The sequence below is a fragment of the Hevea brasiliensis genome, chromosome 12 (assembly GCF_030052815.1).
Source record: "Hevea brasiliensis isolate MT/VB/25A 57/8 chromosome 12, ASM3005281v1, whole genome shotgun sequence".
Lineage (NCBI taxonomy): Eukaryota > Viridiplantae > Streptophyta > Magnoliopsida > Malpighiales > Euphorbiaceae > Hevea > Hevea brasiliensis.
The window spans coordinates 99,162,578-99,234,666 of NC_079504.1; positions in this window are offsets into that span (position 1 = coordinate 99,162,578).

Sequence of the window (72,089 nt, forward strand, 5' to 3'; positions counted from 1 at the left end):
TTCTCTATTTACTTAGAGGAACAGATTCCATCTTGATCAACACCTACCTCCATATATAACTAACAGAGCCAACACATGCCCATATACCCATACATAGTACAAGTATGAAAGCGATCAAACTCAAACTACCTATATACAAGATAAGCGTGCTATCTCAGTCTAAAGATTATATGCACTGATATGATTTATGACAAAACATTGACAAGAGTAAACTCCATGTGCTTGTCATAAGTGTCACTGGTTCGGCCTACTTATCATTTATAAGTGCCTATCATGTTTGTTATATGGCATGAGACTCACCATTCCATCTTATTTATATCTCATATAAATAACTTGGGAACAAACATGAATACAATCTTTCTGGATAAGTCATGTCCTTATTATGAAGTATCCTCGATTGTGAACCTATTTATGATACTTTGTGCTAGAAATATTGTCACTCATATTCTTAACAACTTAAGAATAATATTTCTAACAAAATATCAATGGACCTTTTCTATTACACATAAATATATTATGTAAACGGAAAAGTGGAAATGCCTTTTATTATTAAAAATATGTACAAGATACATACTAAATGATATGCTCTAGGGCATACTACTAACAGCCAGTTTATAAATTGATGATGAGGGACAGATAGTAGTTGCATGGCATGTACAGCCAGTATTGATTGATCTGATCAGAATGGCTGCTCAGAGTGATGAAAAATATCAGAAGCTACTGAAAGAAGTACAGCAGGGCAAGAAACCTAAATTTTCTGTGAGAGATGATGGTTTACTACTACATCAGGGTAGAATGTGTGTTCCGAGTGATGTGGAATTGAGACAGATCATTATAAAGGAAGCACATGAGTCTCCTTTTGCTATGCACCCTGGTGGAACAAAAATGTACAGAGGGCTGAAAGAGCATTACTGGTGGATGGGTATGAAGAGGGATATAGCTGAATTTGTTTTTAAATGCCTAACTTGTCAGCAAGTAAAGGCAGAACATCAAGTTCCAGCTGGTTTGTTACATCCATTGCCGATACCAGAGTGGAAATGGGAACGGATAACTATGGATTTTGTTATGGGACTTCCGAGGACACAGAATAGTCATGATGCAGTATGGGTACCCATAGTTGATAGACTAACCAAGTCTGCTCACTTTTTGCCAGTTCGGATGGACTATAGCCTGGAAAGATTGGCCAGATTATACATATATGAAATTGTAAAACTGCATGGAGTGCCAGTATCAATTGTATCTGACAGAGATCCTAGGTTCACTTCTAGATTCTGGGGTAGTCTACAGAGAGCCCTAGGAACTGGATTGAACTTCAGCACAGCATTCCACCCACAGACAGATGGCCAGTCTGAGAGGCTAATTCAGATGTTGGAGGATATGCTACGGGCTTGTGTGATTGAGTTTGAAGGTAGTTGGGAAACACACTTGCCTTTGATTGAGTTTGCTTATAACAATAGCTACTAATTAAGCATTGGGATGCCTCCATATGAAGCTTTGTATGGTAGAAAGTGCAGAACTCCCCTATGTTGGGATGAAGTAGGTGAAAGGAAGTTGATTGGGCTAGAAATTGTTCAGCAGACAGAGGAAAAGATCAAATTGATCAGAGATCGACTCAAGGCTGCATCAGACCGTCAGAAGTCCTATGTTGATCTGAAGAGAAGAGATATTGAATATGCAGTGGGTGATAAAGTATTCCTTAAAGTTTCTCCTTGGAAGAGGATTGTGAGATTTGGCAGAAAGGGGAAACTGAGTCCTCATTTTATCGGACCATATGAGATTCTGGAAAGAGTGGGTCCTTTGGCATATCGGTTGGCATTACCTCCAGAGCTAGAAAGGAAACACAGTGTCTTCCATATGTCCATGTTAAGGAGGTACAGATCTAACCCATCTCATGTATTATCAGTTGAAGAGATTGAGGTAAATCCATACCTCTCATATGAGGAAGAACCCATAGAAATTCTAGCATATGAGGTGAAGCAGCCGAGGAATAAACGGATACACCTGGTTAAAGTGCTGTGGAACCATCATTCAGGCCAGGAAGCTACTTGGGAACATGAAGAGGACATGAGGAGACAGCACCCATAGCTATTCAGAGACTGATGCCAGGTAAATTTCGAGACGAAATTTATTTTAAGAGGGAGAGAATTGTAACACCCCCATGTTTGGTAGTGCGTTCTATTGTTTCGGTGACCAGTTTCTGTCCGGACAGCTAAAATGCCTAGAACTACACTTAAATATTAATGAAGAGACATAAAATAATGAAATACAAGAAAAGAAAATACAAGAAAAATAAAGGAAAAATAATAGTAATGAAATGTAACCAAGTTAAACGAGCCGAGAACCCTAGCGATGGGTGACCGCACCGGGAAGTTGCAGCGTGGACCGTTGACTAGCCCTAGATTACAGGGAACCCTGAAAAATATTTTTAAGACATAATTAAAGACTTATTGAAGTATAAATATCATTAGAAACATCAAAGAAAAATTAATTAATTAGTACAAAGAAAAACGAGAAATTGAAAAAACGACAAAACTCTGTGTTACCAAAAAATAGGGAATGCAACCCAAAAAGGGGCATTGTGGTCATTTGACACCCCGAGTTGTCTTTTGACCTAAATTTTCATTAAAAATAAATGATATTACACTTGGAAAATGTCATGAAAAATTAAATTGTGACACATTATAAGAATAGTAAAAGAAATGGGGGATAAAAACTAAATTATGAAAGTTTAACATTAAAAATTATTTTTAATCCTATTAGTGCTCCACTAACACCACTAAAGTGGACCATTAAACATAAAATGGACAGCCACTTCACTCATCTTCTTCAACCTCACTCACCTTGCCAAATTGAAAAAGCTCTCAAAACCTCCATGGACGGCCAACCATGCAAGCTCCACTCTTCCATCTTTAAGCCATGATCCTTGCATTTTCCTTCACTAAAGTTGTTTTACGCAACTTGGGCAGTAGATAGGCAACAAGAAAGTTAATTTTTGGTGAGGTTTTGAAGAATTTTAAAAGTGGTAAGTATGTATTTTTAATTCTTGTTTCATTAAACGTTGAATGGGTGTTGTGGGTAGTTGATTTGTGGAAGGATTTTTGAAGTTTGATGAGTAGTTAATGTGTTCAATTTTGGCAGCCTTAAACTCCATGGGAATATGATTTGTTCTTTCATGTATATGGTGATTAGTGAGGTTGATTGGAGGGCTTACATGTACTAGAGTTTAAATGTCAAGTGTGTGCTTGAATGGACTTTGAAGTAGGGTTACAAAATGAATATGGAAGTTTGGTGCATATGTACAAATTTGGGCAGCTTTGATGTACTTAGGAGAGCATTATTTCATGTGTATCAATAGTGATCAATAAGTTAATGAAAGTGTATTGTTAATTTTGATCAATTTGGATATGTGTGTAGTGGTTTGAATTTGGACATGTAAATGAGGTATGTCTTATGGTTAATTGTTGAAATTGGACTTGGAAAATTTTATATTATAGTGTGTTTGTTGAGAGTGGTTACAAGCTACCAAAATGAGCAAAAATGTGTTGCTAAATGTGTTAATGTTATGGTACAAATCAAAATTGACATGGAAAAGTGAACTTGGTAGGCATAGGATGTGTAATTGGTAAAGGATGAACAAATTGTAATAGGGCAGTGTATATTTTGACTTAGAACCTTAAGTGTGTGGCTCCAATTGATATGAGACCAATTGGAGGTGAAACTAGGTACAAAATGTGCCAACTTTCATGAAGGAAGCTTACCAAAATTCTGCTTAGAAGGTGACTTAAAAAATGACCAAATCCAGATTAGTGCTTTGAAAGCCTGAAAACTTACCATTTGGGCAGCAGTTGGTGTTTTGGCCATAACTCACTCAAAACAGGTCCAATTGACCTGAAATTTTTACCATGAATATTTTAGACATATATCTACAATTCTTATAAAGACACCAAAGCCTAGAAATGGCCAGAACCAAGCCAAATAGCTTGCACAATTTCAGGTCCAAAAACTGGCTGAACTAAAAGTGACCTAAAAATGACCTACATCTATCATTTTGGTACATTCTATCCAGCATTGGTAAATTGACCATAACATGGTCTACATAACTCAGAATGGCCTGAAATTTTGCCCCGCGTGCAATAAGACATAGACCTACAAGTTTGTAGTTTGGATCGAAACCCAAAAACCGAGGGAACTAGGTCATCCGGTTATGTAAAATTAGCATACTGAAATCCGACAAGTTGCAATAAAATGCAATATACATGAAAATGAATTTGGTAACATGTACCAATACTAAAAGGCTACAAATGTGACATATTGATAATATTAAAACCTAATTCACCTAGAGTGCATCAAGGGTCAACATCATAGGTTGACTAAGGAAATAATAGAATTCAATAAGTTAATTATTAAGCTTTATTCTTAAAGACAGTTTAAATGAGTACTAAAACACTTCAAATTATGTGTTTCAGTTAGCAAAGACTCAGGGAAGGAGAAGGAAACACTGAGTCAGAGCCAAGAGACATTTATCAGAGGTTTGTGCACAACAGTTATTTCTTTTGAATTTTTCAATGGAAATGAATTATGACAATTTGTCTGTGATTGTTTAAATTGTGAAAATTTATTTGAATGATATTTGATGGATACTTATTGATTGAAAAACATTGTAAATGGTTTGAAACCATAGCTATCATGTATATTGATTGAATTCCGCGCTAGCTTGTCTAGTGGGATGAATTGACTTTGAATTCCCTCTCTGGCTGATGTGTTGAGGTGTGTGCCTGTTGAGGACGAATAGAATGAGTACTCATATTATTGCTAGCTAGCTATGTTATTCCTCACTAGCCATCGGCTCTTGGGATGAATTGACTTTGAATTCCCTCTCTGGCTGAAGTGTTGAGGTGTGTGCCTATTGAGGACAAATGGAATGAGTACTCATATTTTTGCTAGCTACCTATGTTATTCCTTACTAACCATCGGCTTTTGGGATGAATTGAATTCCTCACTAGCCAACGGCTTTTGGGATGATTTGAACTTTGGCAACATGATTAAGCTGTGTGTGTGTGATTTATTGATATTCATTGTGATATTGTGAAATGGAGTTTAAATTCTTATTTACATTCACTGTCTTTTGAATTTAACTATGTTTTAAGTATCCACTATTTATATGAGTTATGATTTGTGATTTAAAGTTACATTGTGTTAATGTTGCGCACCACTGAGACATTGGCTCAGCGATAGCGTTTTATTGCTGTCGCAGGTAGACAGACTGACAGGGCAACAAATTAGGCTGCTAGTACTACACTGAGAGATAATCGGGTATATTAAGTATACCATATTTTGCATTTTGTATTGTAATGTATGTTCACTGTATGTATATAGTGTTCTTGGTTTTGAGCAGTTGTAAATTAAAAATTGTACATTGAAGTTGTAAACTAAATTTGTAAATTATTTTGGCTTGTAAAAATATTGTGACTTATTTCTTTTATCTCAGCTTTTGAAAACACTGGAAAATTATTGTGGACTTAAGTTGATAAATGTTGAGAAAATTATTGTGTTGATTGGATATTGGAGTTTGGGGATTGAACAAAATAGAGGAAGTGCTTTTTACAGGTTTTTGAAGAACTGCTTTATTCAAAATACAGATGGCACTCTGCCAAAATTTTTACAGAAATTGTTAATTCTTCAAATGTGTTAGCTGCTTCACTTCAGTTCAAAAATTTTTTTTAACACTTGTAAATAGTGTTCACCACTCTAAAATGAAGTAAGAAAAGGTTTAAAATCCCTTGTAGTGTATTTAATGGGTTATCAGTAGACGAAGTTGGTAATTCATTAGGTATACTACAGATCATGTTATGCCTTATAGAGGGGTAGGGTGTGACAGTGGAACTTCGTCCAGCCATGGTAGAAAGAGGAGTTGAGGTGTTTAATTGAATTTAAATTTGAATCCTAACTTAGGTAAGATGAAATATAAGGTTTATACGTTAAATTGCATATGTGGTATGAAATCTTATATTGTGGAAGTTAGGGTTTAAGATAATTAGGGATTTTGGGTCTATGAGGCACAATTGATGTTGTTGATGCTAAATAATGACCAATTTATGAGTTTTGATAATGAATTGATTTTGTTAGTTGAGATGAAATAAGGAATTAGAAGTGTTGCTTGTGTGCTGAATTCTTGATCCTTGAGTCCAGTAGTTTTGATTAGTATATTTTGAGCTACATAGCTCCAATTGGTGTGAGGCTAATTAGAGATGAAATTTAAAACCTAAAGCCACATTTTTCATGGAAAAATCTTGCCTAAAAACTAACCATAACATGGTCTAAAATTTGCTTGAATCCAAAATTGGTGTCTTGGACATGGGCAGATATGACCAAATGAACAGTGTTTGATCCATTAGGCATAACTCATTGAAGAAAGCTTTAAATGACCTGATTTTTGAACCTGTGGAAAGCTTAGATATAGTAGAACATTTCTTATGAAGATTATGAGTCCAAATTCTAAATCTAACCCAACCAATTTGCTAGACAAGTTAGGTCAACAATTCTGATTAGAACTATAACACCCTCACTTTAGCTAGTCCGTGCATTCGACTGTTCTAGTATTATTGTTAATCCGAACAGTTAGAATGTCTGGAACTATATGTAAACTAGAGTAAGGAGTAATAAATAACCCAAATAATGGTAATAAAAAATCAAGGAAAAATTTTAGAAATAAAATACAACAAAGTTAAATGAGTTAGTGTCCCGGCGATGGGTGACCCAACGGAAAGTTGCTATAAAAATAGCTAGTAACCCTAAACTTGAGGGAAACCTAGTGAAATAATTTCTAGAATTCCAGAGAAGAGTTACAGTGCCCTAGGTAGCATTAGAATGCTAAGAAAAGGTTAGGTGAATTTTTAAGATCGGTATAGACAGTTTTGGCTCCTTAAGCCAAACGGGGGGCATTTTGGTCATTTCGTCTTTAGAGATGATTTTTTACCAACTTGTCCAATTAAGTAAATAAATTACATAGCATAAAATATGAAGAAAAAGTGATGAAAATTAAATTGAAAGTGAGTAGAAAACAAAGAAAAAGAAAAATGAAAGTAAATGCTTAAATATGACATTATGCTTAAGTAAGCATGATGCAATTAAATTTTCCCACCAATTAGAATTTGACAAGCACACATTAAAACAATTAAAAAGGGAAAAATTGGACAAAAAATCAGTTTTCTTCCTCCCTTCTTTTAGTTGGCTGAAATTCTCTAAACCTTTTCCACCATTAAAGCTTTCTCAAAGCTTTATATTCCATGCAATTCTACCATAAAAACCCTAGCTTTCTTCACAAAAAATTAACCTTGTACCTTTAAGAAGCTTTAGGCAGTAGAAATTTGAAGAAAAATTGAAGTTTTACAAGACCCAAACTTGGTTCCAAAGGGGTTAGTGCCATATCCACACTTCTTTCCTTCTTTGATTATTGTTAGTGTAGTGAATTAGGTTAAATTCTTATGAAATTGAAAGAAGATGATAAATAATTGAAGGATCAATTTTCAGCAGCCATGATAGGCTGTAGGGTTTGATGGTTTTTGATGGATTTGAATGGTTTAAAATTGGTGTTTGATGTGTAGACATCAATTAGAAATTGATTAGTGTGCCTAATGTGATATGTGTTGTGTAAATTTTGAATTGGAGCTAGGGTTTGATATAAAAATTAGGAATTTAATGATATGTTGATAAATTATTGATATTGAGACCAATTGTGGACTAATTGAAGTGCATGAAATGTGAATTGTGGGTGGTAGTAATGTGGGAAGGAGGTATTGGGAGTGTTATTCTTGTGTAGGGAATTCTGGACCTATGAGTCCAGTGTGTTTAAATGAATATAAGTAGAGCTAGACAGCTCCAATTAGTGTGAGGCCAATTGGAGATGAAATTTAAGACCTTAAGCCACATTTTTCATGGAGAAACTTGCCCAGAAAACAAACTTTGAATATCCTAAAAATTGACTAAATCCGGGTAACCAACCTGCTGGTCCTAGAAATTGACCAAATGAACAGTGTTTGTTCATTTGGCCATAACTTAGTGTAGAAATGTTCAAATGACCTAAATTTTATATCAATCGAAAGCTTAGACAATTTATAACAACTTTCATTGTAGAACAAAAACTCAAATTCTAGACTTAACCAAATGAAATTGCTAGCTAAAGTTGAGCTACCAAATATGGCAGAACCAGGACTGCCCAGAATTCTGGGTATAGGTCAATCCGGCTAGTTATAGTAAAATAGCCATAACTTGAGTTACAAAACTCCAAATGGAGTGATTCAAAAAGGGAATTAAAGAAGACACATAAAGGAACAACTTTGATGAAGCAAAGTTTGCCAAATTCTCATTGTAGAATTGCCTAATGGAACAGTAAACTCTAGCACCCAAAACTAAAATTTTTTATTTATTTCCTATTGGTTTGAAGTATTGATTGGCAACCAATGCCAACACTTTTGTGAATCAAAATGTGGTAATTTCATGTGGTTAGAACCTATGTAACTATTATATATGAGAAAGTCAACCTTTGAAGGGAAATGGTCAAGTGAATAGTAACCCCAATGGTATAGGAAATGGTATACTAAATTAGAAAAACTATTAGGATGGTTAATATAGATAATGTGATTAATGAATTTAAATTTTTGAAGTTGAGTGACTCTAGGATTTAAGAAAATTTTAGTTAAATTTGAAATCCATGAAATGTTCATAGATTATTTGAAATATGAATGATAATTTATATAAATAGTGTAATGAATAAATGGATCATGTTAATGTATGAATGAGACATTAGTTCTCATTATTGTAGAAAGGAAAAGTACTTTGAGTACAATGGTTTATGGGAACCATTGTTGTGAATTGTGATCAACACGAATGATATAATAAATAAATATATGAATTATGATGAAAGTAAAATTTATGTAGAAATGTATTTTAAAAATTTATACTTCTGTTAAGAATAGAATTGAAATGTTATAAATTATAATTGAAATTTGTCATGAAATAATAAAGTCATAAAACACAATATATTAACATTTAATGATATTATGTGCCCTTGTATTGCCTAGACACGTGTGTCAGATTGGATAGATTGGCATGCCAATAGGGTATTATTTTAGCAGTACTGCATAAGGTTTTATGCCTGCACTCATGGCTTTTATGCCCGATTACTTGTTATCATGGCTTTTAGTCATACTGATATGTTATCATAGCTTTTTAGCCATACTGACTGCATACGTGATTGACGTACTGAGCTTACACGTCCCATGGTATGACGGCCCAAGGCACTGCGGTATCCAGTGCTAATGACCCGTTATCCAGTTTAGTCAGCCTATCATAGGTTACCTGGGCAGTGTAAAATTATTGAAATTGTCACACCCTACTCGTCGTAAGATGTAACATGCTCCCGTAGTACACCTAATGAATTACCGTACTTCGTCTATCGGTAACCCATTAAATATACTACAAGGGATTTTAAAACAATTTTCGTTCATTTTTAAATTAGTGGGTAAAATTGTTTTCAGATATTAAAAACCTTTATTTTAAGTTAAAACATAAATCAAATTTTTAGATATTTAAAATCTCCGTAATTTTTACAAAAATTTCGGCAAAATGCCATCTATATTTTGAGAAAACAGTTCTTCAAAACCTGAAAATAAACACACTCCCAATATATTTCTCAATCACAATTTCATTAATTAATTTCATTTCACAAATCAGCACAAGCAACTCAATATACAGTTTAAATTAAATCAAACATTGAAACCTCTCATTAAGGTAACAAAATTAATATTTACATTCATGGGATCATTGAAAATTTAGTAGTGCAAAACTTTATAAATACATAAAATCTCAAGATAACCTTATAATAATTTGTATTTCAATACAATCCAAAAATATATTACAAAAGAGTTTGTACAACTGCTCAAAGTAAATTTCATACATATAATTAGAGAATTACATCAAAATCTAATGTACAAGGATATACCTATGATATACCCAAAAATAGTCTCACTATGCCTTTCAGTAATCTTACTCAGCTGCTTTATATTTTCTTTCACCTGCGACAGCATACAAAGCTATCGCTGAGTGGTGAACTCAGTGGTGCACAAACTAATAATTTAAAACTTAATACAAGTTATGCTTGACAATTCATAACAAATAAAAATTCAAAATTTTTAAATTCTTCAAAATTTATAACATTCAGAAATCAATATTTTCATTCATGCAAATTATTCATTTGAATAACATTTTGATCAAATAGTAACTATTTATCTACATTTCTTTTAAATCTCAAAACAATATGAAAATATTTTGAATCACTGATAAATTATTTATTTCAACCACAATTTATCAAACTATGCATAATTTAAAAGGCATTGCCAACAATTCATACAGTTGAACCCATGACCCAAAATTCAAATAGATACCGTGTTGTACACCATGACATTTTACACTCTCCCAATAATTGAGGCTAAAAGGGAGGAACAAAGGCTAACTAGTATATATGAGTACTCATTCAAACTCTTCCCCAACTGGCAAGCCAAAGAGGAAGAAACTCGCCCCATTTAGTGGAGGAGATATCTCATTAGACAAGCTAATGAGAATTCACAATATATTTTTCCATGTCAACTGTGGTTTCAAATCATATTCAAAACAATTTCTATTTACAAAGTGTTTACAAATCATCAACATATTTAATCATCATAAATTCATGCTCAAGGTTGGCAACACATCAAACTTAAAATTTACAATCCTCAAAACCATGCAATAAATCCTTAAATGCATAAGAAAATTTACATTTAATTTATACAATTTCATTCAACAAATTAAAATCCTCAACACAACAAAATTATAAATCATAAACTAAAATTGTTCAAATCAATTTAGAAGTGAAAAGTAACAAAATAGTTAGTTGTGCACAAACCTTAAGCGAGTCGCCTCTTGGCCTTGACTCGATTCCTCGGGTTCTTTCCCGGTGTTCTTTTCAACTGAAACACACAGTTTCATAGTGTTTCAGTACTATAACTTAGCATAAATCCAAAAATAAATTCAAATTCACTTTTATCTAGCTTATATATGCTAAACTTGACGTTCTTTAAAATTTGTGTTTCGGGGTTACTATTCACTACACTATTCAAGTCAATTTGTTGACTTTCTAAGGCTTAATAGGTATGGAAATTCCAACTTCACCCACATACCACATTTTGGTTACTAAATTTATTGGTTTTGGTTGTTTTCTCAAAATTTAGGTCTTTTAAGCTAAATTGTAAATTTTCAGTTTTTGGTGTCTTATGTTGCACTGTTCCATTGGTCATTTTTCTGTTAGAATTTGGCTAACTTTTCTTCATAGAAGTTGTTCCTTATTATCTTAAATTTATTTCCCTTTTTGAATCACTCCATTTTGAGTTTTGTAGCTCAAGTTATAGCCATTTGAATCATGGCTACCAGATTAGACTTAACCCAGATTTCTGGGCACTAAACTGGTTCTGGCAGTTTTAGGTCACCAATTTTGGGTGGCCAAATGACTTGGTTAAGGGCATAATTTGGGTTTGTGTTCTTCATAAAAGTTTTAGATCTATATCTCAATTTTCCACTGGTAAAATTTCAGATCATTTAGACCTAACTAGCCCAAGTTATGGCCAAGAGAATAAACACTATTCATTTGGTCATTTTTGTACAGGTCAGATTGCCTAATCCGGATTTAGTCAATTTGTTCACTAGATTTTGGTCACTTTTTGGGCATGATTCCTAAATGAAAAATGTTCCATTTTGTGTCTATTTTCATTCCCAATTGGCCTAACACCAATTGGACTTGTAAATTTTCAGTTTTGGTCCCTGAAAGGGACCTTGGTCTTGCTGCCTACAGCATGACCCTAAGCAATCTAAATTTGGATTTGGTTCCAACACTTCTAACATAGTCCAATTGGTCACAAATGACCATTTCTCAGCTCAAACTAAGTCCAACACACCATTTAACACATCCTCACATTTTTGTCTTCCAAACCCTAGGTCCAAACCCTAATTTTCATCAAATTCAAACCTAATGCATTCTAAACATCTATCCATTGTTTACACACATAATTCAACTTAAACAACCATTCGAATGCATCAAATTCATTCATTCTCAACCCTACATACTGCTGGCCAAAATTTATATAGTCCTTTAACATATCATTTTGTTTCATTTTTCAACAAATCATCACTCAATCAAGCTGCCTAAGTATAAATATAAAGATACAAAAAGAGAAATCAAACTAACCTTACTTGGAAATTTTCACCTCTTCAAAACTTCCTCCTTTCTTTTTCTTTTTGTTGTCAAGCTCTTTATCAAGGTTTGAATACAAGGTTTAATGATAGAAATTTAAGTTTTTATGGTAGGATTTAGAGTTTGATCAAGCTCAAAATGAGCTTTAATGGAGTTTTAAGGGTGAGAGAGAAATGGACAGGAATGAAGAAGACTTTCCCCTTTTTCTAATTTTCTTTTATGTATTTATCCTTATGGAAGACCATAAAATCAAATTAATTAAATTTATTAATTATATATTTATTGCATCACGCATGAGGTTATGCATGATGTCATCACTTTTCACTTTTCCTTCTTCTTTTTATATTTTTTTCCATTAGTTCTTTAATTTAATTTCCGATTCTAAAATTTTCTTTTCTCCGATTTTATTTGACAGTTTGGTCAAGAGTCAGCTCTCGGGGTCAATTGACCAAATTGCCCTTCGCTGGTTCAATCTGATTTGCAAATTATTCAATATTTCTTTCGAATCCCTGACCCAATTATTTAACTGACTTAACAATTCTTTTTTGTGATTTTCTCTTTTCCATTGTGTTTGCAATAGTCCTAAGGACAGCAACGTCACATTTTTCGATTTGAAATTTTAGTTACGATTGACCTCGCAGTCATTTCCCGAGAAGGTCACCCATTGCTGTGACTCTCAGCTCATTTAACTTCTTATATTCTGTTTTTCTTATTTATACTTAACTAATTGACAATTACTAATTATTTGTGTTTAGGGCTTATCTAGTTGTCTTAAGTATGGTTCTAATCCTCTTAATTGTCCGGACCGATACCGATCACCGAAACAGTAGCATATACTAGGCTATGAAAATAAGGGTGTTACAATTCTCCCCCCCTTAAAATAATTTCGTCCTCAAAATTTTACCTGGTATCAGTCTCTGAACAGTTGTGGCTGTTGTCTCCTCATGTCCTATTCACGCTCCTAAGTAGCTTCCTGGCCTAAATGATGGTTCCTTAGCACTTTAACCAATACTATTTACTCATTGATTGCTCACCTCTTGTGCCAAGTTTCTTATGAGCTTCTGTCATAAGTTAGATTCAAATTCATTTCAATTTTAGAGGTAAGCAAATCTGTGTGCTAGTGGATCCACTCTTTCTAGGACATCGTATGATCCTATGGGTGAGAACTTAGTTTTACTCTTTTCTTATCAAATCTCTTGATCATTTGATGCAACCTTTAGTTTAGTTTAGAATATTTTAGTCTTTTCTTGCTGTTGTTTTAGCAATTATTTTCCTTTATAGTCTTTTTTTTTTTAAATGACCTTGTTGGTCATATATGAACTGCTTATCTCTTTCTTGGCCATAGGTCCATAACCATTATCTTACCATCTCCATTTATGACTAAGGCCTATGTGCCATTTTGCACTATCTTGTTTGCTTTTGTTTAACTTATTTCCTTCTTGATAAAATAGTTCGGGATATCACTACGCATCTTAGGTAGGTTGTTTGCTTTGGTGGTAATTCCTCATCTAGTGTTTTTCTTTTTCTTTTTCATTCAACAACTTAACTTTATTTATTTTATTCCTCAATCTTATCTTCTTCCTTAACTTGACTGTCGAGTCATGATTTAGCACCTCTTATCATCCCTAATAAATCCACTATACTTCAATATTACTTTGATTTGGTCCTCTGACCATTCTAGTCAACACTTAACTAATATTCATAATGTTTTTTTATTACATTCACACCAACTATTCTAATTTTTACTTCCACAACTCTTTTATCTATCAATATTTTATAGCTTATTTTCCGCTAGTTTGCGATCAATACCCTTTTTTTTTTCAACCATAAACAATTCTTCAATCTTAAGAAGGGAGTCTACCGGACTCTCCTGTTTCCCATGCTATTCAAAAGTTTCGCTGTAATTCTAACCTAATCCTTATGATCCGCATAATAAAATTGTGCTTTTCCTAAAGAATACCTGGCCAACTAGTTCCTATCGAATTACTGTTATCAGTAGAATATCATTTCTTAACTATTTTATAAGTTATAATTGTCATCCATAGCATCCTGTCTCTTTTAGAGGAATAAAATTATATTTTATGTCTTACTGCTACACAAATATAATACTGTTCCTTACTAAACTTTGAGCAAAAGATCCATTGCAATACCAAACAACTATAAATCCCATATCGGAGACTGGATGACTTAGTCCTATAGGTGTTATTTTTAAATTTTTACCATGCTAAAATCTCTAGTCCCATAACAATTCTTGATGTACTGTAATTCATGCTAGGGTAACGGAGTCGTTAGCTCTCACTACCTTGCAACCATAATATTTTGATATTCTAGCTATAGAGTTTTAAATCCCAAATTAGGATTTTCAAACTCAATTCGAGTAATAAAACTCTATTATGGTATCTTTATACCAGAGCGAAAGTCATTTATAACTATTCTTATCCTTACGTACTATTGGGTAGTACGTAGCTCTACACAATACTGTAATCTGCAGCTTACAGCACAAACATCAAGAATATTGTATAGTTACTACGATACATCCTAATAGATCAAACTTCCCTGTTTCTTATTTCTTTCAAATCCACTAATGTCTTAAACTTATTTTGATTATGGTACTTACTGACATCTATCAACAATAGTACCTTTACTTCCATCTAGGGCAGATATATTGCTATAACTTACTTTTTGGTCCTCTTGCCTTACCTAATTAGGCTTACTAATTAACTTTATAATTTATCGTAGTCTAGGAGATGTCTCTCACTAGAAACTTTTCCAAAATTAATTCCAATCATGCTTATTATCGCAATTCTTATCCTAAAAGACTAATTACTAACACATTAAAATTTATCTCCATGCAAGGGAATTGCAGTAGAACATATAATTTTAGCATTAGCATATAAACAAGTAGAGCCGGAATCAAATAGTACATAATTATTCCTTTCACAAGTTAAGAACATACCGGCAACTACATCTGAAGTCTCTGCTTCTTCCCCTCGATGCATGGCGTTCCCCCTTTCTAATGTATTCCTCTGCTCGAGTTGGTCCATTGTGCGAGGATTACCTGAAGTGCTGTCTCTACTTCTACCTCTGCCCCTACTAACTATTAATGAGCCTCTAAAATCAGAATCTTGAACTGATTCCTCTGGTGTAGTATGTGGCATAAATCGACGTGCGCTAGTACAATCTCAGGCGAAATGTCCAATTCCACCACAATTAAAGCAGGCTCTAGTGACCCTATGGCAAATACCCCCATGAAATTTTCCACAAACGTCACAGATATGGATAGGGTAGGAACTTTTGGTTCTTTGATGAATGGTTCTTGATTGCTTCCACCCTGAAGATCCGCCTCTGTCATACTTAGGAGCTCGGGGTCCCTCAAAATCTTTTCTCTTTCTCAAATTACTACTCGAACTTTGACCAAAGGGTTTCCCACTTTTCTCTTTTTCATGCTGCTCTTGAGGGGGTTGGGTTTGTACTTGGGCCTGGGCTGACAGATTATCAGCCATTTGCTGAAAGAACATGGCCATCTGCTAGGCCGTTTGTGTAGTAATTTGTATAGGAGGGACTGGAGCAGTTGGACCTCTAATGCTCTGCGAAACTGGGGCCTCTCCTTATACATTAGCTGTATCAGACTGCTCTACCGTTTTATCCCCCTTGTCCATATCTATTCACAGGATTTTTTTTTCTATTTCCTGTACAACCAACACAAGGAGATTTCTCCCCGTTAGTTCATATTTATGATGTAAATGTAATATATGTAGGAAACATTCGAGCAGTTGTACTTATCGAAAAATATTTCAAATTCACAGTTCAAAATTTACTTTAAAACCTTTGCTCTGATACCACTAAAACATGTTACACCCTACTCCTTGTAAGATGTAACATGCTCCCATAGTACACCTAATGAATTACCGTACTTCGTCTACTGGTAACCCTTTAAATATACTACAAGGGATTTTAAAACAATTTTCATTCATTTTTAAATTGGTGGGTAAAATTTTTTTTAGATATTAAAAACCTTTATTTTAAGTCCAAACATAAATCAAATTTTTAGATATTTAAAATCTCTGTAATTTTTACAAAAATTTCGACAGAGTGCCGTCTGTATTTTGAGAAAACAGTTCTTCAAAATCTGAAAATAAAGACACTCCCAATATATTTCTCAATCACAACTTCATTAATCAATTTCATTTCACAAATCAGCACAAACAACTCAATACACAGTTTAAATTAAATCAAACATTGAAACCTCTCATTAAGGTAACAAAATTAATATTTACATTCATGAGATCATTAAAAATTTAGTAGTGCAAAACTTTATAAATACATAAAATCTCAAGATAATCTTATAATAATTTGTATTTCATTACAATCCAAAAATATATTACAAAAGAGTTGGTACAACTACTCAAAGTAAATTTCATACATATAATTACAGAATTACATCAAAATCTAATGTACAAGGTTATACCTATAATATACCCGAAGATAGTCTCATTATGCCTTTCAGTAATCTTGCTCAGCTGCTTTATATTTTCTTTCACCTGCGACAGCATACAAAGCTATCGCTGAGTGGTGAACCCAGTGGTGCACAAACTAATAATTTAAAACTTAACACAAGTTATGCTTGACAATTCATAATAAATAAAAATTTAAAATTTCTAAATTCTTCAAAATTCATAACATTTAGAAATCAATATTTTTATTCATGCAAATTATTCATTTGAATAACATTTTGATCAAATAGTAACTATTTATCTACATTTCTTTTAAATCCCGAAACAATACGAAAATATTTTGAATCACTGACAAATTATTTATTTCAACCACAATTTATCAAATTATGCATAATTTAAAGGGCGTTGCTAACAATTCATGTCACACCTTACCCTCTGTAAGGCATAACATGATCCCATAGAATACCTAATGAACTACCGAACTTCACCTATCAATAACTCATTAAGTATCCTACAAGGGATTTGAAAACAATTTTCTTACTTTTGATAAGTGGTGAGCATTTTCTAATTGGTATCAAAACATTTAATTAAAGTTGAAAGCTAATTGAAATTTTTGGCCCATTTTATTTTTCCATAAATTTTATAAAAATTTCGGCAGAGTGCCGTCTGTATTTTGAGAAAACAGTTCTTCAAATTCCTGTAAAAAGCACTTCCAATAATCTGTCTCAACAACTTCTTCAAATTCACAATCAATCTCAACCAATTTCTCAAGTTTCAAAATTCAACAATCCTCATTTCTCAATTTCCAAAAATTCCAATAATCATAAAAATACTATCAATTAATTTCATTCATTCGTATTGCATTAAAGATAGACAATCTATATACATCATACTAAAAATTTACATTAGGAAAATCCAAACTAAAATTTATTATAAACTTTATACAAACTTTGTACAAGCTGCTCAAGACCAGTTTTACATGTCCATACAATTATGTGCATTATATACACCAAAATAAATATTTACAGTCAGGGTATAAATTATACCCGATAACTTCAAAACGGGTAGGTCTTCAATCCTCAATAGCTCAGTCTGCTGCTCCTCTAGTCTTTAAATCTGTGACAGCAATAACAGTCATCGCTGAGTACTAGGACTCAGTGGTGCACAACATACTAGAATAATCTTTATGCATAATTTAAATCACATTTATTCAAAAATTGGACTGAACATGAGAATTAAATACAAAATATGAATTATGAGATTTTAATCTAAACAAGTTCATTTCAAAGTATCAAAACACATTTCATAAAACCCATAGTTATATCATGCCATTCGAAACAAATATAATCTCAATAGCTAGAGGCTAAGGAGAAGTCACATCACAAGGCTAGCTAGCTCAAATATATGGATATTCTTTCAATTTCTTCTTCTACTGGCACACACCTCAACACTTCAGCCAGAGAAGGAATCAAAATTCGAAACTGATTACCCCCACTAGTCATGCTAGTGAGGTGTTCAAATATATGGTCATGACACTGAGGTTTCAAAACTTATCTTAACAATTTACTAAACATTGCCATTTTAAATATACATAAATAACTTTCAACAATTTAAATCAAAAGTATCATAAATACTTCATCATAGTAATGTCACAATTCAATATCTCAAATCATTCAAAACAATATACAAAAGATAATTTACAAAAATTATACATTATGCACAAACCTTAAGCGAGTCGCCTATTGGCCTTGATTCGATTCCTCGGGTTCTTTTTCGGTGTTCTTTTCTACTAAAACACACAGTTTCACAGTGTTTCAGTATCATAACTTAGCATAATTCTAAAAATAAATTTAAATTCACTTTTACCTAGCTCTAATGTGCTAAACTTGACGTTCTTTAAATTTTGTGTTTCGGGATTACTATTCACTACACTATTCAAGTCAATTTGTTGACTTTCTAAGGCTTAATAGGTATGGGAATTCCAACTTCACCCACATACCACATTTTGATCACTAAATTTGTTGGTTTTGGTTGTTTACTCAAATTTTAAGTCTTTTAGGCAAATTTGCAAATTTTCAATTTTGGTATCTGAAGTTGCACTGTTCCATTGGTCATTTTACTGTTAAAATTTGGCAAAACTTTCTTCACAGAAAATGTTCCCTATTGTCTTAAGTTTATTCTCCTTTTTGAATCACTCCAATTGGAGTTTTTTTAGCTCAAGTTATAGTCATTTGAATCATAGCTGCCGGATTGGACTTAACCCAGATTTTCTGGGCAAATTTTGGTTATGGCAGTTTTAGGTCACCAAATTTGGGTGGCCAAATGACTTGGTCAATGGCATAATTTGGTTTTGTATTCTTCATGAAAGTTTTAGGTCTATATCTCATCTATCCACTGGTAAAATTTCAGGTCATTTAGACCTGCCTAGCTCAAGTTATGGCCAAATGAACAAACATTGTCCATTTGGTCAGTTTGTACAGGTCACACTGAGAATTTCTGGATTTGGTCAATTTGTTCACTAGGTTTTGGTCAATTTTTGGGCATAATTCCTAAATGAAAATTGTGTCATTTTGTGTCTATTTTCATTCCCAATTAGTCTCATACCAATTGGACTTGTAAATTTTCAGTTTTGGTCCCTCAAAGTGACCTTGGTCCTGCTGCCTGCAGCATGACCACATTGAATCCGAATTTAAACTCAACTCCAATACTTCCAACACACTTCATTTGGTCACAAATGACCATTTGTCACCTCAAACTAGGTCAAACACATCATTTCACCATTTTCTCTAGAATTTGTCTCCCAAACCCTATGTGACACCCCTTACCTGTCTACAATATATCCAAGTAAGTTATGTCACACGGTGTACCGGAACACTCTATTTTACCTTAATTTATTTTTATCATAGTTTTGAATACAACTTGTGAAATATAATTCATTTAAGCCATTTATTGAAATTACAATTTATTTGAGGTTCCGAAAATTTTACAGAAAATCCGGCAGAGTACCGGCTAAAACTGGAGAAAACAGTTCTTTAGAACCTGTTAAAAACACTTCCAATATTCATATCTCATCACTCTCAAACTCCAATATCATCACAAACTCAATATTTTTCAATTTCAGTTCTCAATCATCATTTCTCAGGGTACTCATATATAAGCAACAAATAAATACTCAAATTACTTCCATACATAACCATAAACCTTTATTATTTACATGAACCTCAAAATACATTACATAAATCCAAATACATATGAGAAAATAAAAATTTAGTTACAAAACACCAAAATGACACCTAGTGTCCTACCAATGCACTGTAGAAGTTAAGGTGACACGGACACTGTGCAGAGCTGCAGGATGGACTCACCCAGTCTGCGGTCTACTGGGCTCACGATCAGTATCTCCAGAACCTACGCATGGCAAAAGCAACGCGCTAAGCAATGATGCTTAGTGGTGCAATAATAAAATAGAAAGAAATAACAGAAATAAATATGCATTGAATGTATATGCCTTATTTGTTTTGTATTTGTATATCCATTTATTTCGTTAACTTTGTCCACTTTCATTCATTTGGTTGCCCAAGTAACCTATACTAAATGACTAGACTGGATAAATGGGTAAACTGGCACTGGGTATCTAGTACCTCGGGCCGTCACACCATCGGTCACATATGCATCTCCGGCAGGTAAATGTAATGCCTAACAAGTCAGAATAGTATTAGGCACGAGGCCAAGTCTCAACACAATATCAAAATGGCTAAAAGCCATAAAATCACAGAATGGCATAATGCCATGTGCAGTACTACTAACCGAACCCTATTGGCATGCCAAACTATCCAAACCAATCTTGTTAGGTATACTAGGGCATTTGATACTTTTGAATTCTTCAATTTTTGAATTTCATGTTTTTGGTGTCACTATTCACTTCATTAGTCAATAAAAATGTTGACTTTTGGATAGAAAATAGGAACATTGGTTTTAACACTCCCAATGTACCACATTTTACATTTAAAACTTGTTGGAATTGAGCACCCATACCATTTCTAAACTTAAAACCAAGAGAGCAGAATTTTCAGTTTTTGAAGCCTAACTTTACTGTTCCATTAAGCACTGTTGCAGTGGGAATTTGAGGAAATGGTAAACATGAAAGTTGTTCCTTATTTTGTCTAGTTGAATTTCTTTTTTGAATCACTCCATTTAGAGTTTTGTAGCTTTAGATATGGTCCAAAAACCACAGCTGGCCGGATTGAAAAAACTGCAGAATTACCAAATCTACAGTACCATGAACAGTGACTGCCACTTTCATGTTTGATAGGTTCTGGTCATAATTTGGGATAGGTTTCTTCATGAAAGTTTTTTTTCTATGTCTTATCTTGTTGCTGTAAAAATATCAGGTCAATTGACCATTTCTACAGTGAGTTATGGCCAACTGTTCATTTGGTCATTCTGCAGAATTGGCTTGCAGGGTACCCGGATTGGGGCCAACTTTTGGTCCTCTTGCTTTGGTCTTTTGGGCATGGTTTCTTCAGCAAAAATGTGCCATTATAAGTCTAGTTTCATGTCCAATTGGCCAAACACCAATTGGACCAACACAGCCAAAGATATGGTAGTCCAAGTGGGCTGGATCACAGCCACCCTGCTGCATCACTGGGCAGCATACTCATTCACTTTGCCATGCTATATTTCAGTCCAAATTGTGGTCAAATTTCCTCAAATGGTCACTAATTGACCATTAGAATGTTCTTTAACAATTTCATAAGCCAAGTCCACATTTTACTCTCAAAACCCTAGTTTCCATTATAAATTTTCACAACATACCTTAATTACTAACTCATTCACTAACCACATGCATACATGCTTTAAACATGATCTCTAATCCACTTTAAGTCCATCAAAACACTCCATCATTGTTCCTTCCTTAGGGCTGCCAAAATTCATGGTAGGCATACACACAAATTTGGTTCATTTAATTCACAAATTCATGTTGATTTCAAGTCCCTAACATGGAAAATAAGGGTTTTAAGTAGATAGGTGCACTAACCTCTTGTAGGGCAGATTTTTCCCAAGCTTAACTTCACTTTCTTTCCTTTTCTAGGCTGCCAAACACTTTCCCAAGATGAGTGGACAAGTTTTAATGAAAGGGGTTTAGGGTTTAGTGGTGCAACAAAGAGAGAAATGAAGCTTTTTTGTGGTGTTAATGGAGGTTTGGGCAAGGGCTAGGTTTCGGCTGATTTGGGGGAGAAGATGGCTGCTGTGTTTTTTTTTTTTCTTTTGGTCTTATTTATCTCTTTTATTAGTTAATGAATTGGTTGTTTAATTATAATTGGTGGAAACTTTTAAATGACATCATAATGATGTCATATTTGGCATTTTATTGCATTTTCTTTTCTTTTCATCACTACTCATTTTCAATTTAATTTTTAGTAATGTTTATTCATATTTTATGTCATATTAATTATTTACTCAACTGAACAAGTCGGCCAAAAATCACCTCTGAAGGCGAAATGACCAAAATGCCCTCCGTTTGGCTTAACGGGTCAAAATTGTCTGTACCGATTGAAAAATTTTTCTAAATATTTTCTTGGCATTCTAATGCCATAGGGACCTCAATGACCCTTCTCTGGAGTCCCAAAAATTATTTTATGATTTTTCCCCTGGGTCTAGGGCTCCTAGTTGCGAGAACCGCAACTTCCCTCTGGGTTACCCATCGCTTGGGCACCGGCTCATTTGACTTAGTTGTATTTTATTTCTAAAATTTTTCCTAAATTTTTCTTATTAATATTTGAGTTAATTATGGTTCCTCACTTTAGTTTAAATATTTTTCCGAACGTTCTAGCTGTCCGGACCGACACCGGTCACCGGAACAGTAGAATGTACGGAGTTGCTACCGGGAGGGTGTTACAACTCTTCCCCTCTAATTTAAATTTCGTCCTCGAAATTTACCTGATGCAAACAGTTGAGGGAACTGTTGCCTCATCGTCTCTTCACTTTTCTAAGTTGCCTCCTCGGTGTTGTGGTGCCTCCAAAGCACTTTCACTAGTGGAATCTGCTTATTCCTCAATTCTTTTACTTCCCGAGCTAGGATCCGTAGAGGTTCTTCTTCATACGTCAAATCTGGTTGTATTTCAATTTCTTCCCTGGAGATGACATGTGAAGGATCTGAGCGGTATCTTCTGAGCATGGACACGTGGAACACATTATGGATCTTGTCCAGCTCTGGTGGTAAAGCTAGCCTATAGGCCACTGGACCCACACGTTTAATGACTTCATATGGGCTAATGAACCTAAGTCTCAACTTACCTTTTCTTCCAAATCTCAATACCTTCTTCCACGGTGACACTTGAGGAACACTTTGTCGCCAACCACATATTCTATTTCTTTTCTCTTCAGGTCGGCATAAGATTTCTGTTTGTCTGAGGCAACCTTCAAGTTGGCTTTGATTAGTTTCACTTTCTCCTCAGTCTGTTTCACCAGGTCTGGCCCCACCAGTTTTTCTTCGCCTAATTCAGTCCAGCACACTGGAGTTCTACATTTCCTCCCATACAGTGCTTCATATGGGGCCATTTGGATACTAGCTTGGTAGCTATTGTTGTATGCAAATTCTGCCAGTGGGAGGTATCTATCCCAACTTCCCTCAAACTCAATGACACAACTCCTCAGCATATCCTCAAGGACCTGACATATATTTCATGTTATTGTTATCATTTTAATTCAATATTTGTATCAATTCCATTGGTTTCAATTGTTTACCTGGATTACTCTTTCGGATTTCCCATCCGTCTGAGGATGGAATGCTGTGCTGAAGTGGAGTTGTGTACCCAAGGACTCATGCAACTTCTTCCAAAATCTCGATGTAAACCTTGGGTCTCGATCAGATATGATGGAAAGTGGAATTCCATGCAGTCTAACTATCTCACTGATATACAATTCTGCTAACTTCTCCAGTGAGTAGTCAGTCCTAACTGGCAGAAAGTGTGCTGACTTCGTCAATCTGTCCACTATCACCCATGCTGCATCATGTTTCTTCCGGGTGAGAGGTAGACCACTTACAAAATCCATGGTGACCCGATCCCATTTCCATTCAGGTATGCGTATAGGCTGTAGCAAACCCGATGGAACTTGATGTTCTGCCTTGACTTGCTGACATGTTAAGCATTTAGTCACGTAGTCAGCTATGTCTTTCTTCATACCAGGCCACCAATACTGAAGCTTCAGATCATGATACATCTTTGTACTTCCTGGGTGCATAGCATATACACTGGTGTGTGCCTCTTTTAGAATACTGGCCTTCAATTCCCCATCATCTGGTACACACAGTCTTCCTTTGTAGTACAGACACCCATCTGCTTTCACCTCATAGTCAGTTGCTTTTCCCTCTGAGATTTTGCTCATAATAGCCATTAACTTTTCATCTATCTTTTGCCCATCTAAAATCTGCTGTAACAGGGTTGGCCTCACTTGCAACTCAGCCAAAATAGCTCCATCTCGAACCAAAGTTAGACGGGAATTCAATGATCTCAAAGTTGTCATGGATTTTCTGCTCAAAGCATCAGCAACTACATTTGCCTTCCCAGGATGGTAGTCAATTACACAATCATAGTCCTTCAGGAACTCAATCCATCGTCTCTGTCTAAGGTTGAGCTCCTTCTGGGTTGGCAAGTATTTCAGGCTTTTGTGGTCCGTGTAAATGTAGTACTTTTCACCATACAAGTAATGCCTCCATATCTTCAGTGCGAAGATAATTGCTGCAAGCTCTAGATCATGGGTAGGGTAGTTCTGTTCATGTGGCCTTAGCTGCCTGGAAGCATAAGTGACCACCTTCCCCTCTTGCATCAATACACACCCTAACCCATTATGAGAGGCATCACTATAGACCACAAAGTCCTTTCTCAGGCGTGTGTGCTGCTGGTGCCTCTGTCAACATAGCCTTCAACTTCTCAAAGCCCAGTGCGACACTTGTCATTCCAGTCAAATCGACATTCTTGTGTAACAACTTGGTCATTGGAGCGGCTATTAAGGAAAATCCTTCACAAATCTCTGTAATACCCAGCTAGCCCCAAGAAGCTTCGACCTCGATTGTATTTACGGGAGGTTTCCATTCCATCATCGCTTCTATTTTCTTGGGATCCACCTAATCCCATCGGTGACACTATGTGTCCAAGGAATGCAATCTCATTCAACCGAAGTCACACTTGGACAACTTAGCATCTGACTTCTTTTCTCTCAGGGTTTGCAGAATAATCCTCAAATGTTCATCATGTTCTTCCCTGGTCTTGGAATACACCAAAATATCATCAATAAAGACCACTACGAACCGATCTAAGTATGGATGGAAGATACGGTTCATAAGGTCCATGAATGCTGCTGGTGCATTTGTTAGGCCAAAGAGCATCACCAGAAACTCATAATGCCCATATCGGGTCCTGAATGCAGTCTTTGGAACATCTACATCCTTCACCCTCAACTGATGATACCCTGATCTGAGATCAATCTTAGAAAATACTCCTGCTCCCTTCAACTAATCAAACAGATCATCAAATCTAGGCAACGAATATTTGTTCTTCACAGTCACTTTATTCAACTGCCGGTAATCAATGCATAGCCTCAAAGTCCCCTCCTTCTTTTTCACAAACAGAACTGGAGCTCCCCATGGTGACACACTGGGGCGTATGAACCCCTTATCAAGCAACTCTTGCAACTGAGTTTTCAACTCCTTCAATTCAGTGGGTGCCATCCTATAAGGAGCAATAGAAATGGGTCTTTGTGCAGGCATTACCTCAATAGCAAACTCGACTTCCCTTTCTGGTGGCAAACCAGGCAATTCTTCAGGAAATACCTCTGGGAAGTCTCTTACTGTGGGTATATCACTCAGGTTTGGCTTAGCCTGCCTAGTATCCACCACATGTGCTAGGTAGGCTTCACAGCCTTTTCTCATCATTCTTCTTGCAATCGTGGTGAGATAACATTGACAGAAATCTGTCCTTTCACCCACAATGATGATCTCATTACCCTCGAAGTTTTGGAGAAATTCTCTTCAATTTGCAATCAACTATTGCCTGATGACGTGACAACCAGTCCATTCCCAAAATCACGTCAAACTCGTGGAAGGGCAACTCAATCAGGTCTGCCAAAAATTCATACCCCTGAATCCTTAATGGGCAACCCTTGTATACTTTATTCACCACTACACTGTGGCCCAATGGATTAGTGACCAGAATGTCTTGGTCACTCTCCCCTACTAGTATCCCCCTTTCTACGGGTAGGTTGATGCAGATGTATGAATGAGTAGATCCTGGATCCACCAATGCATGCACAGGTGTATTGTAGAGGGAGAACGTACCCCTGATGACGTCCGGGGCATCTTGCTCCTCCTGAGCTCTAATGGCATAAGCTCTTGCAGGTGGTCTGCTGTCAGGCCTCTCTGCTGGCTCAGATGCAGGCCTCTGTGATGGTCCCACAGCCTCAGATTTGCCAGATTTCCTACCCCTTTGTGGTGCAGGAGGCGGTGCATGCTGCTTGTGTTGGAGCAGCTGTAGTAGTTCTGCGTGGACAGTTCTTCAACTGATGCTCTGTTGACCCACACCTTAAGCAGGCACCAGTTACTCTCCAACACTCCCCCTTGTGCCACTTAAGACAGTGTGGACATGCAGAAGATGCTGGGGCTGGTCCCCTGAACCCCATCCGTGGAGAGCTGCCCACTGATGGTGTGGACTGACCTCTCCTAGGGGTAAACTGTGGCCTGGGCCCCTGAGACTGACCCTGACCGTGTGGCTGACCTGAACTCTGTGCAGATGGACCCTTGAACCTCTTCCCAGGTGCAGGAGATGAACTAGACTGACCCGGGCCCCTCTTCTGCTGTCTATCCCTTACAGTGCGCTCCGATTCTTACTTTTTCAACCTTTATTGCAGCTTCCACTAACTTGGTAAATTCTGTGATTCCCAGGGCAATGAGCTGGATCTTTATGTTGTCATTTAGTCCCTCTTTAAATCTCTTGCACCTTTCAGCTTCATTAGGGACTATCTCCCTTCCATAGCGGCTCAATCTAACGAATTCCTTCTCATACTCGGCCACTGACAGCTGTATCTGCCTCAGGTTAATGAATTCCCTTCTTCTCTCTTCTAGGTATACAGTACCCACATATTTCTTCTTGAATTCGGAGAGGAAGAAGTCCCAAGTTACCATTTCTGGTTGTACTTCACTGGACACCGTATCCCACCATTCATAGGCATCATATTGTAATAGAGATACAGCAGCTTCTAGGTTTTGTTCAGGAGTGCAGTGCAGTTGTTTTAAGACTCTGCCTGTTCTGTTCAACCAATTTTCGGCTGCAACAGAATCATCTTCTCTTTTGCCAAAGAAATCCACTGCTCCAAACTTTCTTAGCCTTTCCAGGTGTGATTTCTGCTGTGGAGCTGGTGGTGGTGGTGGTGGCATTACCCCAGCCATTTGTCTGAAAAATTCGGCCATTTGCTGGAACATGGCCTGTGGAGGCTGAGCAAGCTCTGCTTGAGTTGGCGGAGCAGGTTCTCCCATACCCCCAGTCTTAGCTGCTGTAGGTGGAGCATGACTCTCCACTTCCTCCTCGACTGCCCTCTGAGATGTAGGGTCCATATCCTATTCAAAATAAGAAAGACAAACAGATCTGCATTAGTGTCACCTCGACTCTTATAAATGCAATACATGGTATGGACTCAATCTAGGCCCAGAAACGCCTAAACCGTGCTCTGATACCACTAAATGTGACACCCCTTACCCGTCTACAGTATATCCGAGTAAGTTATGTCACACGGTGTACCGGAACACTCTATTTTACCTTAATTTATTTTTATCATAGTTTTGAATACAACTTGTGAAATATAACTCATTTAAGCCATTTATTGAAATTACAATTTATTTGAGGTTCCGAAAATTTTAAAGAAAATCCGGCAGAGTACCGGCTAAAACTGGAGAAAACAGTTCTTCGAAACCTGTTAAAAACACTTCCAATATTCATATCTCATCACTCTCAAACTCCAATATCATCACAAACTCAATATTTTTCAATTTCAGTTCTCAATCATCATTTCTCAGGGTACTCATATATAAGCAACAAATAAATACTCAAATTACTTCCATACATAACCATAAACCTTTATTATTTACATGAACCTCAAAATACATTACATAAATCCAAATACATATGAGAAAATAAAAATTTAGTTACAAAACACCAAAATGACACCTAGTGTCCTACCAATTCATCAGAGAAGTTGAGGTGACACGGACACGGCGTAGTCACAGGATGGACTCACCCAGTCTGCGGTCTACTAGGCTCACGATCAGTATCTCCAGAACCTACGCGTGGCAAAAGCAACGCGCTAAGCAATGATGCTTAGTGGTCAATAATAAAATAGAAAGAAATAACAGAAATAAATATGCATTGAATGTATATGTCTTATTTGTTTTGTATTTGTATATCCTTTTATTTCGTTAACTTTGTCCACTTTCATTCATTTGGTTGCCCAAGTAACCTATACTAAATGACTGGACTGGATAAACGGGTAAACTGGCACTGGGTATCTAGTACCTTGGGCCGTCACACCATCGGTCACATATGCATCTCCGGCAGTAAATGTAACTAACAAGCTGTAAATAGTATTAGGCACGAGGCCAAGTCTCAACACAATATCAAAATGCCTAAAAGCCATAAAATCACAGAATGGCATAATGCCATGTGCAGTACTGCTAACCGAACCCTATTGGCATGCCAAACTATCCAAACCAATCTTGTTAGGTATACTAGGGCATTTGATACTTTTGAATTCTTCAATTTTTGAATTTCAAGTTTTTGGTGTCACTATTCACTTCATTAGTCAACAAAAATGTTGACTTTTGGATAGAAAATAGGTACATTGGTTTTAACACTCCCAATGTACCACATTTTACATTTAAAACTTGTTGGAATTGAGCACCCATACCATTTCTAAACTTAAAACCAAGAGAGCAGAATTTTCAATTTTTGAAGCCTAACTTTACTGTTTCATTAAGCACTGTTGCAGTGGGAATTTGAGGAAATGGTAAACATGAAAGTTGTTCCTTATTTTGTCTAGTTGAATTTCTTTTTTTGAATCACTCCATCTGGAGTTTTGTAGCTCCAGATATAGTCCAAAAACCACAGCTGGCCGGATTGAAAAAACTGCAGAATTACCAAATCTACAGTTCCATGAACAGTGACTGCCACTGTCTTGTTGGAAAGGTTCTGGTCATAATTTGGGGTAGGTTTCTTCATGAAAGTTGTTTTTCTATGTCTTATCTTGTTGCTGTAAAAATTTCAGGTCAATTGACCATTTCTACAGTGAGTTATGGCCAAATGAACAGTTACTGTTTATTTGGTCATTTTGCAGAATTGGCTTGCAGGGTACCCGGATTGGGGCCAACTTTTGGTCCTCTTGCTTTGGTCTTTTGGGCATGGTTTCTTCAGTAAAAATGTGCCATTATAAGTCTAGTTTCATGCCCAATTGGCCAAACACCAATTGGACCAACACAGCCAAAGATATGGCAGTCCAAGTGGGCTGGAATCACAGCCACCCTGCTGCATCACTGGGCAGCATACTCATTCACTTTGCAATGCTATATTTCAGTCCAAATTGTGGTCAAATTTCCTCAAATGGTCACTAATTGACCATTAGAATGTTCTTTAACAATTTCATAAGCCAAGTCCACATTTTACTCTCAAAACCCTAGTTTCCATTATAAATTTTCACAACATACCTTAATTACTAACTCATTCACTAACCACATGCATACATGCTTTAAACATGATCTCTAATCCACTTTAAGTCCATCAAAACACTCCATCATTGTTCCTTCCTTAGGGCTGCCAAAATTCATGGTAGGCATACACACAAATTTGGTTCATTTAATTCACAAATTCATGTTGATTTCAAGTCCCTAACATGGAAAATAAGGGTTTTAAGTAGATAGGTGCACTAACCTCTTGTAGGGCAGATTTTTCCCAAGCTTAACTTCACTTTCTTTCCTTTTCTAGGCTGCCAAACACTTTCCCAAGATGAGTGGACAAGTTTTAATGAAAGGGGTTTAGGGTTTAGTGGTGCAACAAAGAGAGAAATGAAGCTTTTTTGTGGTGTTAATGGAGGTTTGGGCAAGGGCTAGGTTTCGGCTGATTTGGGGGAGAAGATGGCTGCTGTGTTTTTTTTTTTTCTTTTGGTCTTATTTATCTCTTTTATTAGTTAATGAATTGGTTGTTTAATTATAATTGGTGGAAACTTTTAAATGACATCATAATGATGTCATATTTGGCATTTTATTGCATTTTCTTTTCTTTTCATCACTACTCATTTTCAATTTAATTTTTAGTAATGTTTATTCATATTTTATGTCATATTAATTATTTACTCAACTGAACAAGTCGGCCAAAAATCACCTCTGAAGGCGAAATGACCAAAATGCCCTCCGTTTGGCTTAACGGGTCAAAATTGTCTGTACCGATTGAAAAATTTTTCTAAATATTTTCTTGGCATTCTAATGCCATAGGGACCTCAATGACCCTTCTCCGGAGTCTCAAAAATTATTTTATGATTTTTCCCCTGGGTCTAGGGCTCCTAGTTGCGAGAACCGCAACTTCCCTCTGGGTTACCCATCGCTTGGGCACCGGCTCATTTGACTTAGTTGTATTTTATTTCTAAAATTTTTCCTAAATTTTTCTTATTAATATTTGAGTTAATTATGGTTCCTCACTTTAGTTTAAATATTTTTCTGAACGTTCTAGCTGTTCGGACCGACACCGGTCACCGGAATAGTAGAATGTACGGAGTTGCTACCGAGAGGGTGTTACACCCTAGGTCCAAAACCCTAACTTCCATGTTTAGTTCATTTGTTTAATTATAAATGCATATTTAGTTCTCATTCACTTATTCTCACTTAACTTGTAACACCCTCACTGTAGCAATTCTGTACATTGTACTGTTCCGGTGACCAGTGTCTGTCTGGACAGCTAGAACGTCTAGAAAAATATTTAGACTAGAGTGAGGAGTCATAAATAACTCAAATAAGTGTAATAAAAATTAAGGAAAAATTTTAAAAATAAAAATACAATCAAGTTAAATGAGCCGGTGCCCTAGCGATGGGTGACCGCACGGGGAAGTATCGGTAAAGACAGGTACCGACCCCAGACCCGTGAGAAAATTTATGAAATAATTTTTGGGACTCCAGAGAAGAGTCATTGAGGTTTCTATGGCATTAGAATGCCAAGAAAATGTTTAGAAAAATTTTTTGAATCGGTACAGACAATTTTAAACTCCGCCTAAGTAGTTTGCGCTTAGCCGGTCCCAAGCCCGGATAAAGGAGGAGGGTTGCGGTAGGTGACAACCAGCGTAAAAATTTCGTCACACCCTATGATATGGATTCAAATGATATAAACGTTGAGTTGGTACAGACAATTTTAGTCTATTAAGACAAACGGAGGACATTTTGGTCATTTCGTCTTCAGAGATGATTTTTGGCCAACTTGTCCAGTTAAATAAATAATTATTATGTTCTAAAATATGAATAAATATTACTACAAATTAAATTAAAATTAAGTAGAAAAGAAAAGAAAAGAAAATGAAATTTAATTAGGATTATGACATCATGCACATGTAAGCATGATGTAATAAAAATTTGTTAGCCAATCACTATCCAACAAGCATTCATAAAAAGGTTAAAATGAGATTAAAAAACCCAAAAATCACTCATCTTCTTCCATTTTCTAGAGTTAGCCGAACCATTCCCTAAAGAAAGCTCCATGGCTTCTTCTTTTTTCAAGCTTTATTTCTCTTAATTTCCTCCATAAATCTTCATACAACCTTCACAAAAAATTCATTTCTAGTCTTGGGAAAGCTATTGGTAGTAACAAAGAGAAGAAATATTGAAGTTTTGGAGAGCTTAAATTGATCTCAAAGAGGTTAGTGCACTAATTTATTTCTATTTCTTTTCTAAGTATGATAAGCTTGCTAAATTAAGTTAGATTGATATAAAATTAAAAGAAATTTTTAGGGATAGAAAATTTCTAAATTTCAGCAGCCATTATATGAGTTATGGTTTGATGGTTTTGGGGAAATTATTTGTGTTTATTAGTGATATTGATGAGTAATTGTGATGAACAAATTGATTGGCATGTGTTTACATGAATTGAAGAATTGTGAGTTAGGGTTTTTGACCTAACATTGAGGAAATTGATGTGTGTCTTGAAATGAATGATGTTGAGATGATTTAATGACCATTAGAAGTGCTATATATGTTAAATGAAGTTTGTGGAGTTGGGAGAATTGAGTTTGGGAATGTTGATTTTTATGCAGGAAAATCGGACCTTTGAGTCCAGTGCATTGTTTGAGTTATAACTGGAGTTGTGTTGCTCCAATTGATGTGAGGCCAATTGGAGGTGAAACCTAGGACAAAATGCCCCATTTTTCATGAAGAAACCATGCCCAAATTCTCTCCATAAGTTGACCAATTTACTGTCCCAATTCGGATGTCCAGACCTTGAACCCAGAAAATTGACCAAATGAACAGTACATGTTCATTAGGCCATAACTTCTTCTAGACAAGTCTAAATGATCTGAATTTTAACCAGTAGAAAGATGAGACCTAGGACTACAACTTTCATTGAGAACACCAAGCCCATAAATGCCTTTAACCAAATGAAATTGTTGACTCAAATCGGGACACCAAACTGACCTGGACCATTCTGCCCAGAATTTTCTGGACTAAAGCTCACCCGACCAGTTTTGACAAATTGGCCATAACTTGGTCTATAAAAATCCAAATGCAATGAAACCAATGGAAAAAGTTTTATAAGACATAGATATACAATATTGATCTTTTAACTAAAACCCAGAAACCTAGGGAACTAGGTCAATTGACTAGGTTAACATATAAATTCTGGAAATTTTCAAAAGAACCATTTGACCTCAGAACACACATTTAGCTATATCTCCTACCAGAAAACTCCAATTGGGTTGGGCCATACAGATCTGGAACCCTAAGAAACAGGGCTCCAACTTTGTTTTAGACTTGGTCCTCAAATTATGAACATAAGAACTCCAAAATGGGAGCCAAAGTTTCTGATCTAAACATGAGTCCTGGTAGAATAGGGTACATGAGTCCAGGCCAGTAATTTGGCCATAATTAATTCTAAAAAACTTGAAAAATTGTAATATAAATTTCTGAGTGACTATAAGACATAGAGAAACAAATCTATGAAGGGAGTGTGGCCAAACAGTAGCCACATCCTAGTCAATTTGCTATGCAAAGACAGTGCACCAAATCTGGACCTAAAGAAAAGCCCATAAAACAATTAGGCATATGAGATGAAATGAATTAGAATAAATTGTTAAGCATAAAAATAACATGAATTAATGAAATTATAAATACTTAATAATATTATTCTGCCCAAAGTACACCTAGACTCATTTATATAGCTTGGATCGATTGGTATACCAATTAGGGACTACATATTGCAGTATTGTCCATAGGGATAATCATTGACAGACAACATATGTCTAAGATGATTATTCTACTGGTTTTATGCCTGCCCGATGGCCATAGTGCCAATTTTTATTATTACTGGCTTATGCCTGCCCGCTGGCCTTGTGCCTGATATGACCGTTGTATACTTGATAGACATACGACTGTCTAACTTGTATACTCCCGTGTATCCAGTCTTTATAGTCTGTCATATGTTACTTGGGCACAGAAATGAGTATAAATCCTTAATTAAAATAAATATATGAGAAGATTGTTAAGGTGAACTTCATTGAATTAAACATAAGACACATGATAAAAAGACTCCGATTAATTTATTTTGTCCAAAGTTCTATAAACATGTAAAAGACCTGGAAAATTCATAAAATTTTATATTTCCCTATAAGAATACACGTAGAATAATTATTTCAGTTATTTGTTTATTTTTATTTCAATATATGCACCACTAAGCATTATGCTTAGCGCGTTGGTTCTTACCACGCGTAGGTACAGGAGAGCCACAGCAGCAGCAGCAGTAGAGCCTAGACAGAACTTGAGCAGATCTGCTACAGTGTAGATTGTCACCTCACCAGTTCTTTTTGGTAGGGCTCATGTATAGTTAGATTTTGTATTTTGGCTATTGTGTGTAATAAATCAGATGGAGATATGTAACTAAATTTCGGATTGTATATAAAATTGTATATTATTGTGAGTAATGTTATATGAATAAAATGCAGGTTTATTTTATTTGAAAATTTTATGAATAATGTTATGATATGGTACATGAACGATTAACATGAGAAATGATGTGATAGAATGGGATAAAAAAAAATTCTACACATAATATAGTATAAATGAATTGATATTGTACATGACAAGACAGAATAGGATGCTCCGGCACCGAATGTAGCACACTTTGCTCGGCTACAATATAGACCGGGTAAGGGGTGTTACATAACTACTTTCTAATTTGCATCAAATTACCCATTTCAAACATAAACCCTAGCTGGTTGAATTCATATATAGTCCCTCAATAATTGTTTTCTTTTCATTTAAAGTTAATTTCTAACTTACATCAATTACTTAAACAAGAATTCAATAGATAATTTGAAGAATTTGTCACTAACCTCTTGTGAAGTTTCCCAAAGCTTCAATTTCCCTTTATTTTCCTTCAAATTTCCTTCTCAATAGACTTGTCAAGATCCAAGAACAAGTTTTATTTAGGAAAATTGTGGGATTTATGGGGTTGATTCAAGCTTTAAAAGCTTGAAATTAAGTAGCTATGGAGGATTTAGTGAGAAAAGAGAGAGAGATGAGAAGCTGCGGAAAAAAAAGAAGAAGAAGAAGATGAAACTTGGCTTTTCAATTTTCTTTTTATTCTTTAATTTGACTTAGTTAATTAGTTAATTAAATTAAAATTAATTATGAAGTCATAGTTGCATCATCATGATGATGTCATCAATTGCTTTAACTTTCTTTTTTCTTTTTTTTTTTAGTTCTTTTAATTTAATTTTCAATTAAGAAATTTTTTTTTTCTTTGATTTTATTTGATAGTCAGGTCAGGAGTCAGCTCCAAGGGTCAATTGACCAAATTGCCCCTCGTTGGTTCAACCTGGTTTGCAAATAATTCAATATTTCTTCCAGCTCCCTGACCTAATTATTTGACTGGCTTAACAATTCTTTTTCGTGATTTTCTCTTTTCCACTGTGTTTGTAATGGTCTTAAGGACCGCAGTGTTATATTTTACGGTTCGAAATTTGAGTTTAAATCGACTTCACAGTCCTTCCCGAGAAGGTTACCCATAGCTGTAACTCTCGGCTCATTTAACTTCTTGTGTTCTGTTTTTCTTATTTATACTTAACTAATGGACAATTACTAATTATTTGTGTTTGTGGCTAATCTAGTTGTCTTAAGTGTAGTTCTAATCCCCTTCCTGTCGAATCTCATAATTCTCTTCCAAGGAGAAACCTTGAGAAATACTTTCTCTCCACTACATGCTCAATATCCCTTCACTTCAGATCAATGTAGGACTTCTGACGGTCTGATGCAGTCTTAAGTTGATCTCTAATGACCCTGATCCTCTCCTCAGTTTACTGAACAATTTCGGGTCCAATCATCTTTTTTTTACCCACATCATCCCAACACAACGGGGTTTTACATTTTCTGCCATACAAAGCTTCATATGGAGGCATCCCAATGCTTGATTGGTAGCTGTTGTTGTAAGCAAACTCAATCAAAGGCAAATGTGTGTCCCAACTGCCCTCAAACTCAATCACACAAGGCCGTAGCATGTCCTACAAAATCTGGATTACCCTCTCAGATTGGCCATCTGTCTGTGAGTGGAATGCAGTACTGAAGTTCAATCTAGTTCCAAGGGCTCTCTAAAGACTACCCCAGAATATAGAAGTGAACCTAGGATCTCTGTCTGATACGATTGATACTGGCACTCCATGCAGTCTCACAATCTCATCAATGTATAACTTGGCCAATCTTTCTAAACTGTAGTCCATCCGGACTGGCAGAAAATGAGCAGACTTGGTTAGTCTATCAATAATGACCCAAACTGTATCATGATTCTTCTGTGTCCTCGGAAGTTCCATCACAAAATCCATCGTTATTCTCTCCCATTTCCATTCTGGTACTGATAGTGGATGTAACAACCCAGCGGGTACTTGATGCTTTGCCTTCACTTGCTGACAAGTTAGGCATTTAGAAACAAACTCTGCCACATCCTTTTTCATACCCATCCACCAGTAATGCTCCTTTAGCCCCCTATATATTTTTGTACCACCAAGGTGCCTGGCAAAAGGAGACTCATGTGCTTCCTTCAAAACGATTTGCCTCAAATCGACATCATTAGGAACACACATTCTGCCCTGGTATAGTAGTAAACCATCATCTCTGATTGAGAATTCTGGTTTCTTGCCCTGCCAGACTTCTTATAATAATTTCTGATACTTTTGGTCATTCTGTGTCACACCTTACCCCTCTATAAGGCATAACATGATCCCGTAGAATACCTAATAAACTACCGAACTTCACTTACCGATAACTCATTAAGTACCCTACAAGGGATTTGAAAACAATTTTCTTTTTTTTGATAAGTGGTGAGCATTTTCTAATAGGTATTAATCATTTATTTCAAGTTGAAAACTAGTTAAAATTTTTTGCCCATTTTATTTTTTTCCAAATTTTATAAAAATTTTGACAGAGTTCCGTTTGTATTTTGAGAAAACAATTCTTCAAATCCCTGTAAAAAGCACTTCCAATAATTTTTCAACCACTGCTTCAAATTCATACTCAATCTCAACCATTTATCAACTTTCAAATTTCAAATCCACTATTCAATGATCAACAAAATACTAGCAATCCATTCATTCAAATTAAATAAAATAGTTCCATTCATATTTCATTAAGGACAAAACAATTTATATACATCATTACAAAATTTACATCAAAAGAAATTCAAACTAAAATTTATTACAACTTTATACAAATTTTATACAAGCTGCTCAAGACCAATTTTTACATGTCCATACATTTATGTGCAATACATACATCAAAAAAAATATTTACAGTTAGGGTATAAATTATACCCGATAACTTCAAGCTGATAGATCCTCAATCCTCAGCAGCTCAGTCTGCTGCTCCTCTAGTCTCTAAATCTGCGACAGCAATAACAGCTATCGCTGAGTACTAGGACTCAGTGGTGCACAACATACTAAAATAATCTTTATGCAGAATTTAAATCACATTTATTCAAAAATTGGACTGAACATGAATTATGAAATTTTTAATGCAAACAAGTTCATTTCGAAGTATCAAGACACATTTCACAAAACCCACAATTATATCATGCCATTCGAAACAAATATAATCTCAATAGCCAAAGGCTAAGGAGAAATCACATCACAAGGCTAGCTAGCTCAAATATATGGATATCCATTCAAGTTCCTCTTCTACTGGCACACCTCAACACTTCATCCAGAGAAGGAATCAAAATTTGAAACTGATTACCCCCACTAGTCATGCTAGTGAGGTGTTCAAATATATGGTCATGACACTGTGGTTTCAAAACTTATCTTAACAATTTGCTAAACGTTGCCATTTCAAACATACACAATAACTTTCAACAATTTAGATCAAAGCATCACAAATAATGTCACAATTCACTTTTTCAAATCATTCAAAATCATATGCAAAAAATAATTTACATAATTTATATGTTGTGCACACACCTCAAGCGAGTCGCCTCTTGGCCTTGACTCGATTCCTCGGGTTCTTTCCCGGTGTTCTTTTCAACTAAAACACACAATTTCACAGTGTTTCAGTACCATAATTTAGCATAAATCCAAAAATAAATTTAACTTCACTTTTACCTAGCTCTAATGTGCTAAACTCGACGTTCTTTAAATTTTGTGTTTCGGGGTTACTATTCACTATACTATTTAAGTCAAATTGTTGACTTTCTAAGGATTAATAGGTATGAGAATTCTAACTTCACCCACATACCACATTTGGTCACTAAGTTATTGGTTTTGGTTGTTTACTCAAATTCTAAGTCTTTTAGGCAAATTTGATAAATTTTTAGTTTTGGTGTCTAAGGTTGCACTGTTCCATTAGTTATTTTACTGTTGGAATTTGGCAAAACTTTCTTCACAGAAAATGTTCCCTATTGTCTTAAGTTTATTCTCATTTTTGAATCACTCCAATTGGAGTTTTTTAGCTCAAGTTATAGTCATTTGAATCATGACTGCCAGATTGAACTTAACCCAGATTTTTTTGGCAAATTTTGGTTCTGGCAGTTTTAGGTCACCAAATTTGGGTGGCCAAATGACTTAGTCAATGGCATAATTTGGGTTTGTATTCTTCATGAAAGCTTTAGGTGTATATCTCATCTGTCTACTGGTAAAATTTCAGGTTATTTAGACCTGCCTAGCTCAAGTTATGGCCAAATGAACAAACATTGTCCATTTGGTCAGTTTGTACAGGTCATACTGAGAATTTCCAGATTTGGTCAATTTGTTCACTAGGTTTTGGTCACTTTTTGGGCATGATTCCTAAATAAAAATTGTGTCATTTTATGTCTATTTTCATTCCCAATTAGTCTGATACCAATTGGACTTGTAAATTTTCAGTTTTGGTCCCTCAAAGTGACCTTGGTCCTGCTGCCTGCAGCATGACCACATTGAATCCGAATTTAAACTCAACTCCAACACTTCCAACACACTTCATTTGGTCACAAATGACCATTTCTCACCTCAAACTAGGTCAAACACATCATTTCACCATTTCTCCAGAATTTGTCTCCCAAACCCTAAGTCCAAAACCCTAACTTCCATGTTTAGTTCATTTGTTGAATTATAAATGCATATTTAGTTCTCATTCACTTATTCTCACTTAACTACTTTCTAATTTGCATCAAATCACCGATTTCAAACATAAGCCCTAGCTGGTTGAATTCATATATAGTCCCTCAATAATTGTTTTCTTTTCATTTAAAGTTAATTTCTAACTTACATCAATTACTTAAACAAGAATTCAATAGATAATTTGAAGAATTTGTCACTAACCTCTTGTGAAGTTTCCCAAAGCTTCAATTTCCCTTTATTTTCCTTCAAATTTCCTTCTCAATAGACTTGCCAAGATCCAAGAACAAGTTTTATTTAGGAAATTTGTGGGATTTATGGGGTTGATTCAAGCTTTAAAAGCTTGAAATTAAGTAGCTATGGAGGATTTAGTGAGAAAAGGGAGAGAGATGAGAAGCTACGAAAAAAGAAGAAGAAGAAGAAGATAAAATTTGGCTTTTCAATTTTGTTTTTATTCTTTAATTTGACTTAGTCAATTAGTAAATTAAATTAAAATTAATTATGAAGTCATAGTTGCATCATCATGATGATGTCATCAATTGCTTTAACTTTCTTTTTTCTTTTTTTTAGTTCTTTTAATTTAATTCTCGATTACGAAATTTTCTTTTCTCCGATTTTATTTGACAGTCAGGTCAGGAGTCAACTCCAGGGGTCAATTGACCAAATTGCCCCTCGCCGGTTCAACCCAGTTTGCAAATAATTCAATATTTCTTTCAGCTCACTGACCTAATTATTTGACTAGCTTAACAATTCTTTTTCGTGATTTTCTCTTTTCCACTGTGTTTGTAATGTTCTTAAGGACTGCGGCGTCATATTTTACGGTTCGAAATTTGAGTTTAAATCGACTTTGCAGTCCTTGCCGAGATGGTCACCCATCACTGTGACTCTCAGCTCATTTAACTTCTTGTGTTTTGTTTTTCTTATTTATACCTAACTAATGGACAATTACTAATTATTTGTGTTTATGGCTAATCTAGTTGTCTTAAGTGTAGTTCTAATCCCCTTAATTTTCTGGACCGACTCCGGTCACCAGAACATTGAAATGTACTAGGCTATACAAGTAGGGGTGTTATAATTCTCCCCCCCTTAAAATGAATTTCATCTCGAAATTTTACCTGGTATTAATCTCTGAACAGCTGTGGGTGCTGTCTCCTCAGGTCCTCCTCTCGTTCCCAAGTAGCCTCCTGGCCCGAATGATGGTTCCACAGTACTTTCACTAACGGTATTTTCTTGTTCCGTAGCTGTTTCACCTCATAAGCCAGAATCTCTGTGGGTTCTTCTTCATATGTGAGGTCTAGATTTACTTCAATTTCTTCTACTGGTAATACATGAGATGGGTCTGATCGATACCTCCTCAACATCAATACATGGAAGACATTATGTATCTTCTCCAACTCTGGAGGTAGCGCTAAACGATATGCCAAAGGACCCACTCTTTCTAGAATCTCATATGGCCCAATGAACCGAGGACTCAGTTTCCACTTCCTGTCGAATCTCATAATTCTCTTCCAAGGAGAAACCTTGAGAAATACTTTCTCACCACTACATGCTCAATATCCCTTCACTTCAGATCAATGTAGGACTTCTGACGGTCTGATGCAGTCTTAAGTCGATCTCTGATGACCCTGATCCTCTCCTCAGTTTGCTGAACAATTTCAGGTCCAATCATCTTTCTTTTACCCACATCATCCCAACACAACGGGGTTCTACATTTTCTGCCATACAAAGCTTCATATGGAGGCATCCAAATGCTTGATTGGTAGCTATTGTTGTAAGCAAACTCAATCAAAGGCAAGTGTGTGTCCCAACTGCCCTCAAACTCAATCACACAAGGCCGTAGCATGTCCTACAAAATCTGGATTACCCTATCAGATTAGCCATCTGTCTGTAAGTGGAATGCAGTACTGAAGTTTAATCTAGTTCCTAGGGCTCTCTGAAGACTATCCCAGAATATAGAAGTGAACCTAGGATCTCTGTCTGATACGATTGATACTGGCACTCCATGCAGTCTCACAATCTCATCAATGTACAACTTGGCCAATCTTTCTAAACTGTAGTCCATCCGGACTGGCAGAAAATGAGCAGACTTGGTTAGTCTATCAACAATGACCCAAACTTTATCATGATTCTTCTGTGTCCTCGGAAGTCCCATCACAAAATACATCGTTATTCTCTCCCATTTCCATTCTGGTACTGATAGTGGATGTAACAACCCAGCGGGTACTTGATGCTCTGCCTTCACTTGCTGACAAGTTAGGCATTTAGAAACAAACTCTGCCACATCTTTTTTCATACCCATCCACCAGTAATGCTCCTTTAGCCCCCTATACATTTCTGTACCACCAAGGTGCCTGGCAAAAGGAGACTAATGTGCTTCCTTCAAAATGATTTGCCTCAAATCGACATCATTAGGAACACACATTCTGCCCTGGTGTAGTAGGAAACCATCATCTCTAATTGAGAATTCTGGTTTCTTGCCCTGCCAGACTTCTTATAATAATTTCTGATACTTTTGGTCATTCTGTGTCACACCTTACCCCTCTTTAAGGCATAACATGATCCCGTAGAATACCTAATGAACTACCGAACTTTACCTACCGATAACTCATTAAGTTTGAAAACAATTTTCTTTTTTTTGATAAGTGGTGAGCATTTTCTAATAGGTATTAATCATTTATTTCAAGTTGAAAACTAGTTAAAATTTTTTGCCCATTTTATTTTTTTCCAAATTTTATAAAAATTTTGACAGAGTTCCGTTTGTATTTTGAGAAAACAATTCTTCAAATCCCTGTAAAAAGCACTTCCAATAATTTTTCAACCACTGCTTCAAATTCATACTCAATCTCAACCATTTATCAACTTTCAAATTTCAAATCCACTATTCAATGATCAACAAAATACTAGCAATCCATTCATTCAAATTAAATAAAATGGTTCCATTCATATTTCATTAAGGACAAAACAATTTATATACATCATTACAAAATTTACATCAAAAGAATTTCAAACTAAAATTTATTACAACTTTATACAAATTTTATACAAGCTGCTCAAGACTAATTTTTACATGTCCATACATTTATGTGCAATACATACATCAAAAGAAATATTTACAGTTAGGGTATAAATTATACCCGATAACTTCAAGCTGATAGATCCTCAATCCTCGTGACTCGATCACGCTCCTCTAGTCTCTAAATCTGCGACAGCAATAACAGCTATCGCTGAGTACTAGTACTCAGTGGTGCATAACATACTAAAATAATCTTTATACAGAATTTAAATCACATTTATTCAAAACTTGGACTGAACATGAATTATGAAATTTTTAATGCAAACAAGTTCATTTCGAAGTATCAAAACACATTTCACAAAACCCACAATTATATCATGCCATTCGAAACAAATATAATCTCAATAGCCAAAGGCTAAGGAGAAATCACATCACAAGGCTAGCTAGCTCAAATATATGGATATCCATTCAAGTTCCTCTTCTACTGGCACACCTCAACACTTCATCCAGAGAAGGAATCAAAATTTGAAACTGATTACCCCCACTAGTCATGCTAGTGAGGTGTTCAAATATATGGTCATGACACTGTGGTTTCAAAACTTATCTTAACAATTTGCTAAACATTGCCATTTCAAACATACACAATAACTTTCAACAATTTAGATCAAAGCATCACAAATAATGTCACAATTCACTTTTTCAAATCATTCAAAATCATATGCAGAAAATAATTTACAGAATTTATACGTTGTGCACAAACCTCAAGCGAGTCGCCTCTTGGCCTTGACTCGATTCCTCGAATTCTTTCCCGGTGTTCTTTTCAACTAAAACACACAATTTCACAGTGTTTCAGTACCTTAATTTAGCATAAATCCAAAAATAAATTTTACTTCACTTTTACCTAGCTTTAATGTGCTAAACTCGACGTTCTTTAAATTTTGTGTTTTGGGGTTGCTATTCATTACACTATTTAAGTCAAATTGTTGACTTTCTAAGGCTTAATAGGTATGGGAATTCCAACTTCACCTACATACCACATTTTGGTCACTAAGTTTGTTGGTTTTGGTTGTTTACTCAAATTCTAAGTCTTTTAGGCAAATTTGATAAATTTTCAGTTTTGGTGTCTAAGGTTGCACTATTCCATTGGTTATTTTACTGTTGGAATTTGGCAAAACTTTCTTCACAGAAAATGTTCCCTATTGTCTTAAGTTTATTCTCATTTTTGAATCACTCCAACTGGAGTTTTGTAGCTCAAGTTATAGCAGTTTGAACCATGGCTGCCGGATTGGATTCAGCCTAGATTTTCTAGGCAATTTTTGGTGCAGCAGTTTTAGGTCACCAGCTTGGGGTGGCCAATTGACGTAGTTAATGGCACAATTTGTGTTTCTGTTCTTCATGAAAGTTTTAGGTCTATATCTCAACTATCCACCGGTAAAATTTCAGGTCATTTAGGCTTGCCTAGCTCAAGTTATTGCCAAATGAACAAATACTGTTCATACTGTTCATTTGGTCAGTTTGTACAAGGCAGACTGTGATTTTCCAAGTTTGGTCAATTTGTTCACTAGGTTTTGGTCACTTTTTAGGTATGATTCCTCAATGAAAATTGTGTCATTTATTGTCTATTTTCATTCCCAATTGGTCTCATACCAATTAGACTTGTAAATTTTCATTTTTGATCCCTCAAAGGTAACTTGGTCATGCTAACAGCAGCATGACCACATTGAATTCGAATTTGGTCTCAACTCCAACACTTCCAACACACTTCATTTGGTCACCATTGACCATTTCCCACTTCAAACTAGCTCAAAGACATCATTTACAAGTTTCTCACATTTTTGTCTCTAAACCCTATCTTTTGCTCTTCTTTCTTCTTTCAATCTTCTTCTTAGATTGAGATAACAAGCTCTAATGAGGTTTTTATGGAAGCTATTAAGGTTGAGTGAAAAAGTTTAAGCTTGAGTGCAAGCTTTAATGGAGGTGTAACAATGGAGAGGGAGAGAAAGATGGGAGACGGTAACATGTGAGGAAGATGACTTTTTGTCTTTTTTTTTTCTTTCTTCTTTTATGTATTTTGTCTTATGGAAGACCCAAAACTCCATTTAATCAAATTTATATATTATAGGATTTATGGCATCATGCATGATTTCATGCATGATGTCACATCTCTTCACTTTTTCATTTTCTCTTCTTTTTTTTTTTATTTTTCTATTAGTTCTTTTATTTAATTCTCGATTCCAAAATTTTCTTTTCTTCGATTTTATTTGACAGTTAGGTCAAGAGTCAGCTCTCAGGGTCAATTGACCAAATTGCCCCTCGCTGGTTCATCCCGGTTTGCAAATAATTCAATATTTCTTTTGACTCCCTAATCTAATTATTTGACTGGCTTAACAGTTATTTTTCATGATTTTCTCTTTTCCATTGTGTTCGTAAGGGTCTTAAGGACCGCAGCATCGCATTTTACGGTTCGAAATTTGAGTTTAAATCGACTTCGCAGTCATTCCCGAGAAGGTCACACATCGCTGTGACTCTCGGCTCATTTAACTTCTTATGTTCCATTTTTCTTATTCATACTTAACTAATTAACAATTACTAATTATTTGTATTTATGGCTTCTCTAGTTGTCTTAAGTGTGGTTCTAATCCCCTTAACTGTCCGGACCAACTCCGGTCAGCGGAACAGTGAAATATACCAGGCTATACAAACAGGGGTGTTACAATTCTTCCCCCCTTAAAATAAATTTCGTCTCGAAATTTTATCTGGTATCAATCTCTGAACAGCTATGGGTGCTGTCTCCTCATGTCCTCCACTCATTCCCAAGTAGTCTCCTAGCCCGAATGATGGTTTCACAGCACTTTTACCAATGGTATTTGCTTGTTTTTGTAGCTGTTTTACATCATAAGTTAGAATCTCTATGGGTTCTTCCTCATATGTGAGGTCTGGATTCACTTCAATTTCCTCTACTGGTAGTACATGAGATGGGTTTGATCGATACCTCCTCAACATAGACACATGGAAGACATTATGTATCTTCTCCAACTCTAGGGGTAGTGCCAAACGATATGCCAAAGGACCCACTCTTTCCAGAACCTCATATGGTCCAATGAAACGAGGACTCAGTTTCCCCTTTCTGCTGAATCTCATAATTCTCTTCCAAGGAGAAACCTTGAGGAATACTTTCTCACCCACTGCATACTCAATATCCCTTCTTTTCAAATCAATGTAGGACTTTTGATGGTCTGATGCAGTCTTAAGTCGATCTCTGATCACCCTGATCTTCTCCTCAGTTTGCTAAACAATTTCGGGTCCAATCATCTTTCTTTCACCCACGTCATCCCAACATAATGGGGTTCTACATTTTTTGCCATACAAAGCTTCATATGGAGGCATCCTGATGCTTGATTGATAGCTGTTGTTGTAAGCAAACTCAATCAAAGGCAATTGTGTATCCCAACTGCCCTTAAATTCAATCACACAAGCCCGTAGCATGTCCTCCAAGATTTGAATTACCCTCTCAGACTGGCCATCTGTCTGTGGGTGGAATGCAGTACTGAAGTTCAATCTAGTTCCTAGGGCTCTCTGAAGACTACCCCAGAATCTAGAAGTGAACCTAGGATCTCTGTCTGATACAATGGATACTGGCACTCCATGTAGTCTCATAATCTCATCAATGTACAACTTGGCCAATCTTTCTAAACTATAGTCCATCCAGACTGGCAGAAAATGAGCAGACTTGGTCAGTCTATCAACAATGATCCAAACTGCATCATGACTCTTCTGTGTCCTCAGAAGTCCCATCATAAATTCCATCGTTATTCTCTCCCATTTCCATTTTGGTACTGGTAGTGGATGTAACAACCCAGTGGGTACTTGATGCTCTGCCTTTACTTGCTGACAAGTTAGGCATTTGGAAACAAACTCTGCCACATTTCTTTTCATACCCATCCACCAGTAATGCTCCTTTAGCCCTCTATACATTTTTGTGCCACCAGGGTGCATGGCAAAAGGAGACTCATGTGCTTCCTTCAAAATGATCTGCCTCAAATCAACATCATTAGGAACACACATTCTGCCCTGGTGTAGCAGTAGACCATCATCTCTAACTAAGAACTCATGTTTCTTGCCCTGTCTGACTTCTTCCAATAGCTTCTGATACCTTTCATCATTCTGAACAACCATTCTAATCTGATCAATCAACACTAGCTGTACATGCCATGCAACTACTGTCTGCCCCTCATCATTAATCTCTAAGCTGGCATGTAATGATCTTAACTCATGTACTATAGACAAAGGAGTGACCCGTAGACTTGCCATAGTCTTACGACTTAAGGCGTCAGCCACAACATTAGCTTTCCCTAGCTGATAGTCTATCAGACAATCATAGTCTTTTATCAACTCTAACCATTTCCTCTGTCTCAAATTCAGCTCTTTCTGGGTGCCCAAATACTTCAAACTCTTATGATCTGTGTAGATGTAACACTTCTACCCATACAAATAGTGTCTCCTGATCTTAAGAGCAAACACAATAGCTGCAAGCTCCAAATCATGTGTCGGATAATTCCTCTCATGCAGTTTCAGCTGGGGTGATGCATAGGCAATGACATTTCGATCTTGCATCAATACACAGCCTAACCCATTGTGAGAAGCATCACTATAAACTGTGTATTCTTTATCCAGAATAGGTAAAGTAAGGACTGGAGCTTCAGTCAAACATTTCTTTAATTCATCAAAACTCTATTGGCATTTATCCGTCCACTGAAATTTCACATCTTTTCTAAGCAGCTTGATCAATAGAGATGCCAACATTGAAAATCCCTTCACAAACCAATGGTAGTATCCAGCTAAACCTAGAAAACTGTGAATCTCTGTGACATTTCTGGGTGGCCTCCAATTAAAGACAGCTTCTATCTTACTTGGATCTACCTTAATACCCTCTAATGATACTACATGCCCCAAGAAAGATATTTCCTTCAGCCAAAATTCACACTTCGACAATTTGGCATATAGCTGTTTCTCCCTCAAAGTCTGTAGTACAATCCGCAGATGTCTATCATGCTCTTCTGCACTCCTCGAATAGACCAATATATCATCAATGAATACCACAACAAACTGGTCGAGGTATGGTTTGAAGATAGTGTTCATCAGATCCATAAAAGCAGCCGGAGCATTAGTTAACCCGAATGGCATAACCAAGAACTCATAATGGATATAGTGGATTCTGAAGGTAGTTTTAGAAATACTCTGCTCTTGTACTTTCAGCTGATAATAACCTAATCTCAGGTCAATTTTAGAGAACATAGCTGCACCCCTTAACTGATCAAACAAGTCATCAATGCAGGGCAATGGGTATCTGTTCTTTATTGTCACCTTATTCAACTGACAATAATCAATACACAAGCAGAGAGTGCCATCATTCTTCTTAACAAACAACACTAGCGCTCCCCAAGGTGACACACTAGGGCAGATAAAGCCCTTGTCAAGCAACTCTTGCAACTGCACTTTCAACTCTTTCAATTCTGCAGATGCCATTCTATATGGTGTTATAGAGATTGGGTCCACACCAAGCATAACATCAATCTCAAACTGTACCTCTCTTTCTGGAGGTAATCCTAGCAATTCATAAGGAAATACATCCGGAAAGTCACATACTGTAGGGATGTCCCTCAGTGCTGGACTCCCCACTTGGGTGTCTATCACATGTGCCAAGTATGCTTCACACCCCTTTCTAATCATCCTTCTGGCTAGTGCAGCCAAAATGATGTTTGATGGCAGTAAATGCCTCTCCCCATGTATTACCACATCACCATACAGAGGGAGACCAAAAGTGATTGTCTTCAGTCTACAGTCAATCATGGCGTGATGCTTGGCTAACCAATCCATTCCCAAGATGATATCATACTCTCTGGAGGACATTTCAATCAAATCTGACAAAAAAACATGTCCTTGATCACCAAAGGACAGTCCCTATAAATTCTGTTGACCCGGACCTCTTGTCCTAATGGACTAGTTACTAGCACTTCAAAACCCATTTGAACATATGGAACAGCAAGTGAACTGACTATGCTAGCACTAACATATGAATGAGTTGAACCCAGATCAAACAATACAAATACTTCTTGATCAGAGATAGAAAATGTACCAGCTATAATATCAGAAGTCTCAACCTCTTCTCACTGTCTCATAGTGTAGACTCTGGCTGAAGCACTTCCTTGTGCTAACCAACCAACTGTGCCCTGACTGCCAGAAGCAGTGCCTCTACCTCTGCCTCTTTCTCTACCAACAGACTATGAACCTCTAGGAACAGGACTCTGAATAGATCCCTCGGCAGTAGTAGGAGCTGGACCATATTTAGGAGCACTAGTACAATTTTTAGCTAAATGGCCCTTGCCTTCACAGTTAAAACAGGCTCTAGTGGCCCAATAGCATTCCCCCATATGAATCTTGCCACCAGTCTCATAGGGGCGGGCAAAATATGAACCCCTGCTCGACTGCTGACTAGACCTAAGGGGTCTCTGTCCAGAGAATAGGCCGCTACCAAATCTTTCACCTCGACCCCTGCTAGGTCCACTAAATTTCTTCTTCTTTCCAGAGGTAGCACAAGAACTCTGTTCAACTGATTTTTCCCCTTTGTCTTTCTCTGATTTTTTAACTTTTTCTGATTTTTCTTTTATTGGGTTTGCTTCTGATTCAATTCTCTCCAGCTCAAGTGCTTGAGATATAAGTTCTGAAAAATTACTGTGTCTGAATCCCACAATGTAACATCCTCATTTTAGCTAGTCCTGCAGTTCTTTATTCGGTGACCATGTCGAGACTGATTAGAATTCGGAAAAATATTTAAACTAAAGTGAGGAACCAAAAATTAACTCAAATAATTAATAAAAAAAATTAGAAAAAAATTATAAAATAATTCTTGGGACCCTAGAGAAGGGTCATTGAGGTTCTTATGGCATTAGAATGCCAAGAAAATACTTAGAAAAATTTTTCAATCGGTACAGATAATTTTGGCCCGTTAAGCCAAACGGAGGGCATTTTGGTCATTTCGTCTTCAGAGATGATTTTTGGGCCAACTTGTCCAGTTAAATAAATAATTTATATAACATAAAATATGATTAAATGTTGTTAAAAATTTAATTGAAATTAATTGGACAAGAAAAGGATCAAAAAATGAAAGAAATTGAAATTATGACATCATAAGGATGTCATTAAAAGTCTCCAAACCAATCAAGTGTTGACACATGTCACCAAGGTATTTAAAAAGACTTAAGTGGCAGAAAAAGAAAGAAAAAGAAGCCCAAAAATTCGTGAAGCTCCTCTCTCCTTCTTCTTCATGCCACCCCCTTTGCCCTCCATAACCAAGCTTTACCCAAGCTTGATTTCTTGGGTTTCTATCAATTAAAACCTAAATTTCCCAACACAAAAAGTTGTTCTAGCATCTTAGAGATTCATTTGGGAGCAAAAAGAAAAGGAAAGGAAGAACTTTAGCAAATTGGAAAGCTCACTCCTTTAAGGTTAGTGACCTAACCTAAATTTTTACTTTGAATACATGTATAGGGACTTGAATAAGTGTGAATTGCAAAGAAAAATTATTGAATACCATTTGGATGGAAACCCTAGATTTTGGGCAGCCATGGTTAGGGTTTGATTGGGTTGAGTTTAATGAAATTAAAAGACTATTATGGCTTCCCACAACATGTATTTACTAAGTGGATTGATGAAATGCAAGTTAAATGCATGATTTGAGAAGTTAGGGTTAGGGTTTGGGTATAAAAATGGGATTTTGACCATGTGATGATGAAAATAGATTTTAATGGTCAATTAGTGACCATTTAGTTCTGTTTAAATTAAAAATGAAGTGTGTTGAGTGATGGGATTGGGTTTGGTGTGGCTGCCATGAAAGGGACCTGCAGAATGGAGTGACTTGCAGAATTTGGACTTGAGTCCAGCATATTTGGACAGCCATAACTTGAATTTTAGAGGTTCAATTGGTGCAAGGCCAATTGGACATGAAACTAGACACATAATGGCACAACTTTGGTGAAGAAACCATGCCCATAAAACCAAACCAAGTGGACCAAAAGCTTGCTCAAATCCGGGTGACCTGTAGGCTGTTTCTGCAGAATGACCAAATGAACAGTGATAGTTTATTTGGCCATAACTCAATGTAGAAAGGTCCAATTGACCTGAAATTTTACCAGCAATAAGATAAGATATAGACCAACAACTTTCATGAAGAAACCTACCCCAAATTATGACCAGAACCTATCCAACAAGGGAGTTGCAATCACTATTCACTGCACTGTAGATATGGTCAGTCCAAAAAAAATCCAATCCGGTCAGTTGTGGTTTTTGGACCATAACTTGAGCTACAAAACTCCAAATAGTGATTCAAAAAAGGAAATTCAACTAGACAAAATAAGGAACAATTTTCATGTTGATCATTTTGCCAAATTCCCACTGCAAAAATGACTAATGAAACAGTAAAGATGAGGCATGAAAAATGAAAATTCTGCTTACTTAACATTAAGCTTAGAAATGGTATTGGCAACCAATACCAACAAAATTTGAATGCAAAATATGGTATGTTGGGAGCATTAAAACCAATGTACCTATTGTCTATGCAAAAGTCAACATTTTGGTTGACTAATGAAGTAAATAGTAACACCAAAACTTGAAATTCAAAAATTGTAAAACTTAAAAATGTAATATGCCCTAGTATACCTAGCAAGATTGGTTTGGATAGCTTGGCATGCCAATAGGGCTCTGTTAGCAGTACTGCATATAGGTTCATGCCATTCTGTGTTTCATGGCTTTCCCATGCCATTCTGTGACATAATAGCCTTTGGCTATATTATTGAGTTAATATACTTGGGTTTTGACCCTGATAATTATTACAGCTTATTAGCTGTTTTGTTACACACCGGGAGACACAATGTGACCGATGGTGTGATGGTCCGAGGTACTTAGTACCCAGTGCCAGTTTACCCGTTTATCCAGTCCAGTCAATTAGTATGGGTTACTCGGGCAATGATAATAAACCTTACCAGAGTTTAATCAAATAATAATGAAATTAATATCAGAAGTTAAGTCTACAAAAAATGTAAAAACACATTCTGCATATTTGTTTCATTTTATGTTATTTTATATTATTTTATATTGTCACCACTAAGCAGAATTGCTTAGCGCGTCGCTTTTGCCACGCGCAGGTACTGGAGACCTAGCTGGGGAGCCCAGCAGACATCAGACGGGGTGAGTCTTCAGAGCTGCATCAGGAGTCCAGAGTCACCTCACATCTGCATTGCATATGGTAGAACATTAGGACTATAGGTGGCCCTTTTGTATTTTGCATTTTGTATTAGTTTGGATTGTAACTATAAACTCCTGTAATTATGTATTAATGTAAATATATGAAATTTCATATTATTGAGATTTTCTGCATTATGTATGTTGATAAATGAAATGTTGAGAATTATTTGTGAATATGCTTCAAGTGATGAAGTGAACAGAAAAGTTTTGAAAATAGTATCGTGATTGAGATTGAGATTTTGAGATTGACTTGAATATATATAATGGAGTTTGGATTTTGAAATTATTTTGGAAGTGTTTTTAAACAGGTTCAGAAGTAGTGTTTTTCCAATTTACAGCCGGCACTCTGCCGGATTTTCTATAAAATTTGCAAATAAATTCAGATTTATCAAAATTGAAAATAAATGAATTATAAAGGGATAAATTTTAATAGAAATATAAATTGGTGCTCCGGCACACTGAGTGGCATAACTTGCTCAGCTACACTGTAGAGGAGTAAGGGGTGTCACATTTAGTGGTATCAGAACCTGGTTTAGGCGTTTCTGGGCCTAGATAGAGTACATACCATTGCATTGCATTTGTAAGTGTTGAGGTGACACTGATGTAGATCTGTTTGTTTTCTTATTTTTAATAGGATATAGATCCTGCTTCACAAAGAGCAGTTGATGAAGAGGTGGAGAGTCACGCTCCACCAAGGGCTGAGTCTGGGGCAGGGGAGAATCTGCTCCAGCAGCAGCTGAGGCACATGCCCAACCTCAGTTTGCACTATTTCAACAAATGACCGAGTTTTATCTACAAATGATGGGGGTAATTCCACCACCACAACCACAGCCACAACCTCTACTAGCACCACAAAAATCTCATCTGGAGAAATTGAGGAAGCATGGGGCTGTGGAGTTCTTTGGGAAGAGGGAAGATGATCCCATGGCTGCAGAAAATTGGTTGGATAGAACCATCAAAGTGCTGAAATAGCTAAATTACACCCCCGAGCAGAACCTGGTGGGTGCTGTGTCCCTACTTTAGGAAGATGCATATCAGTGGTGGGACACAGTAACTAGTGAGGTGCAACCTGAACGGATCACCTGGGAATTCTTTCTCACATAGTTCAGGAAGAAATATATTAGCAAAGTGTATTTAGAAGAGCGAAGAAGGGAATTTATCAGTTTGAGACAAAGACAGTTGTCAGTGGCTGAGTATGAGCGTGAATTTGTCAGACTGAGCCGGTATGGGAGGGAGATAGTCCCTACAGAGGCAAAGAGGTGCAAACGGTTTGAAGAAGGGCTCAATGACAACATCAAAGTCATGATCACAGCACTGGAGATCACAGATTTTTCTAAACTGGTAGATGCAGCATCAAAAGTGGAAAGGGTCAGAATCAATGAACAAAACAGAAGGGAAAGACAGCAGAAGAGGGGTCCGGGTCAGTCCAGTGCATTTTCTGCTCCCAGTAAGAAGAGTAAGGGTCCTCCTGCTCAGAGTTCAGGACCACCACATGGTCAGGGCCAGTCTCAGGGGCCCAGACCGCAGTTCACACCTAGGAGAGGCCAGTCCACACCATTAATGGGCAGCTCTCCAGGGACGGTGTTTAGGGGACCAGCCCCAGCATCTTCTGCTTGTCAGTACTGTCAGAAGTGGCATAAGGGGGATTGTTGGCGAGTGACCGGTGCATGCTTACGATGTGGATCGACAGAACACCAGATCAAGAATTGTCCAAAGAGGACTACTACTGTTGCACCAACACAAACTAACAGACCTGCTCCTGCACCACAAAGGGGTAGGAAGTCTGGTAAACTTGAGGCAGCTGGTCCATCACTGAGGCCTACATCCGAATCAGCTGAGAGGCCAGACACTAGAATACCTGCCAAGGCCTATGCCATCAGAGCTCAAGAGGAGAAAGATGCCCCAGATGTCATCAGGGGTACGTTTTCCCTCTACAACACTTCTGTGCATGCATTGGTGGATCCAGGATCCACTCATTCCTACATTTGCATCAAACTACCCATAGAGAGGGGAGTTCTAGTAGAGGAGTGTGATCAAGACATTTTGGTCACAAATCCACTAGGCCACAGTGTGGTAGTGAATAAGGTGTATAAATGTTGCCCATTGAGGATTCGGGGGTTTCAATTCTCAGCAGACCTAATTGAGTTGCCCTTCCACGAGTTTGACATGATTTTGGGAATGGATTGGTTATCACGTCATCAGGCAATAGTTGATTGTAAATTTAAGAGGATTTCTCTAAAAACTTCTGAGGGTAATGAGATTACTGTTGTGGTTGAAAGGACAGATTTCCTGTCCAATGTTATCTCAGCCACGATTGCAAGAAGATTGATGAGAAAAGGCTGTGAAGCTTACCTAGCACACGTGGTTGATACTAGGCAAGCTAAGCCAAACCTGTGTAATATATCCACAATAAGAGATTTCCCAGAAAGGGAAGTCGAGTTTGCTATTGAGGTAATGCCGGGTATGGCACCCATTTCTGTTGCTCCTTATAGGATGGCACCCACTGAATTGAGGGAGTTGAAAACTCAGTTGCAAGAGTTGCTTGATAAGGGGTTCATACGCCCCAATGTGTCACCATGGGGAGCTCCGGTGCTGTTTGTGAAGAAGAAAGATGGAACTATGAGATTGTGTATTGATTACCGGCAGTTGAACAAAGTAACTGTGAAGAATAAATATCCGTTGCCCAGAATTAACAATCTGTTTGACCAGTTGAAAGGAGCCGGTGTTTTTTCAAAAATTGATCTCAGATCGGGGTATCATTAGTTGAGGGTAAAGGATGCAGATGTGTCAAAAACTGCATTCAGAACTCGGTATGGACACTATGAATTTCTAGTGATGCCGTTCAGTTTGACAAATGCACCAGCAGCATTTATGGACCTTATGAACTGTATCTTCCATCCATACTTAGATCGGTTTGTAGTGGTCTTTATAGATGATATCCTGGTGTATTCTAAGACCAGGGAAGAACATGATGAACATTTGAGGATTGTTCTGCAAACTCTGCGAGAAAAGAAGTTGTATGCTAAGTTGTCCAAGTGTGACTTTTGGATGAGTGAGATCTCTTTTCTTGGACACATAGTATCAGCTAAGGGGATTAGAGTGGATCCCAAAAAGATAGAAGCAGTGATGGAATGGAAGCCTCACAGAAATACAAGCGAGTCGAGAAGTTTCTTGGGGCTATTTGGGTATTCTGAGAAGATTTGTGAAGGGTTCTCTCTTATAGGCTCCAATGACTAAGTTGTTACACAAGAATGTGAAATTTGTTTGGAACGACAAGTGCCAAGCCGATTTGAGAGGTCAAGGCTATGTTGTGAAGCACCAGTGTTAACATAGCCAGTGTCGGGAAAAGACTTTGTGGTCTACAGTGATGCCTTACATAATGGGCTAAGGTGTGTATTGATGCAAGAGGGGAAAGTGGTCGCCTATGCTTCCAGGCAATTAAGGCCACATGAACAGAACTACCCTACTCATGAATTGGAGTTAGCAGCAATTATTTTCGCACTGAAGATATGGAGGCATTATTTATATGGTGAAAAATGCTACATCTATACGAACCACAAGAGCCTAAAATATTTACCAACCCAGAAAGAGCTCAACCTCAGGCAGAGGTGATGGATTGAGTTCCTAAAGGACTATGATTGTGGGATTGATTATCATCCTGGGAAGGCAAATGTAGTTGCTGATGCTTTAAATAGGAAGTCCATCATAGCTTTAAGATCACTCAATGCCTATCTATCCTTAGCTCAAGATGGAGCTATTTTGGCTGAGTTGCAAGTGAGGCCAACCCTGTTACAGAAGATACAAGATGGGCAGAGGGCAGATAAAAAACTAATGGCCATTATGGGTAAAATTCCTGAGGGGAAGGAAACTGAATATGAGGTGAAAGCAGATGGGTGTCTGTATTACAGAGGAAGAGTGTGTGTACCAGATGATGGAGAACTAAAGACTAGTATTCTGAAAGAAGCACACACTAGTGTTTATGCTATGCACCCGGGGAGCACAAAAATGTATAATGATTTGAAGCCTCATTATTGGTGGCCTGGTATGAAGAGGGATATAGCTGACTATGTGACTAAGTGTCTGACATGTCAACAAGTTAAAACAGAACATCAAGTTCCATCAGGATTGCTACAGCCTATAAGCATACCTGAATGGAAATGGGATCGGGTCACTATGGATTTTGTTAGTGGTCTACCTCTCACCCAAAGGAAGCACGATGCAGTGTGGGTGGTAGTGGATAGATTGACAAAGTCAGCACATTTTCTGCCAGTTAGGACCGACTACTCACTGGAGAAGCTAGCAGAATTGTATATCAGTGAGATAGTTAGACTGCATGGAATCCCACTTTTCATCATATCTGACCGAGACCCAAGGTTTACATCGAGATTCTAGAAAAAGTTATAAGAAGCCTTGGGCACACAACTCCGTTTTAGCACGGTTTTCATCCTCAGATGAATGGATAGTCAGAATGAGTAATTCAGGTAAACCTAAGAACTAATTGAATTTTTACAATTAATAAATTGAAATGATAGTAACAATGTGAATTATGTGATAGATCCTGGAGGATATGCTAAGGAGTTGTGTCATTGAGTTTGAGGGGAGTTGGGATAGATACCTCCCACTGGCAGAACTCGCATACAACAATAACTACCAAGCTAGCATTCAAATGGCTCCATATGAAGCACTGTATGGGAGGAAATATAGAACCCCAGTGTGTTGGACTGAATTGGGCGAAGATAAGCTGGTAGGACCAGACCTGGTGAAACAAACTGAGGAGAAAGTAAAGATAATCAAAGCTAACCTGAAGGTTGCCTTAGATAGACAGAAATCTTATGCCGACTTGAAGAGAAAAGAGATAGAATATGCAGTTGGCGATAAAGTGTTTCTCAAAGTCTCACCATGGAAGAAAGTACTGAGGTTTGGGAGAAAGGGTAAGTTAAGCCCTAGGTTCATTGCCCATATGAAGTCATTGAACGTGTGGGACCAGTGGCCTATCGGCTAGCTTTACCACCAGAACTGGATAAAATACACAATGTATTCCATGTTTCTATGCTGAGAAGATATCGCTCAGATCCTTCACATGTCATTTCTATGGAAGAGATTGAAATCCAACCGGACTTGACATATACAGAAGAACCTATACAAATCCTAGCTCGGGAAGTGAAGGAACTGAGAAATAAACAAATTCCACTGGTGAAAGTGCTTTGGAGGCACCACAACACTGAAGAGGCAACTTGGGAAAGTGAAGAGATAATGAGGCAACAGTTCCCTCAACTGTTTGCATCAGGTAAATTTCGAGGATGAAATTTTTATTAGAGGGGAAGAGTTGTAACATCCTCATTTTAGCTAGTCCGTACAGTCTACTGTTCCGGTGACCAGTGTCGGTCCGGACAGCTAGAATTCAGAAAAATATTTAAACTAAAGTGAGGAACCAAAAATTAACTCAAATAATTAATAAAAAAAATTAGAAAAAAATTATAAAATAATTCTTGGGACCCTAGAGAAGGGTCATTGAGGTTCTCATGGCATTAGAATGCCAAGAAAATACTTAGAAAATTTTTTCAATCGGTACAGATAATTTTGGCCCGTTAAGCCAAACGGAGGGCATTTTGGTCATTTCGTCTTCAGAGATGATTTTTGGGCCAACTTGTCCAGTTAAATAAATAATTTATATAACATAAAATATGATTAAATGTTGTTAAAAATTTAATTGAAATTAATTGGACAAAAAAAGGATGGGAAAATGAAAGAAATTGAAATTATGACATCATAAAGATGTCATTAAAAGTCTCCAAACCAATCAAGTGTTGACACATGTCACCAAGGTATTTAAAAAGACTTAAGTGGCAGAAAAAGAAAGAAAAAGAAGCCCAAAAATTCGTGAAGCTCCTCTCTCCTTCTTCTTCATGCCACCCCCTTTGCCCTCCATAACCAAGCTTTACCCAAGCTTGATTTCTTGGGTTTCTATCCATTAAAACCTAAATTTCCCAACACAAAAAGTTGTTCTAGCATCTTGGAGATTCTTTTGGGAGTAAAAAGAAAAGGAAAGGAAGAACTTTAGCAAATTGGAAAGCTCACTCCTTTAAGGTTAGTGACCTAACCCTAAATTTTTACTTTGAATACATGTTTAGGGACTTGAATAAGTGTGAATTGCAAAGAAAAATTATTGAATACCATTTGGATGGAAACCCTAGATTTTGGGCAGCCATGGTTAGGGTTTGATTGGGTTGAGTTTAATGAAATTAAAAGACTATTATGGCTGCCCACAACATGTATTTACTAAGTGGATTGATGAAATGTAAGTTAAATGCATGATTTGAGAAGTTAAGGTTAGGGTTTGGGTATAAAAATGGGATTTTGACCATGTGATGATGGAAATAGATTTTAATGGTCAATTAGTGACCATTTAGTTCTATTTAAATTAAAAATGAAGTGTGTTGAGTGATGGGATTGGGTTTGGTGTGGCTGCCATGAAAGGGACCTGCAGAATGGAGTGACCTGCAGAATTTGGACTTGAGTCCAGCATGTTTGGACAGCCATAACTTGAATTGTAGAGGTTCAATTGGTGCAAGGCCAATTGGACATGAAACTAGACACATAATGGCACAACTTTGATGAAGAAACCATGCCCATAAAACCAAACCAAGTAGACCAAAATCTTGCTCAAATCTGGGTGACCTGTAGGCTATTTTTGCAGAATGACCAAATGAACAGTGATAGTTCATTTGGCCATAACTCAATGTAGAAAGGTTCAATTGACCTGAAATTTTACCAGCAACAAGATAATATATAGACCAAAAACTTTCATGAAGAAACCTACCCCAAATTATGACCAGAACCTATCCAACAAGGGAGTTGCAGTCACTATTCACTGCACTGTAGATATGGTCAGTCCAAAAAAAATCCAATCCAGTCAGTTGTGGTTTTTGGACCATAACTTGAGCTACAAAACTCCAAATAGTGATTCAAAAAAGGAAATTCAACTAGACAAAATAAGGAACAACTTTCATGTTGATCATTTTGCCAAATTCCCACTGCAAAAATGACTAATGAAACAGTAAAGATGAGGCATGAAAAATGAAAATTCTGCTTACTTAACATTAAGCTTAGAAATGGTATTGGCAACCAATACCAACAAAATTTGAATGCAAAATATGGTATGTTGGGAGCATTAAAACCAATGTACCTATTGTCTATGCAAAAGTCAACATTTTGGTTGACTAATGAAGTGAATAGTAACACCAAAACTTGAAATTCAAATATTGTAAAACTTAAAAATGTAATATGCCCTAGTATACCTAGCAAGATTGGTTTGGATAGCTTGGCATGCCAATAGGGTTTTGTTAGTAGTACTGCATATGGCTTTCCCATGCCATTCTGTGTTTCATGGCTTTCCCATGCCATTCTGTGACATAATAGCCTTGGCTATGTTATTGAGTTAATATACTTGGGTTTTGACCCTGATAATTATTACAGCTTATTAGTTGTTTTGTTGCACACCGGGAGACACAATGTGACCGATGGTGTGATGGTCCGAGGTACTTAGTACCCAGTGCCAGTTTACCCGTTTATCCAGTCCAGTCAATTAGTATAGGTTACTCGGGCAATGATAATAAACCTTACCAGAGTTTAATCAAATAATAATGAAATTAATATCAGAAGTTAAGTCTACCAAAAATGTAAACACACATTCTGCATATTTGTTTCATTTTATGTTATTTTATATTATTTTATATTGTTACCACTAAGCAGAATTGCTTAGTGCGTCGCTTTTGCCACGCGCAGGTACTGGAGACCTAGCTGGGGAGCCCAGCAGATATCAGACGGGGTGAGTCTTCAGAGCTGCATCAGGAGTCCAGAATCACCTCACATCTGCACTGCATATGGTAGAACATTAGGACTATAGGTGGCCCTTTTGTATTTTGCATTTTGTATTAGTTTGGATTGTAACTATAAACTCCTGTAATTATGTATTAATGTAAATATATGAAATTTCATATTATTGAGATTTTCTGCATTATGTATGTTGATAAATGAAATGTTGAGAATTATTTGTGAATATGCTTCAAGTGATGAAGTGAACAGAAAAGTTTTGAAAATAGTATCGTGATTGAGATTGAGATTTTGAGATTGACTTGAATATATATAATGGAGTTTGGATTTTGAAATTATTTTGGAAGTGTTTTTAAATAGGTTCAGAAGAACTGTTTTTCCAATTTACAGTCGGCACTCTGCTGGATTTTCTATAAAATTTGAGGATAAATCCAGATTTATCAAAATTGAAAATAAATGAATTATAAAGGGATAAATTTTAATAGAAATATAAATTGGTGCTCCGGCACACTGAGTGGCATAACTTGCTCAGCTACACTGTAGACGGGTAAGGGGTGTCACACACAACTTGCATTCTCAAACTAGGCTTCAAACCAGTCTCAAATCTCTTGCATCTTGCCTTGCTGGTAGAAAGGAGACTCCCAACATAATGACTTAAGCGAGAGAACTCCCTCTGATACTCTGCCACTGATCTATTCCCTTGTTTCAAACTCAAAAATTCTTGCAATATTTGATCAACATATGCATCTGGGATTTATTTCTGTCTGAATTCTCTGATGAAGTCATCCCAGGTCAGTACTGGTGGTTTAGCTAAGCTGTGGGGGATGGTCTTCCACCAATCATACGCATCCCCTTGCAGTAGCGACATAGAATATTCAAACTTCAGTTCATCTTGGCAGTGCAGCTTCTTAAATACTCTATCCATCCTTTCAAGCCATTGCTCTGCCTCTAAAGGGTCCACTGTACCCTTAAATTCTGTAGCCCCATACTTCATTAATTTATCATACTGTCTGGCTGGAGGCAATGGTTGTGCCACAGGTGTCTGGGGTGGAGCTTGAGCAGGCATACCCCCAGCCATTTGTTGAAACATTGCAGCCATCTGCTGTGCGAACTGTGTAGGAAACTGTGGCATTTGTGGGGCTAGTGCTACAGATCCACTAACATTTTGTAGAGCTAGGGCTTCCCCTTGTGCCTCAGCTTCAACAGACTGCTCAACTGAGCGATCCCCTTCTTCCATTTTAGTCTGAAGCTAGGGTATCTCCTGAACAAGTAACACATGGAGATTTCCCTCCGTTAGTTCATATTCATGATGTAATGCACTGTATGTAACAAATATGGACATTTAGTAGTTGTACTTAACAAAGAAAAGACACAAATTCTCAGGTTAAAATATACTTCAAAAATTTGCTCTGATACTACTAAAACATGTCACACCTTACCCCTCTGTAAGGCATAACATGATCCCGTAGAATACCTAATGAACTACCGAACTTCACCTACCGATAACTCATTAAGTACCCTACAAGGGATTTTAAAACAATTTTCTTATTTTTGATAAGTGGTGAGCATTTTCTGATAGGTATTAATCATTTATTTCAAGTTGAAAACTAGTTAAAATTTTTGGCCCATTTTATTTTTCCGCAAATTTTATAAAAATTTGAACAGAGTTCCGTTTGTATTTTGAGAAAACAGTTCTTCAAATCCCTGTAAAAAGCACTTCCAATAATTTTTCAACCACTACTTCAAATTCATACTCAATCTCAACCATTTATCAACTTTCAAATTTCAAATCTACTATTCAATGATCATCAAAATACTAGCAATCCATTTCATTCAAATTAAATAAAAATGTTCCATTCATATTTAATTAAGGACAAAACAATTTAAATACATCATTAGAAAATTTACATCAAAAGAAATTCAAACTAAAATTTATTACAACTTTATACAAATTTTATACAAGCTGCTCAAGATCAATTTTTACGTGTCCATACATTTATATGCAATACATACATCAAAAGAAATATTTACAGTCAGGGTATAAATTATACTCGATAACTTCAAGCTGATAGATCCTCAATCCTCAACAGCTCAGTCTGCTGCTCCTCTAGTCTCTAAATCTGCGACAGCAATAACAGCTATCGCTGAGTACTAGGACTCAGTGGTGCACAACATACTAAAATAATCTTTATGCAGAATTTAAATCACATTTATTCAAAAATTGGACTGAACATGAATTATGAAATTTTTAATGCAAACAAGTTCATTTCGAAGTATCAAAATACATTTCACAAAACCCACAATTATATCATGCCATTCGAAACAAATATAATCTAAATAGCCAAAGGCTAAGGAGAAATCACATCACAAGGCTAGCTAGCTCAAATATATGGATATCCATTCAAGTTTCTCTTCTACTGGCACACCTTAACACTTCATCCAGAGAAGGAATCAAAATTCGAAACTGATTATCCCCACTAGTCATGCTAGTGAGGTGTTCAAATATATGGTCATGACACTGTGGTTTCAAAACTTATCTTAACAATTTGCTAAACGTTGCCATTTCAAACATACACAATAACTTTCAATAATTTAGATCAAAGCATCATAAATAATGTCACAATTGTCTTTTTCAAATCATCCAAAATCATATGCAGAAAATAATTTACAGAATTTATACGTTGTGCACAAACCTCAAGCGAGTCTCCTCTTGGCCTTGACTCGATTCCTCGGGTTCTTTTCCGGTGTTCTTTTCAACTGAAACACACAATTTCACAGTGTTTCAGTACCATAATTTAGCATAAATCTAAAAATAAATTTAACTACACTTTTACCTAGCTCTAATGTGCTAAAGTCGATGTTCTTTAAATTTTGTGTTTCGAAGTTACTATTCACTACACTATTTAAGTAAAAAAGTTGACTTTCTAAGGCTTAATAGGTATGGGAATTCCAACTTCACCCACATACCACATTTGGTCACTAAGTTTGTTGGTTTTGGTCGTTTACTCAAATTCTAAGTCTTTTAGGCAAATTTGATAAATTTTCAGTTTTGGTGTCTAAGGTTGCACTGTTCCATTGATCATTTTACTGTTGGAATTTAGCAAAACTTTCTTCATAGAAAATGTTCCCTATTGTCTTAAGTTTATTCTCCTTTTTGAATCACTCCAATTGGAGTTTTGTAGCTCAAGTTATAGCCATTTGAACCATAGCTGCCGGATTGGATTCAACCCAGATTTTCTGGGCAATTTTTGGTGCTGGCAGTTTTAGGTCACCAACTTGGGGTGGCCAAATGACTTGGTTAATGGAATAATTTGGGTTTGTGTTCTTCATGAACGTTTTAGGTCTATATCTCAACTGTCTACTGGTAAAATTTTATGTCATTTATACCTTCTTAGCTCAAGTTATGGCTAAATGATCATTTAGTCAGTTTGTACAGGGTAGACTGTGATTTTTCAAGTTTGGTCAATTTGTTCACTAGGTTTTGGTCACTTTTTGGGCATGCTTCCTAAATGAAAATTGTGTCATTTAGTGTCTATTTTCATTTCCAATTGGTCTTATACCAATTGGACTTGTAAATTTTCATTTTTGGTCCCTCAAAGGTCACTTGGTCATGCTGCCAGCAGCATGACCACATTGAATCCGAATTTGGTCTCAACTCCAACACTTCCAACACACTTCATTTGGTCACCATTGACCATTTCCCACTTCAAACTAGCTCAAAGACATCATTTGAAAGTTTCTCACATTTTTGTCTCTAAACCCTAATGTTCAAAACCCTAATTCACATTAATTGTTGCATTTAACCAATTCAATGCTTTTAATCATAACCATTTAACTGCTTAAGGTTCATATTACCATCAAAAACAATCAAACCATGCAAATCACACTCCCCTTCATGCTGGCCGAAATTTCAGTTTGGTCCTCCACAAGTGTTTTTGTTTCATTTCTTTAGTTTCTAAGTTCATTTAAATAATTAAACATGCATTTGATTAGATAATTGGAAGTTAGAAGACTAACCTTTGCTTTGGATTCCCAAAACTCCAATTTTCTTTCTTTTGCTCTTCTTTCTTCTTTTAATCTTCTTCTTAGGTTGAGATAACAAGCTCTAATGAGATTTTTATGGAAGCTACTAAGGTTGAGTGAAAAAGTTCAAGCTTGACTGCAAGCTTTAATGGAGGTGTAACAATGGAGAGGGAGAGAGAGATGGGAGACGGCAACATGTGAGCAAGATGACTTTTTTTCTTTTTTTTTTCTTTCTTCTTTTATGTATTTTGTCTTATGGAAGATCCAAAAATCCATTTAATCAAATTTATTAATTATAGGATTTATGGCATCATGCATGATGTCATGCATGATGTCACCTCTCTTCACTTTTTCATTTTCTCTTCTTTTTTTTTTCTATTAGTTCTTTAATTTAATTCTCGATTCCAAAATTTTTTTTTCTCCGATTTTATTTGACAGTTTGGTCAAGAGTCAGCTCTCGGGGTCAATTGACCAAATTGCCCCTCGCCGATTCATCCCCGTTTGCAAATAATTCAATATTTCTTTCGGCTCCGTGACCTAATTATTTGACTAGCTTAACAGCTCTTTTTCATGATTTTCTCTTTTCCACTGTGTTCGTAAGGGTCCTAAGGACCGTAGCGTCACATTTTATGGTTCGAAATTTGAGTTTAAATTGACTTCGCAGTCGTTCTTGAGAAGGTCACCCATCGCTGTGACTCTCGGCTAGTTTAACTTCTTATGTTCTGTTTTTCTTATTCATACTTAACTAATTAACAATTACTAATTATTTGTGTTTATGGCTTCTCTAGTTGTCTTAAGTGTGGTTCTAATCCCCTTAACTGTCTGGACCAACTCCGGTGGCCGGAACAGTGAAATATACCAGGCTATACAAATAGGGGGTGTTACATTCTGAGCAGCCATTCTAATCTGATCAATCAACACTGGCTGTACATGCCATGCAACTATTGTCTGCCCATCATCATTAATCTCTAAGCTGGCATGCAATGATCTTAACTCATGTACCATAGATAAAGAAGTAACCCGTAGACTTGCCATAGTCTTGTGACTTAAGGCGTCAGCCACAATATTAGCTTTCACTGGCTGATAGTCTATCAGACAATCATAGTCTTTTATTAACTCTAACCACCTCCTTTGTCTCAAATTCAACTCTTTCTGGGTGTCCAAATACTTCAAACTCTTATGATCTGTGTAGATGTAGCATTTCTCCCCATACAAATAGTGTCTCCAGATCTTAAGAGCAAACACAATAGCTGCAAGCTCCAAGTCATGTGTCAGATAATTCCTCTCATGCGGTTTTAGCTGGCGTGATGCATAGGCAATGACATTTCGATCTTACATCAACACATAGCCTAACCCATTGTGAGAAGCATCACTGTAAATTGTATATTCTTTACCCGGTGTAGGTAAAGCTAGGACTGGAGCTTCAGTCAAACATTTTTTCAATTCATCAAAACTCTATTGGCATTTATCCATCCACTGAAATTTCACATCTTTTCTAAGCAGCTTGGTCAATGGAGATGCCAACATGGAGAATTCCTTCACAAATCTACGGTAGTATCCAGCTAAACCTAAAAAACTGCGAATCTCTGTGACATTTCTGGGTGGCCTCCAATTAAGGATAGCTTCTATCTTACTTAGATCTACCTTGATACCCTCTACTAATACTATATGCCCCAAGAAAGATATTTCCTTCAGCCAAAATTCACACTTCGACAATTTGGCATATAATTGTTTCTCCCTCAAAGTCTGCAGTATAATCCGCAGATGTCTATCATGCTCTTCTGCATTCCTCTAATAGACCAATATATCATCAATGAATGTAACACCCCTATTTGTATAGCCTGGTATATTTCACTGTTTCGGTGACCGAAGTCGGTCCGGACAATTAAGGGGATTAGAACCACACTTAAGACAACTAGATAAGCTATAAACACAAATAATTAGTAATTGTCAATTAGTTAAGTATAAATAAGAAAAATAGAACATAAGAAGTTAAATGAGCCGAGAGTCACAGCGATGGGTGACCTTCTCGGGAACGACTGCGAAGTCGATTTAAACTCAAATTTTGAATCGTAAAATGTGATGTCGCGGTCCTTAGGACCATTACGAACACAGTGGAAAAGAGAAAATCATGAAAAAGAACTGTTAAGCCAGTCAAATAATTAGGTCAGGGAGCCGAATGAAATATTGAATTATTTGCAAACCGGGTTGAACCGGTGAGGGGCAATTTGGTCAATTGACCCCGAGAGCTGACTCCTAACCTAACTGTCAAATAAAATCAGAGAAAAGAAAATTTCAGAATCGAGAATTAAATTAAAGAACTAATAGAAAAATAAATTAAAAAAAGAAAAAAAAAAAGGAAAAGTAAAAAGTGATGACATCATGCATGACCTCATGCATGATGCAATAAATAGATAATTAATAAATTTAATTAATTTGATTTTTTGGTCTTCTATAAGACAAAAGACAAAAAAAAGAGAGAGAGAAAAGAAAATAAGGATTAATGACATCATAAAGCTATAATTAAAATTTAGGAAATTATGGGATAAATACAATAAAAAAGGGACCAATTAAAATTAAAGGATAAAAAAAAAAGTAAAAACTCAAATTTCTTCTTCTTCACCCGTCACTCCCTCTCTCCCATTTCTCTCTCTCATTTTCTCTTCATTTCCACCATTTTTGAACTTAGAAAGCTTGCTTTTCTCTAGTTTCTTCCCATAAATTTCTTAAACTCCAACACAAAATCACACTCTTAGACCTAGATACATCACTTGGGAGTAAAAAGGAGAAGAAAAACTTGAAGAAAAGAAAAGGAAAAAGGGAGTGAAATTGAAGAATTGGAATTCAAGTGAAGGTAAGTAATTTACTTTGAAATTTCAATTTTGATTCACGTGTATTAAGTTAATTTAACTTAGATTTTAATCTAAAAATCAAAGGAAACAATTATTGGGGGACTTTTAGTGAATTTCAGCCAGCCATGTATGTATGAGAATATGATGTGTTTCGAATGAATTAAATGTGTTAGGAAGCTTGAATGAGTGGAGAAATGGTGTTTGTATGTTTAGAATTAATTAAATGTAACAAAGTAGTGAGTTAGGGTTTTGGAACCTAGGGTTTAGAGACAAAAATGTGAGAAACTTGTAAATGGTGTCTTTGACCTAATGTGAAGTGAGAAATGGTCATTTGTGACCTAATTAAGTGTGTTAGAAGTGTTTGAATTAAAGCCAAATTCGGAGGGAGTGTGGTCATGCTGCTGGCAACATGACCAAGTCAACTTTGAAGGACCAAAAAATGAAATTTTACAAGTCCAATTGGTATGGGGCCAATTGAGAATGAAAATAGACACTAAATGACACAATTTTCATTTAGGAAGCATGCCCAAAAAGTGAACAAAACCTAGTGAACAAATTGACCAAACTTAGAAAATTGCAGTCTGCCCTGTACAAACTGACCAAATGAACAGTGTTTGTTCATTTGGCCATAACTTGAGCTAGGAAGGTCTAAATGACCTGAAATTTTACCAGTGGTTAGATGAGATATAGACCTAAAACTTTCATGAAGAATACAAACCCAAATTATGACATTAACCAAGTCATTTGGCCACCCCAAATTGGTGACCCAAAACTGCTAGCACCAAAAATTGCCCAAAATTCTGGGTTGAATCCAATCTAGCAGCCATAGTTCAAATGGTTATAACTTGAGCTACAAAACTCCAATTGGGGTGATTCAAAAAAGAGAATAAACTTAAGGCATTAGGGAATATTTTCTATGAAGAAAGTTTTGCCAAATTCCAACAATAAAATGACCAATGGAACAGTGTAACCTAAGGCACCAAAATTGAAAATTTGCAATTTTGCCTAAAAGACTGAAATATGGTATGTGGGTGAAGTTGGAATTCCCATACCTATTAAGCCTTAGAAAGCCAACAATTTGACTTGAATAGTATAGTAACACAAAAATTTCAAGAACGTCGAGTTTAGCATATTAAAGCTAGGAAAAAGTGAAGTTAAATTTATTTTTGGATTTATGCTAAGTTATGGTACTGAAACACTGTGAAACTGTGTGTTTCAGCTGAAAAAGACTTGGAAGATTTGAGAGACTGAGTCAAAGCCTAGAGGCGACTCACGTAAGGTTTGTGCAAAAAATTTATAAATTATAGTTTTTACAATGAAAATTGATTTATTGTACATTGTGAATATGTTTTATTCATTATGAATTTCGAGAATGTTATGTTGCCTATTTTACAATGGAAATTCGAAATGAAAATTATTTATTGATTTGTGTGGAATATTTGAACAATATGGTTTTGAATTTAGTTATGGCTTTGGAAATTTTATTTGAGAATTGTGTGTTGCCTACTCTGGAAATGGAGATTTGAAATGAAGCTTGTTTAATTGTTGTATCAATTATAATTGAACATCATATTTTAAATAGTTTTTAATTCACACTTGGCATGGCAATATTAATATGTTCCTCCTCCACTTGTGGGGTGAGTTTGATATTTGATCAGTTTCCTCCCTCTCTGGCTTCCCAGTCTGAGGGGCGAGTTTGGATGAGTACTCATTAGCTAGCTAGCCACCTCCCTCATTGATTTCGATTAGTGGGGGTGTTTGCCTTGTCGTGATGTACACACGGCATGTTCAAAAATTTTGTGTCATGGCCTAAGTTGTGTTATTGTTTGGCAACACTATGTTTATTAAATTGTTTGATTAAATTTTATGTTGTATGAAGCTTTGAAAATTATGATTTGTTATAAATGTGATTTGAAAAATTATGAAATGCGATTATGAGATTTTTGAATTATAATTTGTCCATAAATGTTTTATATTATGCATTTTATACTTTATTGTGCACCACTGAGTATCTTTATACTCAGCGATAGCTTTAATTTGCTGTCGCATATAGAGAAAAGGACATAGCAGTAGAGTGAGCTGCTACGGTCAGAGAGGAGCACGATTGAAGAATTTCTGTACGGGTATTATCTATACCCTGGTAGTTTAGTTTGATGTAAATATGATTGTATGCATATGTATCTCTATAGTTTGAGCAGTTGTACAGATAAAATTGTAATAATATTATTTTGAGATTTTGCGCCTGTAAATTAACTTATGAATGTAATTTAATTACTTAAAATGCAATGTGCATGAGTTATGAAATGTTTTGAGTTATTAATTTTTGAATTGAAATTTGGATTTTGAGTTGAAGTGTTGTCATTGTTGTTGATTTGAAGTTTGGTGGTGCAAATGAAGTTGTGATTGAGAAATATATTGAGAGTGTTTTTATTTTCAGGTTTTGAAGAACTGTTTTCTCAAAATACAGATGGCACTCTGTCGAAATTTTTATAAAAATTGCGAAGATTTTAAATATCCAAAAATTTAATTTATGTTTGGTCTTTAAATAAAGATTTTTAAAATTTGAAAAAAAAAATTTACCCACCAATTTCAAAATGAACGAAAATTGTTTTAAAATCCCTTGTAGTATATTTAATGGGTTACCAGTAGGTGAAGTACGGCAATTCATTAGGTGTACTACGGGAACATGTTACATCTTACAAGGAGTAGGGTGTGACATGTTTAGTGGTATCAGAGTAAGGTTTTAAAATAAATTTTGAACTGTGAATTTGAAATATTTTTGTCGGTAAATACAACTGCTCAAATGTTTGATATATATGACATATTTACATCATGAATATGCACTAACGGAGGTCAACCTCCTTGTGTTTGTTATCAGAGAGTAGAAAATTTCTGGAAAACAGAATGGAAGAGGGACATCATTCTGTAGAGCAATCTGTCGAGGCTGAGGCTCGAGGAGAAGCCCCAACACTCGAGAATGTGAGTGGGTCAGCCACTCCAGCTCTCCTCAAGCACCGCAGTTTCCTGCTCAGTTTGCACGGCAGATGGCTGCGTTTTTCCAGCAGATGGCAGGAAATGTGCCACCCCAAGCTCAGATGTAAGCACCTACAGCATAACCATAGCCCTCAACTCGGCAATATGAAAAATTTATGAAATTTGGGGCCACTGAGTTTAAGGGCACTGTGGATCCACTGGAGGCAGAACAGTGGTTAGAGAGGATGGAACGCGTTTTCAGAAAACTACAGTGTGCTGAAGAGTTGAAGTTTGAATATTCAGTATCACTTCTGCAAGGAGATGCATATGAGTGGTGGAAGACCATTCCCTACAGTCTGGTAGAGCCACCAGTCCTCAAATGGGCAGACTTTTAAGGGAATTTCGACAAAAGTGGGTCCCTAATACTTATGTAGACATGAAGCTGCAAGAGTTTTTAAGTTTAAAGCAAGGGGATAAAACTGTAGCAGAGTATGAGCGGGACTTTTCAAGGCTAAGCCATTATGCTGGAAGCTTAGTCTCCACCCCCAGAGATAGATGTAAGAGGTTTGAGGCTGGGTTAAGGCCTAGCTTGAGAATGCAAATGGTAGGATTCAGACACCAGAATTTTTCTGAATTGATTTCACAAGCCCTGGAACTGGAAAGGATAGAATCAGAATGGGCAGTAAAAAATAGTACACAAGAAAGAGAAAACTGAAAAGGTTATTGGTCAAGCTACTAAGAGTGGCTCTAGGAAAAGAAAACATTTTGGAGGATCTAGCTCGCGCGAATCGGGTAGAGGTAGATCTTCTAGACAAAAACCATCCCAATCCGATTAGCAAACTCCACAGACACGCAGAAAGACACTGTCAGATCGACTTTGTGAGACTTGTGGTAAACCACATAGTGGAGTATGTTATAGAGCTATAGGAGCATGTTTTAATTGTGGAGGGACTGGTCATTTTGCTAAGGATTGCGGAAGTCCACGCCGTTATGGATCATTCACCACGTCAGAAGGATTAGCCCAAGTGTCTATCCCGAAGAGTTCACCAGCAGTTGGTAGAGGCAGAGGCAGAGGTAGGGGTAGTACACCTGGAAGTCATAGTACTGTGAATCAGCCAGGACAAGGTGATGCTCCAGTGAGAGTATACACTATGCGACAGAGGAATGAGGATGAGACTTCTGACATGGTTGCTGGTATTTTCTTGATTCTTAACTAAAATATGTATATGTGTTGAAAAAAAAATTTTTTTTTATATGTTAGTGACTAGTCTTTTTAAAAGTAAATTTAGAAGAGTTTTTCAGTGAAAAGTATTTGCTAGTACATAAGAATTTGCAAAATTAATTAGTAAGCCTAATTAGGTAAGGCAAGAGAACCTAAAAGTAAGTTATAGTAATATAGCTACCTTAGATGCAGGCAAATGTATTACTGCTGATAGATGTCAGTGGGTATCATAATTAAAATGAGTTTAAGATATTAGTGGATTTAAAAGAAATAAGATATAGGGAAGTTTGTTCTATTGGGATGTATCGTAGTAACTATGCAATATTCTTGATGTTTGTGCTGTAGTCAGATTCTGATCGACTTGGGATTTATTGTGTAGAGCTACATACTACCCAATAGTACACAAGAATAAGAATAGTTGCAAACGGCATCTATTTTGGAACAGTTATGATAAGATAAAGTTTTCTTATTGGAAAGGAGTTTGAAAATCCTAACTTGGGATTTAAAACTCTAAAGTTAGAATATTGAAAGGTTATAGTTAAGTACAAAAGAAAGTAATGATTACACATTAGTGCAAAATAAGCTATAGAATATCGATAAAAAGAAAGAAAAAAATAAATAGAATAGTAAGAAACAAGAAAAACACTAGATGAGAAATTGCCACCAAGGCAAGCAACTTACTTAAGACACGTAACGATATTCCGAACTATTTTATCAAGAAAGAAATAAGTTAAACCAAAACAAACAAGATAGTGCAAAATGGCACATAGGCCTTGGTCATAAATGGAGATGGTAAGATAATAGTTATGGACCTATGGCTAAGAAAGAAAAGACTATAAAAAAAAATAATTGTTAAAACAACGGCGAGAAAAGACTAAAATATTCTAAACTAAACTGAAGGTTATATCAAATGATTAAGAGATTTGATAAGAAAAGAGTAAAACTAAGTTCTCACCCATAAGATCACACGAGGTCCTAGAAAAGCGAATCCACTAGCAAATAGATTTGCTTACCTCAAAAATTGAAATGAATTTGAATATAACTTATGACAGAAGCTCATAAGGAACATGACACACAAGGTAAGCAATCGATGAGTAAGTAGCATTGATTAAAGTGCTAAGGATCATTATTTCGATTATAAAGCTATGTAGAAATGTGAGAAAAACATGAGAAAACAATAGGAATGATTGTTTGAGGACAGATAGTGGACACAATTTCAAGGAGGAAATTATTTTAAGGGGGAGAGAATTGTAACACCCCTATTTGTATAGCCTGGTATATTTCATTGTTCCGGTGACCGGAGTCGGTCCGGACAATTAAGGGGATTAGAACCACACTTAAGACAACTAGATAAGCTATAAACACAAATAATTAGTAATTGTCAATTAGTTAAGTATAAAAAAGAAAAACAGAACATAAAAAGTTAAACGAGCTGAGAGTTACAGCGATGGGTGACCTTCTCGGGAACGACTGCGAAGTCGATTTAAACTCAAATTTTGAATTGTAAAATGTGATGCTGCTGTCCTTAGGACCATTACGAACACAGTGGAAAAAAGAAAATCATGAAAAAGTACTGTTAAGCCAGTCAAATAATTAGGTAAGGGAGCTGGAAGAAATATTGAATTATTTACAAATTGGGTTGAATCGGCGAGGGGCAATTTGGTCAATTGACCTCGAGAGCTGACTCCTGACCTAACGGTCAAATAAAATCGGAGAAAAGAAAATTTCAGAATCGAGAATTAAATTAAAGAACTAATAAAAAAATGAATTAAAAAAAAAGAAAAAAAAAGGAAAAGTAAAAAGTGATGACATCATGCATGACCTCATGCATGATGCAATAAATAGATAATTAATAAATTTAATTAATTTGATTTTTTGGTCTTCCATAAGACAAAAGACAAAAAAAAAAAGAGAAAAGAAAATAAGGATTAATGACATCATCAAGCTATAATTAAAATTTAGGAAATTATGGGATAAATACAATATAAAAGGGACCAATTAAAATTAAAGGATAAAAAAAAAAGTAAAAACTCAAATTTCTTCTTCTTCACCAGTCACTCCCTCTCTCCCATTTCTCTATCTCATTTTCTCTTCATTTCCACCATTTTTGAACTTAGAAAGCTTGCTTTTCTCTAGTTTCTTCCCATAAATTTCTTAAACTCCAACACAAAATCACACTCTTAGACCTAGATACATCACTTGGGAGTAAAAAGGAGAAGAAAAACTTGAAGAAAAGAAAAGGAAAAAGGGAGTGAAATTGAAGAATTGGAAT